Genomic DNA, 60,948 nt, shown 5'->3' with positions numbered 1-60,948 from the left:
CAGAGTAGTGGCAGCATGATGCTGTGGGGAATCCACACGGGACAGGGAAGTGCTCCTATTAAAAGGCTCAATCCAAGTCCAGACTCAAATCTAGTATAGAAACTGTAGTTAAATTTTAAAAAAAAATTTTTTCCTCATCCTGAACACACCACTCCCATGGTAAAACACGGTGGTGGCAGCATCATTGTAAGAAACAACAACAACTTTGTGTTTCGTCTATTAAATAAAATCCCGTCCAAATGCAGAGAAGTTTGTTGTTGCAACATGAAAAAATGGGAAAAAGCTTAAAGTGCTTGGGATACTCTAACAAAGTCGGACACTGGAAGACTCACTCACTGCTGCCTCAGTCCGCGTCCCTGACGGTTCCCGTCAAATAAATCGAGTTAAAGCGATGATGTTTTTGTGATTGTAATTTGAAAGCCACATTTTAAATCAAACCAATTGTCCAAGAACTTTTCATTTGTAATTAATGGCCTACTATTACCCCCCAAAGCACAAAAACAGGGCTCCCACGCATTTGCTAGAGTCCTATTTGTGAAAAAATTTAAAACATAACTTAAAGGAGTTTGTGTAGAGAGCAAACTTTACATAAACCCCATACTAAGAGGAAAAATGCAAAAAAGGTTGGACAGAAGGAAAGAAGAAATTAAATGAGGAATTAAGGGGAGAAGGAAGATAAAAAAGACACAAAGGACAGAAGGAAATAAGTGCACAAAAGAGAGAAGGAAAGAAAGGACACAAAGGAGGGAAGGGATTAAGGAAGAACATGAAGGAAGGAAACAAGAAATTAACTGTGGAAGGGAAGACGGGGAAATAAAGAGGAATAAAGAGAATGAGAACAGAACGATTAAGGAAAAAATTAAAGGGTACAAAAGATAATGAGAAAGATATGAAGGAAACACAGACGGGAAGAAGGAATTACTTAAGGAAGAGAAGGAAGGAATAACCCAAGGGAGGGAGGATGGATTGGAGAAAAAGAAAAGACAGATCAATCAGTGGAAGATAAAAATGAGATGCTCTAAACTCATGCCAAAAACTAGTAAACTGCATGTTTATTTGTTTGCTTTTATCTCGTTTCTTATACAAACTAACTCCCTGTGTGTCTCCAAAGTGCCCGGTCCTCCACACGCCGCTTCGTTCTGGATGCTTCCATGACTCAAGGAATTGAACGGCGTTAGCGCAGCTTCCTGATACAAACAACACACAGGAGGCTTCGTCGAGCGCCGCGTTTGCGAGCAGAGGAGGAGGAGGCAGGAGGTTTGATGTGAACCCGCCGTGAACCCTGGTGATAATGAATTAAAGATCAAGCGCAGAGCTCAGAGAGGGAAAAAAAAAAAAAAAAAAAAAACTCTATAAGATGAACTACTCCGGGAGATGAAAGCGCTTTGAATCCAGTGCCAGACGGTTCAGACAGGTGAGTTCAAGTTTTCCGGCGGCAGAGAAGCAGCGTGATGAGTGCGGCACATATGGAGGAGGACGTTATGCCTCCTATACGGCGAGACATGAAATAAATACACAGCTACGCATGAGCAATTGGAGCAAGAGCAGCGTGGACGAGTGGGGAGGGGTGGAAAATCTGATCTCTGGAAGCAGATTCAGCTTCTCAGAAATCTTCTTTTCCCCCCTTTTTTTTTTTATCATTTGGAGTTAAATAACGGAGAGGTGTTCGCTCTGACCTCAGGAATGCAGGACAGGAACGGCTTGATGTAAATGTTGGAGTCGTGAACTTTGAGGTCGTGGTCACCGAGCCCCCGGGTCACACCGATGGTCGCCAGGACCCGCGCCTGATGAACAAAACACGTGAATGGTTGACTTTAGGCGCCCAGATTTATGCCCGATCATGTGAAATGTGAAAGCTCCGGGCATTTAAATATGAAAAATAAAACATGTGCAAGTCTAATATCTGCTTCCGAAGCCCTGGATCGACTCCTCTGTGATGTGCTGACATCATGCTTTTGAAAAGAGCAGCTTTTATTGGAAGTGAGGCAACGTTTGCACTGGAGAGGTGACCGAGTTCACGTCTGCGGCGTCTAAAACTCGGCGTTAAAACCTCTTCCTGCGTCAGAAGTTCTGAAACGCAGCCTTGGGTTATTGAATTAAGTGCCAGAACTTTCCAAGATGGAAAATTGTACAATCTTTGAATATGAATCAACTATATTTGAGAGAGAAAAAAAAATTATTGTATGATCAAGTTTGGATCATCTGATGTCTGTTTTTATATTTACCCCAATTTATTTAAATTTCAAATCAAACTCGATCATATTTTCTTAACCGCAGCCCTTCTGTGCTTGTTGATTCATTACTGGTTAAAGTGACTTAAGAGTGATAAAATGTGTGGAGATTAGTATAGAATAGTTTTGACAATAACAGACTTTTAGCAGCTATTAACAGCCCAAGTTTTCAAAAATATATTTTTTATTGGCCTGATGTAATATGCTAAAGTTATATGATTTCTTTTCATTAGGTGTTGGCAGAAAATCATCGTGATCAAGAGAAGTAAAGTTGTTAAACCATCCGTCTTTTGTCTAATTAATCTACGTAATGTGATGGAGTTACTGAAATGCATAAAATTGCAAAAATAGACACATTTTTTTCGAATGGATAAAACATTCGAGAGGAAAGGCAACTGGAAAAGCTGAAATATCCGGTTGCAATGCTACTTGGCTCGGTGTTGGCCGGCGTTTCATAAAAGCAGCGTCAGTGAGGGAGTGGTATGCATGCCACACTTTCCAGATCTTTACTTATTAACAAAAGGAGGAACTCTGTAGAGAATTTTGCCTCCACCTAACAATTATTACTACCTCGTGCATGTTGGCCGTAAAAACATAAAGGGTAAAGAACCAGTCCAGACCAGTTACCTTTTTGCCTTCGCCGTAAATAAGAGGAAACTTGAGATCTTCATCCTCAACAGTCTTGTATGCCCTTGAAGATAATAAAAAAGACTTTTAAGTAAAGCATAACCTGCCATCCGTCATTAATGGAAAGTCAACAAATACACAACAATACGGTTCAAAATTGAATTAATTTAAAGGCAAAGATATAAAGGATGACTTATGTTGTCTGAAATCACACTGACAAGTAGAATTCTGATAAACATTTGAGACTAATTGATATACTGGTTATAAATTAATATAAGTTGACAAAGCTAAGTTATGCTACAAATATAATGATGTAGAGACGTAGCTAACTTATTGTAAAAATGAAGTAAGATGATTAACTAAAAATTAACATCAAACCAATGAGGTCAGCTGCACCAAAAGACCAAAATCTACTTTTTAAAATATTAGCAACAGTCCTTTAAACAGATGAAAATTTAATAAACATCAGCTGGTGAGCTGACAGTATTTGACAAAAAGATAGAAACGGCTTTTTTTTGTTTTGTTTTCAAGCTAATAAAAAAGAGCTAACAGCATCAAGAAATAATATTTACAATATAGGATTTCTGCTATGACTAGTCTTTTAAATAGGAGCCAACTAAAAATTAGCAACACAAACATTTAAAACTAGCGACTAACTTTTACAAAAAGGGGAAATATATTGTTCAATTCGGTAAAGACTAAAAACAAAACAAAAATATTTCACTCATGTACAAATGCTAGCAGAACATTGAAGGAAAAAGTAGCATTTGAAGTTTTTCATGCTAGCCCAAAGCTAACCCGCAGCTGTCTGAACACGAGACGCCTTCTTCACACGCCATTTCATGTTCGTCAGTCCTCTTTTTTTTTTTTTTAAATGTGTTCATTTTCTACACATTTTTGAATTGAAAATGAACCAAAATGTCTTGAAAATGTGACTTTAAAATCTGTAAATCCTGTCCAATTTAGCCTAAACAAAACTGATTAGCTCACTTAATGCATCACTTTAGACTTTTATTTAGACTTCTATGTTTAGATGAGGTACTTGAAAAAGGATATAAATTACAGGTCTACTAGGGAAAGGTATGTATGAAAAGTTTTACTATGATTCCAGCTTTTTTGAGCATAAATTAATTCTTGCATACAGTTATAGCCTCAAAAAACAAATATTTTGCAATTATCAGACATGCGTCACAAAAACCTTTACTTTGGTTAGTGCAAATATGCTGCTAATGATATTTCCCATGCTCATTTTATACAAAAAATGAATAGATCGTTATATTAGGGATTGCGTTCTTTGGTCAGATTGTCAACAACTACAACAAAGAGGAATTTACTAAAAATAATACAAATAACACTTAATCCTGTTTCCCTATAAAAAACTAAACATAAAACATTTGTTTGCAGAAAAAGACAATACTGAGAACAAGAGGCTGGGAGAGTATGAAGCGTTCAAAGCACTAATTCAAAGAGCAAATCTGAAAAAAACCCCAGACTTAATACTTTGATGTCGGCTTCAAAAACCTCGTAGCCGCCTTGCCGATGTGCTTCAACCAACGAGATCAGATTTGGCACCAAAAGTCAGAGGAAAACATTAACAACTTCAAACGGCTTCACATCCACCCAGAGTTCGCTCTCTCTGTCAGACTGTGCTTCTGTCTGGCCATTAGTCTCTTCGACGCAAGCGGTGAACTTTTCCTGACCTTCCCGCGCCCAAAGCAGCAGATTCTGTCTGTCTCTCTTTTTTGTGTGTTTAAGCAGGAAAGTGTGAAATGCCAGCATCAGCAGTCCTCCCACCCCTTCTCGTTCAGCCTCTCGTCACACTCTGAATTGTCTTGCTAGTCTTTAAAATAATCCCCGAGCGTAATCCCGCTCATCTTGCTTTAAATGCATCGGTCTCTGCCGCATGGACCGTATGGAACGGCATGAGAAAGAGAAAAAGTCATAACCTGAAAGAACTCCAGCCTGTTCTATGTGGGTGATGCAAATCTTAGCCCAAACATGCAACACTTGCACTGCTCAGAGTTTACTCCTCATTACAGCAAGGAGCAAGCTTGAAAATGGCAGCACTCTGCAGAGCCTTGTGGAAGCTGCTCTGCGACGGAGGAAACTCACCACCCGTTCATGGTGAAATCCCTGTAGAGCATCCTCTTGCCCACCTCCTTCCTCTGAACTCTGCGGGGGAACTCCAGGTGCGTGAACTCGTTCCCCAACAGCTGGGGCTGCATGTAGCCCTGCGGGACGGACAATGAGTCAGTCAGAGAAGCTTCATCCGCACTTTTATGCAACTCAGATTTTCTCTCTTAAACTTTTTCCACATTTTGTCGACCACAAAGTATTTTATGTGACAGACTAACAAAAAAAAGTGCAAAAAAATTCCTGAAAGTTTCTGAAAAGCACGGTGTGCATTTCTTAACCCGCGTCTCCCCCGATGCCCCTAAATAAAACCCAGAAAAGAATAATACAACACATGAACCTTTATTCCCAAGGTGGGAAATGTGGATGTTGCAGAAGACATAAAAAAAATGCTCACAAAAAAATTATAAACAAAATTAATAAAAATCAATATATGCATAATAAGCAGAAAATGTAATTTCTGCTTATGTTACATTTAAAATAATTTAACACTACAAGGTTGGGCAAAAAAAGTAAACAGAGGTCTCACTAAATCCACTGTGAGACATGGTGGTGGCAGGATCATGCTTTGGAATTTTTTACATACAAGAACCTTAAAAGTGTAGTATGGATATATATATACATTTACTCTGATGCCCCAAAATAAAATCCAGGCTAACCATCTGGAAATTTCAGGAGAAAACATAGGAGACATTTTCCTTCCCCTTTACAAATATTGCACTACTTCCCCCATAAAATACATTAAAAGTTTGTGATTGCAATGCGACAATGTGTGGAAACGGTGAAGGGTTGTGGACACACTGAATTTGCCAAGTATAACAAAATATTCCATGTGTTCTGAAACGAAGAATAAAGTAAAAAAAAACAAAACTGTCCAACCAGGAACTGGAGTCGCTGCCGTTCTGACTCTGGCGTGAACTCCGTCGACATGGAAACGATCTCGTTGTCTCTAATGATGATGGCCCTGCAGGACGTGGCGTGGAAGTTTTGCGATGAGAAACGACAGAAGAAAATCACAGAGGCTTTGACTTCACATCTGAGACGTACCTGCTGTCGCCTGCGTTCCCGACGTACAGCTTCCCCAGGAGGTAAACCACGGTGAGCGCCGTACATCCGCCGCTGATGCTGTACACTTGTTTCTCCCTCTCGATCTGGGCGTCCTGAGGAAAAGGAAACCAGCAGACGGTTTGATGACACACAGCGTATGAAGACAAACAGAAAATCTCCAACGTCCACCCAAGCTCATGTAGACAGCAGAGGGAAACACATTTTTATTTTTGCCAGAATAAACCTAATATTTGATTCAAAATGTCCTGGAGTTTGCTGCCACAAAGTTCCCAGAATCATCTTTTGTTTCACAATAGATCCAAGAGATGAGTCTGTTGCTAAAAATAACTACATGTAACCAAATTAGCTAAAGTGACATGCCAGGACAGTATTATGCCTCTGTATAATATTGTCAAATTTATGAGTGGCAATTTTCTTCCAACAGCAACATAAATAATTCAGATATTATACTTTATAAAGGCTCCCGTTTTAAATATAAGAGCTTCTTTTCACTGTAAGAATAGCAGAAACGGGGATTAGCTTACAAGAAGCTTCACGTCGATTTTGTTTTCTGAGCAGCAGCTTGCGAAGCCGACTACTGCCATCTAGTGGACACACAGCAGAAATGCACCCCAACGTCTTAAAAAACAACTCTGAAAACGAAACTCTCTAATCGTTGTTTTAATGAGAAAATAAATATTTGAAACATCTGGAAAGTCCCTTCTCCATGGGAAGAAAAGTGCGTGGCACAGTACCAGTAATGGAAACATGAGACAACTCAGGTTTGGGGTTTGCTTCTTACTCATAATTTTGAATACCATCACGAATAAACATTGGTATCAAAATTTCCAGCAAGGCTAACTTTTCCCAAAACCCGGGAATGTTTATGTGAATTTTCTCGCTTGATAGCACAATGCGTCACAAAACAAAACAGATACTAAAATATCAAAAGCCGCAGGGGCCATTCTCAAGAAGAGAGGAGATAAAAGAGAAAGTCAACATACTGACTTTTCAGATGACTAAGAAAACAGGGAGGGGTCACCGGAGTTCAGGGCTTTGAGATCGATTAAAAAAGATAAAACCGTTAAGATGAAGAATTATCGGTCAAAACTGTAAAGGAACTGGCAAAATCAAACTTTTAATTTTCTTTTCGAAACTGCAAAAGGAGCTTTAATTCAAGTTAGGGAGCGGTATTTATCATATCGCTGACCATCTAAATACATTTTTTAGAAGGTTTTGATTCAGTGTTGTCACAATAAAGTCCAATTACTGATGCTGAAAATCCCTAAAACTCTCCGTATTGTCGGAGATTATAATTTTTTACTATTTTTCTAAACTGATCATTTGTGTTTGTGTGACTATCATTGCTGTTCCATGCAATCACAGCCATACGGTTACCAAAACAAAATAATAAACAGTTTGTATCATCGCTTTTTATCGACAATAATACCGTGATAAAACTTAAAGTCCATATTTCTAATAGAGTTCCCTGAATGCCTCCTAAGCCTCGTCCTCCATCACGCACCATCTCCTTGAAGGCGTTCTCTATCGCTCCGATCACCAGGCTCTCGTGTTGGACCCTCTTCTCCATGTAGAAGCGCGGCGGAGGCGGGGTGCTGCTCGGCGAGCTCGGGGCGCCGGCGGCCCCCCGCAGCGAGGCGGCCCGCGTCAGGGCGCGGTGCGGCCCCGGGGGGTTTCCCTGCAGGTAGGGGCTGCTGTCGGGCTCCTCGCCCAGCACGGTGGGGGGCGGCGAGTGGAAGTTGCGCAGGATCTCGATGACGGCCTGAAGCTGGCAGGCGATGTGGTGCTGCAGCAGGCGGGAGGCGACGACCGCCGCGCCTGAGCCGGCGTGACCGTCGAACAAAGCCCAGTAGTGGAAAACCAGCCCTTCGCTCTCCTGCAGATGAAACATGGACATGTAAAACATTTTTTGTGGTGGAAGCCTAAAAAAATAACTCACCATTCCTATAATGACATACAGTGGAGAAACTGAGAACATGAAAGGCCAGGCACTTATCGTATTGTATCGTTTACATTTCATAGGAATTTTGAATTATTGCTGCCACAAGAATTTCCAATTAACTATGTTTCAAACTCCACTAAACTGTCCCTATTGTGGCTAGCTTTGCCATTTTCCCTGCTGTTTGTTCAATAAGAGCATCAATAAATACCAATACATTTTAAAACAAAGGTATCTTATGGTTATATCTAAATATGACAGCCTATGTTTCAAGCCAGCTATAAACTTTCCCATGATGAAGGAGCTGGCAGAGAAAATGTAACAAGATCATGTGCAAAACTCAGAGAATAACACCAAAACTCTCGCAAAAGGGTGACGAAAAGGGCGGTCCTACTAAACACTGATTTATAAACGATCATGACCGTTTTATGATTTATTATTTAAAAAATGTTGAAAACATTGCCTCATTTCTCCTCCTCAAAATTCAGCCCCGTTTGAAACCACAGCAAAATACAAAGCAGTCTGTGATTGTGAAGTGACAAGCAATGTTTCCAACACACTTTCAGCAGCTAAATGGGACAAAATCATACCAGTAAACGTGGGCATGTATATTTATATGTGTTAATATTTTGATTATAAGATTATACATTCGTGCAAAAGAAAAAGAGAAGCATAAATCATCAGCTGGATCCGTTTCCTCCAACAATGACTCTGAAGCAGTAGGTTCTGCTGTAGATGTTGGAAGGAATGCAATGATGTGCATTGCACCTTTACGCAGAATTCCTCTCGCCAAATGTCCCTATAATGTCATCGTTAGCAGCATTGGAGGAGGTTGTAAACGATGACTAACGCTGGCTGTGCATGGAGACCTGCCATGACTCATGCATTCCAGCATTGAGGGAGCCGGCGAGGTCAAACCTCCATGCAGGAGCCGTCATCATTTCTGCTCAGCGTTATTGGGCCGTCACAGAATGGAGGCCTGTTTAATTTTCTGTCTGTGATTTCAGGGGTGAAGCAGGGCATAGATGTTTGTGTTGTCATGATTCAGGTTTTTGGTGAGGTGAGATGAGACGCAGGCAGGCCCAGGATGATGATGAAAATAATTTATTTTAATGATAAGTCCAAACAGAGACGGCACAGGGAACAGACTGACGACATAGCACACGACGAGGATCCGACAAGGAACACTGACAACAGGAGGGACTAAATACACTGGGAGGGTAATCACAGGAACGACACACAGCTGGGATCAATCAAGACAACAGAGACTCAGGGGAAGACAGGACTAGACAGACAGAAACTACACAGAAAACACAGATCCTAACAGTACCCCCCCCTCAAGGGCAGCTACCAGATGCCCAACAGAAAAACAAAAAAACAACCCATCAGGGAGGGCGGAGGGGCGACGAAAGGAGGGCCAGAGTCCAGAAACCAAACCAAAAACAACCCAACAGGGTGGGCGGGGGGGGGGCGACAAGGCTAGAGTCCAAAACTAAATCCTCACAGGAACAGAAAACAGTCCGGGGGCCGCCCACGGCACAGGAGGCGAAGCTTGGGCCGCGGTGGGCGGCATCTTCGGCGTAGGAAGCGGACCCCCTTGGGCGGGTCCGGCGGTCTCTTCCGCCGGCGCAGGAAACGGAGTCCCGGAGACGGGTCCGGCGGGCGTCGCCGGCGCAGGAAACGGAGACCCGGAGACGGGTCCGGCGGGCGTCGCCGGCGCAGGAAACGGAGTCCCGGAGACGGGTCCGGCGGGCGTCGCCGGCGCAGGAAACGGAGTCCCGGAGACGGGTCCGGCGGGCGTCGCCGGCGCAGGAAACGGAGTCCCGGAGACGGGTCCGGCGGGCGTCGCCGGCGCAGGAAACGGAGTCCCGGAGGCGGGTCCGGCGGGCGTCGCCGGCGCATGAAACGGAGTCCCGGAGGCGGGTCCGGCGCTCTCCTCCGCCGGCGCAGGAAGCGAGGAGGCGGGTCCGGCGGGCGTCGTCGGCGCAGGAGGCGGACCCTCGGAGGCTCCGGTGGGCCGGCTGGAGGGCCGGCTGCAGGCTCCGGAGACTCGGGAGGAGGGCTCGGAGGCACAAGGAGCTCGGGAGAAGGGACCGAATCAGCAAACTCGGGAGGAGGGGGCACTAGAAACTGAGCAGACTCGGGGGGAGCAGACTCAGGAAACTCGGGGGGAGCAGACTCAGCAAACTCGGGAGGAGGGGGCACTAGAAACTGAGCAAACTCGGGGGGAGCAGACTCAGGAAACTCGGGGGGAGCAGACTCAGGAAACTCGGGGGGAGCAGACTCAGGAAACTCGGGGGGAGCAGACTCAGGAAACTCGGGGGGAGCAGACTCAGGAAACTCGGGGGGAGCAGACTCAGGAAACTCGGGGGGAGCAGACTCAGGAAACTCAGGGGGCTCGCACGGAGCAGACTCGGGAAACTCTGGGGGCGGAAGCAAACGCCGCCTCGGTGCGGGGACCGGAGGCAGCGGGGACAGACGCCGCCTCGGTGCGGGGACCGGAGGCAGCTGCAGGAGGGGCCCAGGGGCCGGGACCTCCGGCGGCTCAGGGCTGCGGTGACGGCTTTGCCCAGGGGCCGGGACCTCCGGCGGCTCAGGGCTGCGGTGACGGCTTTGCCCAGGGGCCGGGACCTCCGGCGGCTCAGGGCTGCGGTGACGGCTTTGCCCAGGGGCCGGGACCTCCGGCGGCTCAGGGCTGCGGTGACGGCTTTGCCCAGGGGCCGGGACCTCCGGCGGCTCAGGGCTGCGGTGACGGCTTTGCTCCACTCCAGGCAGGGGGATCGCCAGCCGCGATCCCCACAGAAGAGCTCCGCCACAAAATTCCTCCAGCGGAACTTCTCCGAACCACCGCCAAGCGCTCCACCGTCTAGTCCGCATCGTGCGTCTCTCACCTTCTGTATGGTCGGATCCTACTGTCATGATTCAGGTTTTTGGTGAGGTGAGATGAGACGCAGGCAGGCCCAGGATGATGATGAAAATAATTTATTTTAATGATAAGTCCAAACAGAGACGGCACAGGGAACAGACTGACGACATAGCACACGACGAGGATCCGACAAGGAACACTGACAACAGGAGGGACTAAATACACTGGGAGGGTAATCACAGGAACGACACACAGCTGGGATCAATCAAGACAACAGAGACTCAGGGGAAGACAGGACTAGACAGACAGAAACTACACAGAAAACACAGATCCTAACATGTGTTTTATCTCTGTTTGGATGAATCCTTGACTCCCACCTCTCTGTTATTTCTATTACAAAGCGGGATTCGGGAAAAGCCACTAATTTGTCACAGTTCGGTTGACCGAATATCTGGAGAAAGTCAATGAACTCAGGCGCCTGCATTCCACCTGTGTTAGACTGGTTAAATGATAACTAAACTTTCAAGCGTTATGACTAAAATATGATGATTAATTTATGTGATAAAAACATTTTTTTTTAGAATATCAGACTTTACTGTATTGTTGCACTTTGCTCGATTTTCAAAAACTGCAACTATGTTCGTGTCATCTGACTCGCGCTGCGCACTTTTACTCCCTACAGCAGATGTCTGTGAGTGAGAGATTTACAGTACTCTGTCAACTTCTTCTGTAGGTATTGGAACTGCACTGGAATGAGTTAAGAACTGGATTATCAACAAGTCACATCAAAACAGAGAGTAAACACGCTAACGTTAGCCTAGCATTTTAGCAAGACATCGTTAGCAGGAGGAAGAGTTCATTGAACATCTTGCGTTGAGACAGATAGGTGGCATTTTAGGTGATTTATTGCCGGAAGCAAGTACAACTTTTTATAAAGCACTTTTCACAGACAATGTCACAATGCACTGTGCAACACTAATCAAAGTTATACAAAGTATTTGGTTAAAAGCTGACCCACATAATCAGGAGGATACAACAGAGATATAACAGGACATCATCGGCGTAGATGTGATAAGAAATGTCACAGTAAGATTGAAAATTCTAGCAGGTTGAGGAATATTGAAAAAAAGAATAGGCCAATACCCTGCCTGCCTAGGTGGGCCCCATATGGGGGAAAGGTGGGCAGACATATGGGTCCCATATGGGTTTGTCCGTGGGTTCCATTTAGGGCCCATGTAGGCTGTTTTCTGTTTTCATTCTTTTGACACAGAATAGCATAGCAAATAAATATCTGTGACAATGTTTTAGTTATTTTTAATGTGGTACACAAAGTAATTAAAGTAGAACAAGCTGATTTTAACTGGTTAGTTAGTCAGGGTGTCTGCAGTAATCTGCTGCTCAGCAGACACACTGCTGGTAGCTTGTTGGCTATAAAACAGTGTTACTATAAAAGGGATTTTATATCCCATGTAGGCTGTGGCCCTACATGGGCCATAAATGGGCAAACCCATGTGGGGCCACCGTACAACCCGCAGACAAACCCATATGGGAGAGGAGCAGAGCAATACCGTATCTTAGAGCAATGAAAATATTAAAGTCAACCATGACGAAATCAGTGTAACTTCAAGACACTTTTGAGAATTTAAGTGATAGTTATTTAAGGCACCATCACTTAGTGCCTTAAGTGACACTAAGGCACTTAAGGCCTTAGTGCCTTAAGATTTGGTAATCTTTACGTTACCAAAGAAATATCACAACCACCTTTTAAATACTCGCTAACTCAGTCATTCTGCTTACAGATCTGTTTGAGGTCACATTAAAGGTGCATTTCATGCATCACTAGATTCTTTTTCAATCAATAACGTGGCGTCATGTTAAGTGCCTATAATAATAAACAAGGGAAGCACATTACAGTGGTATCCGTCTGTCTTTTTTGAAAGAGAACTACATGTTTGTTTGCCTCCATGTTCCTACCTCGCCCATCATGTGTTCCACGCGGAGCCCCAGGGCCTCGCCGTTGGGGAGCGAGTTGCGTCTCTTGGCCGTCGGGGTCTTGCTGGGCGTGGAAGGGGGACAGTAGCTCATCGGCCTCCTTCTGGCCACCACCACCTCGCAGCAGGCCTGGTCCTCGTTCAGCGCACTCTTACCAGCATTGATCACCCTGGAAAAAAAAAAAAAGAAAAAGAAAAAGGGGCATAATGTAGAGAGCTCAGGCGATGTTTAACTGCAGGCTTGCCCTCCGCTCTTTCAGAAGGAGTTTGGAACATATTTTAGTATCCAAGTTTGCGTCACAGATCCCATGTGGCTGTTTTATGGATCACTGCAAGGTCACAGCAATTACAACCTCTACATTTATCAGAAGCAGCTGCCTCTGCAATTTTAGGTTTACAATTTAGATCAAACTGTTAGTTTGTGCTGCTGCTTTGACTAGATAGCTCTTCCTCATCGCTACTGCTGAAGCGGCATGCAGCATTTTCACCTGCAGAACTGGAAATATTTTTGTGTCTTGCTTAGATTAATATGTCTAATATTTGGAACTACACGGCTGTGACTGAGCCTGTCGCAATAACCAATTAATTGCATGATCAATTAAAACGAGGTCAATTTCCATCCTGATGATAATAGTTTTTGAAGGGCAATTTTGTTTACAGACTTCCTAATCAATTTCATTTATGGTTTCACTTGTTTCCTTTTGTTTTTGTTTCCTTTTGTTTATTGTGTTTGGTCTTTTTTTTTTAAAGTTATTTAAAATATCTTCCAGTTTCTGTGTTAAATGTTCTTGACAAAATGTTGTGTTTATTCATCTTTGAGAGGGCAAACTTGGATTATTGTGCTATTATTAACATATTACTTGAAAATGGTATTAAAACAACAATGTTACAGTTTATTGCAGTAATTTCTGGGACAATTTATCATTCAGCAAAATTTGTCACTGTGACTGTGGCCAGCCTCCTGATTTTCTGCGTCAGCTTTTAACCAAATACTTTGTATAGCTTTGATGCACTTTGTTTAGCTAGATATGATTTGCTTATCTGATAATGTGTCTTATGGGAGGAAATGAAGCACATTGTGTGCCTGACTGTAACAAAGTAGTTAAATATACCTTAGCCTAATTATTCAGAACATAGATTAGAGTGCGCTCCTGTTGGAGGCACTTCAGGCACTTAGCTTGCTGATATTAGCGAATCTTCATCGGCACAGACAGAGCATCTGCATAGTGTAACATGACACTAAATATTATTATCAGTTAACTTATCACAGTGAGTTATATGCCGTACTTTACACTAAGTACACTTATTCTCTCTAGGATTATAATACACTGGGGGAAACCCTGCAAGAAAAAAGGCAAAAGGCTATGCAACAAGACTTAAAAAATAGATATTTAGTTGAAAGGTACAAAAAACACAGTGTTCTAAGTGTTGCATTGCAAAGCATTCGTATAATACACCCTGCATAAATTTGTTTTAGCTACCCTCTCAATGTCAGTAAACTTGTTGAAAAGCTGCTCAAAATAGCCAGTTTAATTAGGCTCAAGAAAACAGTGGGAAAAAAAGAAAAAAGGAAGGCCGGTGTGTCTGACAGACGTATCTGGAGGCTGTTGTCAAAGTGTGATTGTGTGAAATTGGCAGGTCTATTAATAGACTCAAACTCTGGGCTGTTTTCTGCTCGGCGGCGTCCATGTCTGCTCCTCAACCCCAAAGATCTGTTAGCTTCAGATAGAAGCAGAGATAACAGGAGGCAGAGGGCATGGAAACCAATATCACTTGATCAATTTAATTCTAATGTTTAACAGTTTTTCATTCATAGATTGTCTACTTTTACATAATTAAAGGAGTTGTAACTTGGTGGTGAAGATGGTTGCTGTGTTTCTTGTGTGGCTGTATAAAAAATGTTGCCAACAATTTTAAGTGGGCGTGGCTACTGCTCTGAAGTACGTTCTGTTGATAAAACCGGTGGCCTATCGCTCTTATGGATGCAATATTTAGCGCCATAATAAAATCTCCCTTGGTGTTTTGTCAAACTTTTTAATTATCGTAGTAATTTGTTGTGTCACTAAGAGCATAAAAGCCTTCAGATATGAGAAACTGAACACAATGACTGAGCTTGGCTGTCAAAACAATATTAGACCAGGCCTTCTGACGTCTATCCTATTATCTGCTGCACACACTTTGCACGTCTAAACACTGAGTGCAAAAAGGCTCTTCCGATATAGGCCGATGGTATATTATCTCAGCTGTGTTGCACTGAGGCTGCAGCTGGTGCCACTGTTTGCATTGGAAGTGCTCCCACAACTCATTTTGTCCCGACTCCAATATTTGCAGAAAGAATGACTTCAATCAAATTTTTGCTTTCCTCCCATTTTCTGCACTATTGCAAGGCTTGTCATGCTTTTTTTTTTTTTTTTTTTTTTTTTAAGCATAAGATTCTGGGCCAGAGATCAGACGCTTAGATGTAAAAGTTATTTTAGGCAAACCAGTAGGCTGTAAGATACAAAGACAATAAATACAGACCTTAAGAAATTAGGACATCCAGCCAAAGTATGTATGATTTTTCAAAAGTAGTAGCAGAACTAAACAATAACAGATTAGAAAAGAAATATTTTAATATATGCTTCTGGGAAATAATAATAATAATAAAAACTTAATTAGCGAAACAATCTTAATTTATGCTGTTTAAACTGGTTAAATTCACTTCAATAAAAAATAGGGTTCCACTGCGCCAGGCAGTGAGCAATATAGCATTTCCCTCAAATGTACACTGTGTGATAGCATTATAAAGCAGCTTCTCCTGAGAACAACTTAAGTTCAGATGAGACGCCGACTTTTAACTTTTTGTATTTTATTATCAGCTGGAAGGATATTAAAGTCCAATGTGCCTCCAGAGGCAAAATGGCTCCTGTAATGAGAAGAAAAGGGGCTTTAATTACAGATAAACACTGATCTGAGCTGAACTCATTACCTCCAACAATCCGCTCGAGACCCTCCGTCTCTTTTCTGAGGATTGCGGCGAGATGAGCGTGTGATAAATTAAAAGAACAGACGGAAAGAGGCTTGGTATTTTAGCATCCAGCAATTTAGGTTATTTCTCAAAGTTAGCAAACTTTGTTGCGTCATGCTACAAAAACATTCTTTTAATAGTTGGAAATTACTCCCCAAGCTGTTAAAAGTAAGTGCAGGTCAGGAGTTGACAGCGTTTTGTCTCCCAAGACTCGAGGTGTTCAAGAACAGTGTTTAAGACAAATTTGAAATTAGAGTTCACTACAATAATTTTCTACCTCTTTTTCCTTTTCTTTTTTAAACCACATGGCCATAGTTAATACATAAATTACTTATAATACCAAAATTTATGAAGAAATGCCTTCAAAAATTTGGATTTCTTTATAGCTTCCTGCTGCAGGTAGTTGCAAACCGTTGGAGAAGTTGGACAGGCCAAAACAAAATGAGCATGGCAGTGAACTAGAAGAAAAGTGACAAATGTTAAATAAATGTGAATTCATTTGTGGTGTGCACCCAAAATAGAGTCGAGAAATTCTCACATCTGTGGAGGTTTGCAGCTCCTCCAGAGTTACCATGGGGCAACTGATTAATAGTAGATTTTCTTCCTGGATTGCTCGAAATGTAGCTCCGTTTATCTTCTCATTAAGCCTGACGTGTTTAAGTGTCTCTGCTTACAAGCGTCATCACGTTTGGAAAGTTATATTTTGGCCTCATCTTCTTTATACATTTTCATATTTCTCATGCTTTCGTCTTGCCGCTGCTCCATGTAGGCCGTATTTATACATAGCTATCGTATCGTGATATCGTATCGCATCACTGTTTACATTTTCGGATATTACTGAACAGATTTAGGGATATATCCGAACAAAAGGAATTGAATAATGATGCTCACACACACCACACCTAACAGATGTTTCATTTGTGCAAAAAAAAAATATTGCATCTCACTTTTGTAAATGCACAAATCATGCTGGTAGAAAATGTTTTTTGTTTTGTTTTGTTTAAATCAATGCAGGTCAGACTCAGAGTTTAGGTAGGTACCAGCAGTCTTTTTTATTTTTCAGTACTCTGAATGTTAAGTGCATTACCAGAAAAAAACAGAGAAAATTTCAGCCCATTATGTCTAATGGTTTTTGAGATTTTGGGTGGTATGTGTATCTTGGAACAAACCCACCGTTGAAAAGAAAAAGAGGGTGTTTTTGAAAGCCGATCACTCAAAAATTAAATCAATTTGAAAATGATTTGTAATGACATTCTTTAAATATAAAGAAATAAATTTGCAAAACAAATGCACACTATAAATAGCTTACTTTTAAAGTTAATGTTTTTTTTTTAAATATGTCATTTGGAAAAATAAAGACATGGCATTTTTGGGATACCATATTAAAAAATATATGATGAAACCAAGACCCAAATTTCCCCAGCCTGCTTTGTGGTCTTAACAAGCTAATTTTTTTGTAGGAGTCTGGGACTGTCAAAGACTTATTAGGCTGCAAAAACACTTCCAAAGCCAAAAACAATAAAAAATAGACAAAACAGAGTATTTTTTTGACCACTCCCTAAATTTGTATTTTTAATAGGATATCAATAAAACCTTAACTACCAGAATATTCAATAATTTTACTGAACTCCAATCCATAACAGCACAGATTTCTGGGGAATGTAGGCAAAGGAAAGGTTTTAGACCCCAACCTCTATGCAAGGTTGGTGACATCAACTACCTCACTCACTCTTTAGTTACCATAGCAGCAGCCTGTTGAGTAAGGCAGCAGTAATAACTACTTAAAAATAAAATCAACGTTGTCGAGTGAAAACTGGATTAAACAGAAAGGGTCACGTCACAAGTGTGGCAGTATATCGGACATTTAAAATAACAAATAATCATTATTGATATCAGCTGATATGAAAGGGTTATGTCCCGATTGTACGTTTTTTTTTCCAGCCATATCGTCCAACCCAAGCTGATGTGTGCAGGAGAAAAAAGCATCACCAATCTGCACGTGAAAACCCAGCATGTGCTGGGAGGACTGTGGTCCTTTGGATGCGCTGCACCCAGCCAAAGGCTGCATGGATGTGGGTCACAACAGGTGCAGCCTGACCCCCTGCAGCTTTACGTTCCGCTGGGGCCTGCAACAGCCAGTGCACAGCTTATATATTCAGTAAGGTTCGCACAAAGAACATGGGAGCTGCATTACTTACTCAGCGTATCCGGTGGCCCACGGTAATCTCCTGGTTTCCTTCAGGATGAGGATGGGCCGGGCTATGTGGTCCGCGGAGCACTCGATTTCATCCGCGGACAGTCCCAGGAACTCAGGTCTCATATAGGGGAATTTCAGCGGCAAATCTGAAGACGAATTCCCGCCTCCACCGGAGCTTCCCCCGGTCATAATCCCACCCATGAACCCGGCCACGGCCGTCTTGACCCGGGTGAGCATGTTGTTGTTGCCGCCGCCACCACCGCCGCGCCGCGACGCTGTGTCCGTTGGCCGGTGCGCGGCGCCGCGGCTCCCTTTCCCCGGATTCCCCCCCAGCTCGTCCGCGCTGCTGCTCGACGACAGGGCTCGAAAGGAAGCGGTGGCTGCTGGGGGGATGAGGATGAGGAGGAGATGGAGGAAGCTCCTGTGGTAGTTAAGGTCTCATGGATTCAGAGCAGACAACAGTCAGCCGCGACCGGGCAGGGCGATGATAATAATAACAACAATAACAGTGACGCTGCTGCTGGTACACCTCCATAAAGAGTCATTGATAACGGCGTGAACGCGGAAATACGGTGGGAGATTAAGGGGTCACGTGACGCATCCATGGATGAGCACTGCAAAAAAAAAACGAAAAAAAACAAAACAGCCTGCACCACGTATAAGCTGCAAGCGTTAGTGTTTTACTGCAAAACGCACTATATAACCCACATTTTGACTCAGCACTTAAAATTTGATTTAATTATTCATAACAGATAAAAAAAGCCCTCTTCAGTAGTTGACAATGATAATAAATCCTATTATTTATATTGCCCCCACAGCAGTGGGATTTAAAAGCGTGTTGAATCCTCTCTGTGGTTAGACTTACAGGCTATTTTTTGCAGTGCAGAGTGAGCAGCTTAAGGGACTTGACAGAAGGTCAAAGGTAAATCAGTCCCTAACAGCAAGAGATCTGAGACCAGTGGCATTGTAAATACCTGAATTTCTGAGCATTATGGAAACTGCTGCCACTCATTGAGGGATCAAAAAAATGGTGGCTGTCACTGTTCAAAGTGCTTTACATAATCAAAATAAAAACAGAAAGTGGGAAAGAGATTTAAAAAACATAATTAAAACGTAAACAGTGAGAAAGAGAAATAAAAAAGCTGTAGAACTTTAGTTGAGACGCCGTCAACTGGGACTCCAACCCTTTGGACTTTAGTCAAAACGCCGTTTGACAAGGACTCTAGCCTAACCAATAAACAGATGAGATACAAAAATTTTTTTCTAGTTCTTGGGTGTCCCTCCCCTTTCTATTGCCCCCCTGGGTAACTGCCCATATAGCCCATATCAAGAATTGCTACCAGTGATTATTAAAGCCATCTCACACTTTGGGTGGATCCAAGTGACTCAAAAGCAAACATATATTTGTCAGAGTGATCAGAGCCACAATTTAAAACACCTACTTAGAAAATTTCTGTTCGAAATTTAGACTTAGGATCTTATATACCATAAATACTGAGAAAAGTGAGCATTTTAATTCAATTCCCACGTTAGCTTTGGGGATAGAAGCAAAAGACGACCCATTAAGATCCGCCATATGAACTCCTTCATTAATAGTTAACTTTAATGCAACTGCTTTCAAAAATATTCTTTTTTAAGTCAGTATCTGGAAGCTACAATATATAATAATTATAAAAGATTCAGTGGTTAAAAAAAAACTTTACATTTATGAATACTGTATATTCCATACATCTGTACTTTTTGGAGCGGCACACTTTCTGCAGTACACTCTAATTCCTCTAGAGTGCGCTCTAACATCAAGGTGCAGAGGGAAATTCAATATTAACCTGTCAGGGACAGTCTAGGGGTTTTCACAGCGTGTTTCCAGTAAATGCTTCAAACTCTTCTGTGAAACACTACAATAAAGAGGTCTTCCCTCAACGCTCGAGTCCATCTGCTATGTTGTCTCAACAATTTATCTCAAGTATCTGGCTCTGAGCCAAATACTTTATTTTTGTTTTGTTTTGTCCATTTAATCACGTTTGGAAAAATTGCCAGGCGTGTCTTGCGTCGTGGGCTTTCATCTTCCGCGACTTTGACATCATTGTCTTCACCGCTATTATTAGAGCCACATGTGACTGGATTGCGTCTTTTGCCATTGTATTTTTTTCCCCCACCCTCTGGGTACTGAAATGGCGAGAATGTAGCAATCTAGATAATCAGTTCTAGTGAAGCTTGTGGATGAAGCTTGGTATCCATTTATTATCTTAGACTAAATTTAAAACACAAACAACAGCTCCTGCTCCCACAGGTATTAATCATGACCCATATTTTTTTTCATAAACTGATAACATGACTGTTTAATAATCTTTGATTACCCTGAAAGTGTTGGGTGCAATGTGTCACATTTCCTTCCCAGCATCGGGTTCGTGTGAGGATCATGTCATCTTGTGGTGGTTCCTTTCTCAAGTGGCGGGAACATACAGGTTTTGTGAGAGTTGGGACATGATGTATTGTACCCATCAAGGAAGGAGGACACCAGGAAGTTCTTTAAAGACACAAGCATTTTAAAAAGAGTTATAGCGAGGACATAAAGCGGCGCGACACCCAATAGGGTAATTTACAGATTTATTCAAGGGGAAATGTTGGATATTTTTGGCGATAATCAAAAATGACATGCGATTACTGTTTGAGTTGATGACATCATAATAACAGGTGAAAACAGAGGACCAGATAGGTATGCAAAAGTGAAAACGATGGCCACTTTCATGTACTTTCACATTTCAAGGAGGTATTTGATGAATCAATAATAAGATATCATTAGAAATATGGGTATAATAAAGTTTTTTGTTTTTTAGGGAGATCAGATTTTGTCTCTGTCAAGTAAAGTACATTGAAAGGTTGATCACAAAATGCTGCATTTTAGGTGACAATCTATCTAAAGCGACTTTGATTGAACAGAATAGTCTGGCTTGCAGTTTTACTAATTATTTAGAGGATAATTAACTTACCAACTCTTCAAAGGAAGCCTATGAAGTATTTTGAGCATTTTTTCCCCCCATATCTGAGATAGTAGGAGAGCGTTGAGCGGAAGAGGAAGCGGATTTCTTGACATTCGTAGGGAGTTGCCAGATGTATCAGCTCTGACTAAAAGATGAAAAGGTTACATGTGGTTTGAAAAATGATCTTTTGACGGAAACCAAAACAACAAATTCTGAGATGTCTTTTTAACCTTAAGGCAGTATAACAGGAAATATGTCTCTGTACAGCGACTGCTTTGCCCTGTGGCTTTGGGAAAGGTTTGCAACAATGAGCTCATCATATCACATTTTGTCTCTGACAAGAATTTTATTGTAATAACGAAAGTAAGTTATTGTTCTAAACCTAAATATTAAAATGACTTATAACAGTAAGCTAATGAAAGAGGGTTGAAAATTAAAGCCCTCATAAAGCTTACTATAGTAGTAATATTTAGGACAAATCAAATTATTTGTAAGTTTATTCAAACAGTGTCAAAGAAATTGACTTCATACTAACAAAGTCATCAACACAGCCAAATATTAACATGATTATGTTTTTTTCTTTTAGTTATTAAACACAACTGGGTTACAATTTTTGACCCAGTGTTTGTTTAAAACAGTCAAATTACCTTGTATTTGAAGTAATAAACCATAATTTTTTCTGGTTTAATGTAGCTAACACTAGGTCATGCTAACCATTCTACAAATAAAAGGCGATTTCTCTACTTTTAATTTCACTCTGGGATGAAAAAAGCCTTTTTGAATTTGTAAACAAATTTGTCTTTTGTTGTGCGTTAATGTTATCCACACAATCGGCTGACGTTAACTTTGCTATATTTAATTTGACAATTTTACCAAAAACCAAGTTCCAACTTTTGACAGCAAATTTAATAAAAACTTGCTAGCATCTATCCTGACAACAAAAAAAACAGGTTTTGGATTAAAATAAACAAAAAATAAATAACCCAGCTGTTATTTTACTGCAAATTATTCCCCCCTTTGGTCAAAGTGTGAATGCTAACTATAGCTAGCACTTGTACTTACCAACATCTTAGCAGAAAAAAATGCTATCGTCTCTCGTAGCGATGAAAAACGTTTTGTTAAGTGTTAGCTAAAGTTCCTAGCAAAACCATCTGACATTAGGATCTTTACAGAGCATCATTTTACTCTTTTGGATATTTGGATATTTCTGATCCAATATGTGGGTCAAACTAGCTAATCCAGTTTCTAGAAACATTAACTCAAAGTTTGGGTAAAAGCAACAACATATTTGTGTAGGCTAATGTGAGGTACAACTTGTCATCTTTGTTAAAACTGACAACTTTCTCCAGATAGCCAATAGCACAATTCCTAAGTTACAACACGTTTACAACTTAATGATTAAAGGTTAGAGGATGTAGTGCAGTGGAGCCCCGCCTCCTAGCTGTCACTTCTTCATGTGCTCCACTCTCCAGGCACATATATCATCCCCATCCTGCTGCCTCGCAGACCTCGCAGACCTCGTCCAGCTGTGGATCCCGGCTTGACAGCACATTTAAAAAGGAGCAGCAGCTCAAGTCTAAAAAAATATGATTCACTGGCTTGCCTTGCTGATTTCCTGCTGCTGCTTGAATGGAGCTACAGCAGAAATCCCTCAACTGGAGAGAATCAAGAAATGTCAGACCAGGTGTTCTAAGGTAAAGCTTTACTCTCAATTACTCTCATGCTGTCACCTGTTAACTAGCTACAATTAAGCCTCCATCTGCTGTTAAGTTCACTTAGACAAAAAAAAAAAAAAAAAAGATTTCCAGTAACACTTGTCCTTGTGCAGTTTCTCTTCCCTCTGTGGTCACACAGATTCTGCTTGCTTTGGTTTTCGGGGATGTTTGCTTTGCTTTCAGTAAATCTTTCTGTGGAGCTTGTAAGGCAAGCATTGAGATAAGCACCATGAAGTAGGGATAACCTTTCGGTGCTCTTTGAAGCGACAGTAAGGAAAAGGATAATAATGAAAGAGCATAGCTGGAAGGTAACTTCCCCAAAACTGAGTCACTTGGGATAACAAAGACATTCTCATGAGGCAGCATACTGGAAAACATACCCAGGTGTTTATGGAAATTGAGTTTACATACAAGTAGATAAAAAAAGAAAGAAAGAAGAAACAGCTGACCTGTGACCGTGTTTACTTCTTTTCATTCTCCCTTCACTGGTGCTGCTTCACCTCGCTCTTAAACAACTTTTTTATGAGCCGTGCAAGTTTCATCTTGTGAAATGCATCCTTAGGGTTCGGCTTCTGACATCACTGTTTATGTCTCCTTAAAATATGCAGCAAACAGCTCCCAGAAAATGTTCAAACATTGTAACGTTTTATAACTCCATTCAGGCTTAGTTTGACATCATCCTCACACCATCCAAACTGTGTGACTTGCTTCACGTAAACCGCTGCTGGACATTTGAATGAAGTTTAGACAGGTGCTGGTTGTTTAGTGTCATTGTAGAAAGGACCTGCCTTTGACCCGTTGTTGTTTTGTAATTTTGTAGTTTTCATGTAAAATGAATGAAAAGAATCTGGTTTTTGTTCAGAAACCCAAAACCACCAGTTTTGGGTTTCTGTATGACTGACTTTTTTGGGTACTGACAATGCATGTGCTCATACCTACCAGGGAGATTTTGGGTACACAAGTCCTGGTCATTTTGCAACTTTTTCTGGTTTTGTAACAGTTTTTTCCCCCCTGATAATACATTGATTCACCTTTTACTTGGCATTTTCGTGGTAATTTAGAGCTGACTGCTTTTCCATGACAATTCTTTCCTGCCAGAAGTGACACTCTCTGTGCACTCACTTTGATTTAAAGTACATAACCTGCACTTGGTTTACCATAGGAACATGGGGTTATAGGACTTAAATAAATAAAAATCTACCAATCTGTCGCAGGTCGTAATCTATCACATTTTATGGGACTACACTCACCCAGCGAGAGACCAGAAGTTAAACAAATTAATCTGGATAATTCATAAAACTGCTTAGCCACGGAGAGGGAGAAACTGTTATCTAACGGTTTAGGTACATGCAAAAAAAAAAAAAAAGTAAAAAAGTTTCAGGTCCAAAATAGGAGACCAAAACTGGGAATATCTACGTATTAAATGAAGACGTAAATCATCAATGGGGTGACTTCACCGAGAGTCAGACTTTCCAGAGGTCAAAAGGATTCGTGTCTCTGTTGATTTAGCCAACATGTCACAGTCAAGATGATCACATTTTGCTCCAGTCAATAAACACAGTCTGTCAAAACATCTGGGGTCAAAGGAAACATTTCCAGTCCGGTCACTTCCCTGGGATGACACACTCAGAAGGTGTTTTCTTATTTATTGTAGGTCCTCAGTACTACTCACTGATTTAGATTTAGTAATCCAAAGTCGTCTGTCACAGAAAAGGAACAAAAGCAGAAGGAGGGACCTGGCCACAATTAGAAACGTTAAAAATAAGCATCTTCCTGGTTAGGCTTGACAAAGGCTGTGCACGTGCCCACACCTTAAAGGAATGAGGATGCGGAAAAACCCTTCTTCAGGTCACTGTTTTTGTTTGCTTGGTTACAGTTCAGGTTTGGAAAACAGCAGCACTACTGCTCACAATAATAATGACAACGTATCTCACCTGACCGCCTCCCTTTCTTTTCTTTTTTCTTTTTCCTCCGCAGGGACTCAGCTGCAAGACCCGTCTAGATTGTGAGTGTGAATGACACGTGCACAAGCATCGTAAACGTTTCTGCACAACAGCTCCAGAGATGTCAACTTGTTGAGCAACAAAAGACTGTGGTTCTTTTGTACTCTGATTCATCCAGAGTACAAAATTATCTGAGTCATTTTACTAGGATTGTAACATCACACAAGTTTCACTCATATCTCCTCCAAAGCATCCGACTCAGCGTCCCTGTCTCTGGTTTCAACAGATTGGTTCATGCCTGCGTGTCACGACCCGGCTGAGGGCCTCAACATCACCAGCCTGATCCATAACGTGAACATCTCCACGGTCATGAAGTGTGAGGACAAGCAAAAGTGCAGACTCCACCTGAAGATCCACACGGTTGTGCAGCTTATGGGTAGGTAGTGCCGACGACTTTATGTTGACATTAACCTTGCCTACACAGTGGTGCCAAGCTTTAACGTGGCTTCAAAGTAAACTGCGCACAACGCCTCTCAGAGGCGTTTATGTCCTTTGACCTTTTCGGCATTCTGCAACGTTGACGCAACTTATGTGGTTAGACAAACCGTGTTGTTTAGTGCGTTTTGGGAACAACCGACACTTTTAAGTGGGAAGCAACAGAGAAAAGAAGCAGCAGAGTCATTTCTTTCATCCACAACAAACCCCAAACATACAGCCAGACCTATAAAGCATAGTCGTGTGTGGTGGAGGGATCGGACTAGAATGCACACAGGGAAGCGGGAGTCTCGCAATAACCAAATTAAGGTTTTCTCTCAACGAGAGAGAAAACCAGATGAACACAGGCAACATGGGGGAAAGTCTGATAAGGACTTTCCCCCATGTTGGGGTATGCAGAAGCAATAGCTGGAGGAGAGATGAGGAGATAGAAAACAGCTGCGCTGAGAGACAGGCCGAGCGACGGAACACAGAAATAGACCTAAATGAAGGGAAAACGATGAAATTAACAAATGGTGAAGAAACTATAGCTGCAATGTCGTCGTCCGATCTTTGTCTCCGTCCCCCCAACCCCGAAATGTAGGTCGGTATGCAGGTCAAGCAGAAGGCGAAAGATAAGTAATAAAAAGAAAACAGGAAATGCTAATTTAATGCAATTCCCGGTAAGCCATAAAAGTTAAATATGGTGAAAACTCTTCGCTTTATTTGCTCTATCCCGAGTGTCAGTTCCTGCTGACATTTAACCAAATCCAGGAGGCCATAAATGGCCTGACGTAAAGTCATATTAGGTAACATTTGCCACAAATTTGACCTCCATGTAGGAGACAAATTACGGCTGGGTCTCAGAGAAGCGCTAACAAACAAGCTAGTTTTTATTAAGCCTTTTGGGCTACGTTTAAATTCCCAGTCAGGTCAGCGTGCCTGCCATACTCCATTGACATGTTGCAGGTCTGTAATGGAAAGACTACTGGCAAAAACCACAAAGAAGGTGAGGGGAAGTAGTCTTCTTCGTGGTTTGTATTTTGTTTCTTTTTTTCCAGACAATATACAGCATTCCCTCATCCCCCATAAAACGCTGCATAAGCTCCCAAGTAAAGCGGGCCTTGTCGCTCCAACGCCTGAATAAGACGCCAAAGTCTGATTCATCAGCTAGCATAATTCAACCATGCTAGCGCCATGTTCTTGAATTTCTTTATGGCTTTTTGAGAGACATTGTTGCCTACTTCCTGCTTTCTGACAGGTTCTTTTAAATTATTTCTGGCTGTAATCAGGCCCAGATGCGGCCAGTCAAACTGAAATATGTGATTCCTGATATGAATGACTGATATGAATCGCCTAAAGTGAGACTATTTTCCATCTAGCAAAACTAAACAACCCTCTTCACTCATCAGTATTTTTTTTCTTACTATAATTAGTAAAACTTTTTTTTTCTACCAGCGTTATTAGTAGAAAGCCTAATGCATACAGTTGCAGTCATTGGAGCAAAAAATGAAATTATTAAATAGCTGTTGACATTAATACGTCTAATCAGATCCTAATGACAACCAACTCAACTGCCAGGTCTTGTTTTTCATTTTTATTCAACCTAAGCAAAGAGGAAGGTGTGGTGGAATATCTATCACCAGCTGTGATGATGGACTTTTAAAATAATGCCGACTTTCTATGCAGCACCAGGTTCAGCTGCCAACGTACACCGTTGAGTAAGCATATGCCCTTGGCATCCAGAATAGGCCTTTCTCTTCTTATATAACCTGAGGAGGAAGTTGTAAGAGTTACTGATAGGCTGCAGTCAGTCAAGCCTGGAGATTAGTCACGTTATGAACGTATTTGGATGCAGGGCAGTGAAGGAAGTCTCCCCTGCGAAACCCGTCGTGCTCCAGTAAAAATGGCCTTTGCGGGACAAAACAGACCAAATTGACTTCATCTTTCTGGCAGCACTAATAGTGTAAACAATAAGGTCAGATTATTCTTCCTTTTTTTTTTTTTATTAAAAAGGGCACATGCGGACATATGCATTACATCCTTGTTTGTGTAAGAGACATCCTGCAAAAGTTCTTCCCTGTTTGGACGGAAGAGGGGAAATCCCTCAGGTTGGACTGAGTCTGCGGTCCAGTCATCCAGTCACTTATCAAAAAGCGCTTGCCAAGTCTTAATAGTGTTCAACAGTTCGCTGACTAGTGAGCATTTTCTGTTTCATAACCGAGTTATTTTTCACTGACTTGTTTCCTTCTTGGTTTTAGATCCAGACTCCGTCAGCGGCGTATCCATTTGCACCAGCAGCGCTGGGATGATGACAAAATGCCAAATCGTGCAATTCACCAAAGCATCGAGGAGATCAATGTCTGGACTGCCGGTAATGTTTGCAGACTTTTATGCTGCTCCGCAGTACATTTTTAATAACATACAGCATCCTCCATGCTCCAAAAAAAAAAAAAAAAAAAAAGCCTTACGGTAAATCATTGCTTCATTACAGCAGCATGATATTACAGAAAAGCATTGAAAAACCCAACGTTTAAGTACATTTTTCACATTAGCCAAACTGGAACTCCTTAGTTACTGCCCTACCATGACAAAAGTAAAAAATGTATTGGAATTTTGTGTGCTTTAGCCATATAAATAAGACATTTTTGCTGCAAAAAAGCTGACTCAGATGGGTGTGAATCAAAAGCTCAGCATGTAAAAAAAGCACCTTATCTCCATCGTTAAGTGAAGTGGTGGACAGTTTCTCTTCAGCAAAGTTTTATATGCAAGGCAAGTTTAGAGTGAAATGTATTTTGTGAAGGGTTCGTATCTCGTTGCTCGTTTAATGCCAGAAGACTGACTCAAATTTCTATTTTGCATTGATGTTTCGCATTTGCATGATGACTTTAGCTGTATTCAAAAGATGGTGAAGTCACTGAAGTGTGACTTGCATGTCATAACCGGAGTTTATTTATTTATTTTCCCCCCCATCTTTTGCCTGTAGGTGACAGTTGAGAATGATTACACTGAAGTGTCTCCAAGCCAGCACCTACAAGTAACGGTGAAAACAGTCCCGAGTTACTGTGGCATAACTTGGACTAGCAAGTACCATACCCCTGGTAAGAAAACAAAAACACCTAAATGAGGTTGCAAGTATTTCCTTTATGCCACAAACGGAAACAGGAACTAGCACACTAAGAGTTAGTAAATTGGCAACCATGACGGAACGTAACTAATTTGCAAAAATTAACAGGGATAAATATAAGTTAGCCAAAAACATCACAACCAACTGAGCAATGCCCGCTTTGGTGCCTTTTTTTTTTTTTGCAACCTTTTTGTAATCTTATGTTAGGATGGGTGTTAACTGAGTATGCTGAATACTCCACATTGTTTAGTATTGAGTCATTTGTGATATGGTGTTCTTCAGAAGGGTTTGAGATTGTCCTGATAGAGTAAACCACAAAACACTAGCGTGGAAGAGTTGTTTTACATGTTGCACCATCTCTTCCGCTCTCTTTTAATAGCGTTTTTTTTTCTTTTTTTTTCCTTTTTCCACAGAATGCTCGCATGAAGATTTGAGAAAAAATGTTCCTGAATGCATCAGTGAGTACATATCCTGGTTTTCTCTGAGTCTATAGAAGATTTTTTGATTGCAGGATCCAGCTACCCTCTCATTATCTTATGCTTCATTCAGTTGTTGGTGCAACAGGTCATGAAAGGAAACCTCGACGTCTCTCTCCCGCAGCAGAGAATAAATAAATCAGAATAAATCTCTTAAATTTATTCTGTTCGGCAATAAGGCATTTCTAAGCCATAAGGGACATGAATAGTTCATCTAGAGAGTTCTTGGTCTGCTTTGACCTCTCCACCGTATCAGGGGTTGCCTGATACGGTGGAGATATGGATATGGATCTTTTCCAAAAAGATCCATATCTTTTTGGAAAAGTTGAGGGTTAGAATAGAGACAGGCTGGTGAATCAAGAACTTTTTATCTCATTTTGCCATGACAGACAGGACCAGCGCCCAGATTACTGCGGTCAGTGACCACAAGATACTTGAAGAAATACTCCCAACCCAGGAGGAATGATTCATCTTTTTATGCATCCTTTGTGGACCACATTGTTGGTAATCCACAACATCTCAAAAGAGAAAACTTTCTTTACAAACTTTCCCCTCACGACACGAACTCGACAGTGTGTTAAGTGAAGGGTGTGTCAAGATGAAATTCTAAGAAAAAGAAGTGTTTGATTGTTCCCATATAGTGGAGTCTTGGAGGCAAGTGTTTCTTTCAACAAGTACGGGCCATCTTTCCCCGTCAGGGTCAACAGGTGGTGACAGATTTGAAAGACTGAAATGTAGACTTCAAAGGTAGGGAGGCTACAGGTTGAGCAGGCTTCTCTTAACAAAACAAGTATAAAGGTTCTCCAGAAAGCAAGGACTTTGAAAATCCCAGACACTAAGTAGAGCATGCAAGTTGGACCTCCAGATTTTTCCAGATTTCCCCATGTTGAGGAACAAAATCATCACTTTGTGTGATGACAAAGTGGCAAAGGAGATGGGATCTTAAGCGGAATATGGGGAAGTATGACTAACTGTGGAGTTGAGTAACGACCAGAGACAAGGCCGGGTGCGGAGGAAAACTCCAAAGACAAGAAAATCACATCAAAGAAAGAGCAAGAAAATACCTTGTTGCATTTATTTTCTATGACTGAAGTGGATATTTGCTGCATTTAAAGGCGCCGCTTAAACAAGCCTGTAAACATCTACGAAATGCCAGTTGTGCAACTGAGTTTTCTTAACGTACGTAAAATGCAAAGACAGTGATTGAGTCTATATGTCAGGAAGGAATTACAGCAAGATATGACTTATCCCTGATGGTACAACCAGTACGTCATTTCTTCATTGCTATCTGCTGTGCAATGTTTTCATAATTAGACATGACATGGAGCAATGGTCTGACTAAAGCCTTGATCATTGTATTTGCTTGGAAGTACAAGACTGCACGGCAGATTTTGCAGACCATTTCCACACACTCTGTGGAATAGAGGGATGGAGCTAAGTGGCTTGGTTTGTTCCAGTCTTTGTATGAAAGTTGTTTCTAGTGATATTTTGACCAATGTGGGTTTTTGACGTAGTCAATCGGGCTCATGTCCCAGAAAAGCACAATCTTTGGTGAGCTTGATTAATTGTCGTGTGAATAAACAGGTTTTCTATTGCTTTGTTGGAGGTCTCGTCAATGCCTTTGAATGCAAAAGTTACTATTTGGTGTTTCAGCAAAGGGTTATTTTACTGTATGCTGAGGAATCCGAGAACAGATAGAAAAAAACTAAAAGTTGTGCCTTTATTTCTCACTGTCTTCAACGTAGAGCCTTTAAAACCACAAAAAGAAATCAGAATATTTTTCTATATAAACCGTGGTGCTTTAAGTGTTACGTTTAAGTTATGATACTGACCAGATGTTCATTTCTATCTACTAGTTGGTTCTCAGTCATCCAGGACTAAAAAAGGTTTAAAAATAAAGCAACTTAAGTTACAATTTATATAGCCTATAACTTCTTTTGGGAGCCATTTCAATAAATCAATGTTTATGAGGGAATTTATTAAGAGCAGTTACTTATCAAAGCTTTTTTATTTAGAACCTTACATTTTTGTAAAGGTGTAGCAGAGATCAGATCAGTCAGACTGAACAAAACTCATATCTAAGCAACCTTTGAATTTTAGTTTTAAGCAGGTTGCTGATTGAGAAAAACACGTTTGATGTGCATTACTAGTCATTTTTGGTTCTGCAGCTTGAATGTGGTTTAAAAACTTTTTAAACCACATTTTAAGTAACATTTCACTGTAACTCTTCACACACCCCGGAAATTAGTCTTAAGAAATTTTCCTGCTTATGGTCCTCCCCCCCGCCCCCAAAAAAAATAATGAGATGGGATTTACAGCCTTGGGTTTGAGATGTATCCTATTTATCAAAACAGCAACAAAAACCATGTAGAATGCTTTCTTTGGCATTAGTATAACATTTTATTATTGCTAGAGCAGAGAAGGCAGCTGGTGCAAGGCACCAGTCGAGCAATAACCGTCTCCTCCTCATGCCAGGAAGATTACAGGAGTTCAGCCCTACACTTTATTTTCTCATTGCCAGCTTCGGTTTCTGATTGCCGTTTTGTTTTGTCTCTTTCAGCTGGCAAGCTGTCTTACACTGCAAACCCAGAAAAGAAGGAGCTGGCAGTGAGTGTGTCGGACATGCTTCAAGGTTACGACTACCATCTCCGTCTCTGCCTCAGGGATTTCATCTGCTCTGGCACGGGAGCTTACACTCTGGTTAGAAACTATGACTTGTGTTGCAAAACGTCAAAACTGAGGGCAGCAAACCCTAAAATCGCTGCACGATGCTCAAACTAAAGCATTAATAACTTTAACAGAATCATAATACACTATTAGATAGCTTACCTGAACACGAAATGTGTAGTAGGATAATCTGTTGTACCCGTCTACCTGCTTTTGTTGTGAAGTCATTCCCACCTACTTCACCACGCCTACATTTAAAATAGTAACTTAACATTTTTAAGTTCTACTTTAGACTATCCTGTATTACTTGAATGTCATCTTGTGACTCATTGCTCATGCACTTTCCATGCATTTACTCTGACTCACTTTAATCAGTGAACAAAGGTTAATGCCACAATCACTGCACTATTACAGCCCTCATAAGAAGTGCTTGGTAGAAGCTACTTTATTGTATCTTATTGGGAAGAAAAAACAAAGACAGATTTTCTTCCTTTTCAGATAAAAAAGGAGCAACCCCTCAAGACAGCCGTCCTTCAGTATTCCAGACCTTTGCCTTGCCTTTGTATTGAGGTAACTTCCTTACCAGCAATCCGGCCTTTGGATCGATGAGTAATCGCTTTCATAAAAGAATGCCAACTTGTATTTCTCATTATGTAATTCCTTGTAGGGCTGGTCAGCTTTTATGGATGCCCCGAGAGTCCAGGTCTGCCCATTCAGAAACCGTGAGTCAAAAAACTATGGTGTTACTCATATGTTCTTATGTCACTGTGTATACAAGAACTTATTATATGTTTGACCCATTTTCCCTGCAGGTCTTGATGAACTGTGGTTTGGAATCACCTTTGATCCGCTGGAGGAGGCATTGATATGGGAACCAGCTTGTCCCGTCGCAGCTGTGGCTGGTTTATGTGAGAAACGAGAGGACGGCGTCTGCGTGGATCTGCCTGATTCATTGCAGAATGTCAGCAGAGATAAGGTATAAGATACACGTCGTTGAATTGAATTAAACATGACGGACATATCGGGTAATGGTAAGGGTCAGGAATGTGGACGTAGCCTCGTTTTGTTAGAGGAATACTGGTTCGCTAATGCAAAAATGAGGCATGATGTCAACACGCACACTACACCGTAAACAGTTTCCCTCTTGCCAAGCGTTCTGGATTTCTCAAACCGAGCGGCTTTCAACAAGAACTGTTTACGTGTTGAAGTAAACTGCGTCACTTTGCACTTTACGAGGTATCTAATAAAGTAATGATTTTGTCCCGACATTCACTTTCAACCTGCAAACACTGTAAACACTGCAACATAACTGTGTAGCTACAGGAAAGCCGGAGAACAAATCTTCTTTGGCCTAAAGCCCCAGGCGTGTCATTTGAGTTCCACATTCTGCGTTTGCTATAAAAATAGCCAATGAAGCAGAAAGTCCTGTTGGAAATTTGAGTAAAATAAACCTAATTATCTAAGATGAAACTTAAGGTAAATGACCTTTGCGTTCACCAATGTTTTTCAGATCACATTTGCTAAAGTGGATCCCCACCCTCAACTGTGCATGAAGGTAAGGATTTCTATCTCTTCAGGCGCTTTTTACATGACATAAATAAATGACATCATTGTTGGAATTCCTCTTAAGTCAATATGTACATGGACATCTTTCAGCTTGTTTAGTTAGCAAGCCCTTCTCTTTATTTGGCCCAGACAAATATGGAATAAAATGTTGAAAACTCATCAAGCTAGCAAAGTTTAGCCTAAACAGGCCTTGTTTGAGTCATTTGGGCTTACCAAATGTAACCTAGTCTTTGAGATTCAGGTTTAGTTACTAACCAAGCTAGCTAACCAAATTTATCCCGACTTCATCGACTAACCAACACCTCCAGCCCGCACCGGAATTTCTCCAGACTAAATGCCTTTTTATCTTTAGCTCTGCTGGTGGATGGCGTTGGAAACTTTGAAACGAGAAACTGTACGAAACTGGAACAATTAAGTTATTATGGTTCTTTCCCGAAAACAGTCAAATTGCTTCCATAAGGATATGGAGCTTCTTGAGAATATCAGGAATTTATTAGTGAGAGGAAGCATGCGATACTCATTACAGAGCTGAAATACAAGGCAGCCTTCAGCTAACAAGAGCCTGTTTTACAACTTCGTTAGTATCTCTAAATAAAACCAGAAGGGATTAGCCTGAGTTTTGGAAATGTCTCGGAAAATCTAAGTGAACTGGAGCCAAAGCTATCTGGAAATTCACCATCAATAAACCACATAATTTATTGATCATTATTAAGGGAGATTTTTCTCAGCATTCCAAAGCAATCGACTCCAAATGTTTCATGTAGTTACAAATGTCTGAAATATTTTCAGAATATCATATTAAATGACACACACATGAAGGAAACTATTCAAATTTTTCAGAATTCTGTCTGCAATTAGATGCAACACTTAGCTGAAAACACAACGCAGACACAACGTGTCATTTCCTTTCAAATGTTTTCCATGTGTAGCAGTAATATTTTAAGACTTTTTCCTGTTAAATGTTTTTAACACTTCAAATCTATCAGTTTACGGTAGGCTCTCAGTCCTGGATCCGATGCCCTTTCGCTGACGGCATCAAAGGTGCGTTTCTGTTTTATATCACGATGCTGATGGAAATTAAAATGTCTCTGAGTGAACTTCTGCATTAGGACGCATTTCAGGAACTCACTGTAACCTTTTTCTTTTTTGTCTAGTATGGGACATGATTGTGTCGAGCCAACACGGCTATGAAGAACTGCAGATTCTGTCACGAGTCACGGCGAAGTTCTCCGTGGGGCCGTGGGGGACGTCTGCTGGTGAGTCTGCAGACTCACCAGCAGACCAGACCACCTACACGATACTTGTAGACGTTGTAAGTATCATCAAGTTATATGAATTTAATGACCTATTGTCCTGTTCTTGTTTTTTTGTTTTTGTTTTACTAAACATGCTTGGACTTGTCTTTCCTGCAAGTCAATGCTTTTGTGTTGTTCCAAGAGTCCTACATATGTTGCTAGGAAGCAATAGATTTCCTCTCAAGTGTCTCCGTTATCAACAGATCCATAAAAGTAATTACGCTTCCAAGATCGTGTTATGATGAGTTTCTGTCAACATGTCAGCCACGTAGAATATGCAGGAAGTTGTTCCACGAAGCGTAAAATTATATCTCGTATCTATGCAGAACACTGGCACGGGTAATTATCGTGTCATTACTTCTAGGCTTTTGACCTCACTTCAAGGAGACAACGGAGAGGCGTAAAGGTTAATCATAACAAGAAGGAAACATGTAGTTTAGATGTTGATCTGGGAAGTCTTGTTTTGATCTGTATGAGGAGAGGAGATAGATTTTAGCATTCGCAGATCTTCCAGCAGAGAGATAAAGCAACACAAACAAACCCCAAAGTCCGACATAAAAAGAAAATAAAAAAATTAAAAAAACAGAAATTATCGGAGCCTTTAAAGCCGCTACGATTGTAACGTTTTTGCTATTTTCCTGTCTTTAGGAAAAACAGAAACCTGTTGAGTTACAGCTACGGGGCAAAGAGTGCAACTTTTGTCAACAGGTACGTTCACGCTCTTAAAGATTCTTAAAAACCAACGGCTTTCTTCTGCGCATTCAGTCAGGCGACGGCGCTGAATGCTCCTTTTGTATTTGTACAGGTGAAGAGGGTTGACGTGAAGTATGCCGCCACAGTCGTTCACTGCACCAAGAGCTGCAGTAAGTAAGCCTTTTGTTACTGCCTGTCTCAGACTTTCAAAGAACCTGTCCATCTCTATTCACGGCTGGATTTTCTCTTTTCCTTTGAATATGAGGAAATGCTCCGGTTTGACATGCAAATTGTTCCTAGAATTTATTTTTCAGGCATTAATTTCCATCTGATCTACTGATGTTGATGTTTTTTTGAGAGCAATTACAAAAGCATAAGCCTCCAAATCATTTTTCTTTCGTTGCTTTTTACTAAATAAAAGCAGGACGTACTTTACCCGAAGGTACCAATGGGATATCTTGTTTTGATGTTCTTCTTCGCTTTGTAGTTGTAAAGAGCAGAATGTGCACTGATAGTGTCTTCTTGCAAGAATTTAAAAATATGCAAGAGTTCATTGGTATTATGGCCAGTAGTGCAACTTCAAGAAGTTCCTCAAAGCTTATTCTCTACAAAATTAAAAACACGGATCGTGACATCATGCACGAATTAACTTGTTGATTATATCACTATGTAACATTTGCAACTTTTGTCAACTTGATCTTCTCTTATTCTCTTTGCTTACAAAAAACTGGGTTTTAATTTATTTTTTTGTCTAAATTATTTTTGTTAATAAAGTCATGGGGTTTTTATGTTTTGTTTCCCCCCGCTCCCAAAACTAACTTACTAAAACAACAAACAAAAAAAGGCTTAGGCCATTATTTTAGGAAGCCCAGTGGTTGGGTTGCTTGGAGAATCATTCATCCAGCAGTCTGCCGTGAGTTAAAAAATGCTTAAAGTTGACAGGAAATTTGAAAATATCACTTGATAATTATGTGTTATTGGAAGATTAATGCTTGAACACCAACTATAAAGTCTTAGTAAAGCCTGGTGGCCCGCCAGGCTTATGATACACTGGGGGAAACACTGATATTATATCATGTTCTGCAGCACACAGGCTGTAAACTTGGGATTTTCAAAACCAAAGACAGGAAGTCAGAAAATAAGCAAGGAAAGAAGGAAAATAGCTGGATGGACGAAGACGTAGACAGGTGTGTTGGTGGATAAATTAAGTATGAAAATGATGTACGTCATTGACTTCTTCCAGATTTTAAACAAATTCAACAAAATATCATTGGTACTCTAATAAAATCCTAATTCTGTTTTTGCCTCTTAGCTGACAGAATCTCACTTGTGTAAAAAAGAAAGAAAGAAAGAAGCAGTGTCCTGTTGTGTCAGCTAATCTCCACTGTGGTGAGGCAGCAAAGTTAGAAAATACAAAACTTAGCTGCATTTTCATTCGTCCAGATTAATTTCCTTTGTCATGACAACCAGGATGCAGATACATCCTCACACCACACACACACAGATTTGGGCTTTAAAGGGGGAACACTGCATATCTTTTCCGTTTAAAAACCAGAAAGTAAGCTGCATCATTTAAGTCACAAATAGACGTAAAAGCTGGTCTCTCTAATTTCAGAAAGATAAAAAACAAAAAACACGTGTCATATCAAGCTCGATTTCTCGTTCCAGTGTCCAAATCGTCTTCCCCGGCTCCTCCTTACGACTTGACGCAGATTATTCTACCGGCTGCCGCTTGCCTCTCTGGCATCATCATCATCACTCTGGTGTTCTGGTTACTGCTTCGAGGTAAGCGCGTAGAACAAATGTTGGCGTTTGTGTAATCAGTTCTGCTGACACATTGCAGTAGGAGCGCTGCATTGGTTTGGGCTCGGCTCCAAATTCGCAACCTTGTAAAGCCATTAATCTTCTTTTTTTTTCTTCTTCTGCTCGGTCACAATGAATGTACAAAAACTCGGCGTCAAAGAGTTCAAAGCTGTTGTTGTTTGTGTACGCCGGCGCTCTCCTTGCCAACCTTGTGAAATATTTGCATGCACATAATTGGCTTCCTTTTTAAAAATGGGTGGGTCGACAGACGACTTAAAATCGCCTCTATTTAGGTCAGCACTCATTATGACATGCACACAGGTTCGTTCATCCAGCTCACCTGCTTCCTTATCTGTTCTTCCTCCTCCCGTGTACTTTAGTGTATCGCAGCAGAAAAGGAAAAGCAGGCGTCTGCCTCTCCGAAAAAACAGGTAACACTTTATTTGTTTGTTGTGCAACGAGCGCGGCTTCAAAAGGTCAAGCTTCGCCTAAAACGCATCTCTTCTCTCTCCCTCGCGTTGCTGCAGGCGCCGACGTGTTTGATGTGCAGACTCAGCTCCCGGTCAGTCGGAAGGTCCTCAAAACCGGCGAGGCGGCGAGCAGAAACAACGAGAAGGCCAACTTACTCTTGAACTGACCCTGGAACGGCGCTTGGGTCTGAAGCACTGGTGGCACTGTGCAGTATAAAAGATGTTACAAAAAACGCCAAAGTTCTCCATTGAATCCATTTGTGTTCCTTCTTCCAAACATTTCACGTTTTTAACTGTAAATATGCTCGGTAGCTTGCTTGTTGTAGCTCAATGCTGTTTTATCCTCGTGCACATCTGTCTTTGTGCTCCGCTGTCTGTTTTAGTGAAAATGAACTGAACGCCGATGTCTTAAGTTAAAACCGTCAAGAGGCAATGCATTTTTTTTTGTCCTTATTTAAGAGTTTATTTTCAATAAAATGTTAAAATGCAAAAAAACGGACAAATTAGATTTTTTTTTGTGGAAAAGAAACTGGAGAAAAAACCTGGTCATGTTCAGCACGTTCTCTGGCATCTCATGAAAACGAATTTCATGGAAAGTACGCTTCGTTTGTGCAGGTGTGAATGCGCAGTCGAACTCTGATGAGGACCAAAGAAGCTAACCGTAGTTCGCCTGGAAACCCAAGTCTCAGTTTGGTTGAAGTCAACTCCGGCACAATTTGAACGCACATCCTAATCGCCATCAGACCGAAGACCGCTCCAAAAGCGGGAAACAGACTAGATAGTGTGCAGTACGTTCTGGGGGAATACAACCAAAACAAACACGCCAGCGCTAGCAGAAGAACTCACTCGTGGTCTTTCACAACCACTATAGTCTGACGCCACTCCCTTTGTTGTTTATATTTTGTCAAGGAGGAAGTTTGTGGTCACATCTTCTTCAGATGTTTTCTGTGATCTTCTGCAGACATCAGAGCGCGTTTCTGCATAAAACATGGCAACAAACCTCTGGACAATCACACAACACGTCAGAAAAAGCTTCGTCAAAATAGTTCGACTCAGGTACGGAGAGGTGTTTGCTTTTCGGCGCAGTCATGCCGTTCCTTTTCTCCGGCTTGGATGGTGGTTGGTTGGTACGGCAGCTGCGCTCGGAATAAAAAGGTCATCAAAACACCTATTTGTTTTAGGCAGATGGATTTTGTGTAGCCTTAAAAACAATCTTTGCGGGGTAAACTTTCCAGTTTCCTGGTAAAAGTTTCCATGTTTGCTGAGCTGCGCTCTTGCTACTGTTTGCCGCGCCTCCCTTTTTATCCTTTTCGTCTTTACCCAACTCCCGTGCAACTGAATTTATGGAAAAAAACAACATGAATCAGATGACTCAGAAAGCCATTAGAAACATTGTTAAGTGGCATGAAGCAGATTTATGCAATGCTGCTGAGATCCACCCCAAAAAACAAAACAAAAAAAAAAAAAACTGAGTAATGTAGATTGGCAGGGGAGGAAATGTTTACACCCAAGGACAAAGACTGTCGCCATACTTAAGTAATTCCCAAAGAACATGTTCTAAATTGCACACACTATCATGTTTTAGATTATCCACTTCTCCTTTCATCGCCGCTTTATTCTGCCTGCGCCTGCAGCAGATCTGAAGAAAAGCTTTAATAAAAGACGCCCAAACAGACATGCACACGCGAAGTTGGACCTGTTCAGTGTTTTTTTGTGCCTGCAACAAAAGGAGCATCCTGGCTGTGTTTTCTTACTTTCTTCAACAGCCGTTAAACGGCACATTAAAAATAAACGTGGACTGATTTATTTTTCCAAACACACATCGAGACGAGAAGAGATGGAAAAAAAAAACAAACAAAAAAAAAACGGTGGTGCACAAACAACCATGACCTTCAAGCTGCAAACCCAGTAGAAACTGGGATGAGATGGAAATGAGTGCACTGACTCAGAACCAGGTCTGAGAACAAGCAGAACCAGGACCACCCAGTGTGATATAACACCTGTTATGAACACTAACAAGCTTTCATAAAAGGCTATGATTGTTGTCATGAAGTGTCATTCAGTAACTAATGACACTTTTAATGCACTTTTAATACAAGTTTTAGTACAACTTTGCGGTAAAAGTGTCATTATTTACCTCATGACACCTCATGACAGCAGTCAAACATTAAAGACTCCTTCCTCTTCATAACTGATGTTATGTCATGTTTATGACAGTGTCATGTCAGTCTTATGCACACACCTTCAAAAGAACCTGTTAATGTTTTATCTTATTTCAACTGTATTAAGATATTTGCAATAGAAACTAGACCAAAATACTTGGTAGCATTTTGAATTTTTGCATTGAGTGACTTAATGCTCTAAAATTGGCTTTAGATACGAGTGTGTGTGTGTGTGTGTGTGTGGGGGTGTGTGTGTGTGTGTGTGTGTGTGTGCATGTGTGTGTGTGTGTGTGTGTGTTGGCGCTTGACAAGTGCACACCCTTAAACCAATCAATCCACCAAGTTTATTTACAAAGCTCCTTTTACACTAAAACAATTACCCATTCCAACCCCACATGGATAAACACACAACTATATGGAAAATGCACAAATTGCTCAGAACTGATTCAATTCTGCTGCTCTGCTCTTGAAGACAACATTTTCTGCGGCCCTCAGGACTGGAGGACCTGAAGTTGCTGCAGCTCCAAATGAAACGGGTGTAGCTCAAGTTCACATGTGTGACCAGGCAAATGAGCAAAAGCTTCTGGGCAACAATGTTTTGAGAGGCACATGAGCTGCTGGTGACACTCGCTGTGAGCAAATAAGGAAGTAAGCTCAAGCTTGCGATTTTACTGAACAAGTTTCTTGGAAAAGCAATGTCAACATCCAGAAAAAGGTTAAACCACTTTATCTCGAAAATGTCCGCTCTGTTTACATTATGCAAATAAAGCTACCTTGTGAATGAACAGGAGCCTCGCTATCCAGACAGGCAGACGGCGGTCACACACCCAGTGCAGCTAGTCGTATCTCCATGCAGGCTTTCAGCACACAAGGAACTCTGATACTGAAAATGTTTGAATAGGTCTGTGTTCCTCTGTACGGCCGCAAAAAACCCATTTCCTTGTCTGATTTATTTTCACATTTATGGTGAGATAGCGTTGTGTTGGACACCAAACAAGCCTAATGAGAAATTGCGGCCCACTCGATGCAATAAGGAGAGTGAGACGCCACACAAAGCACACACGCTAGTTTAAAAATAATCATCGGGAAGACTTCCTCCTGAAAATATTCCACTGAGTGTTGAGGGAAAACTGGACAGAGATTTATCTAGAACTGCGCCGTTTGCTTCTCAGATGGATAACTTTGTGAGGAAGTGGCAGAAATTTATCTGATCAGAATCAGGAAAAAACAAAACATCCACAGCAAGTGGCAAGAATGTTCAAGTTGTTTTTCCAGATTTCTCATAATTGAGGAATTTCCTCTCCTTAGACTGCATTGCGTTGCTGATAAAAATTAGCCACCTGCTGCTTTATTCACTAAATCCACAAAGTCGCTAAATACTGAATTTTGGAGACGTCCACGTGATCAAAAGTGCGAAGATGCAGCTAACAAAAATAGATTTTTCTAAGCTAGCAGTAGCTCATGGTCTCCAAATGTTTGTGGCTGACCAACATTGCTCAAAGGACTCAAGTCTGAGTCAAAATGCAATAAACAGAAGTCATCTATGAGTCTACAGAGCTTAAAATCAAATCGTATCACACCATAAAGTCTCTGGTCCAGGTCAAGTTATGTAAATACGTAAAGCTCAAGTTAAAGACACAAATATCTAAAGCAGGACTGCAAGTCCAGAGAATATCTAAAAGGACAAGTCCAAGTCAACCAATGACGATCCAAAATTCAAATGAAGGTAAAGTCACGAGCACAAGTCAAGCCGCGATGGTTTGGAGCAGGCATGCATCTTAGGATGGACTGATTCGCATTTAGCGAAAAGTTGAGAGAGCATTCGTGAAAAGAGGCTGGTTTCTGGATTAAATCTAGATTGTCATTCCAATTGATAGCATTCTTCTACCCACTGCACCTAAATATTTAAATTTGAGTGCTGCTCCTCTTATTTACACACCTTTTTTGACGTGATTAAAGAGGTGAATGTTGGGTGAAGCAACCAGAACACAGTGAGGACTAACCTTCGTGTCTGAGTCAGTGACATTATTAGCGCGGAGAGGCCCGGCCTCAACCCAACTTCAACTGTCTCAAGTTTGGACTTGACAGAGGGAAGAAGCAGCTCCTTAAGTGGTAAACAACTGGTTTTCATGCATAATTAGAACGCACTATCATCAAATAAGATGTTATTCTGTAATTAGTTTCATATCTAAGCTGAGTCGGACTTGTGTGGGGAAAAAAAGCAATTTCCCCTGGCAGCGAGTCTTGTGTACGTATTCTGGAGAAATTCTGACCCAGAAATATTTCGTTTCAGCCTCAGGCGGGAGTTTTTGAGCCTGAACGGCTCGTTTGATATCAGGCCGTAACGTCTCCATCAGATTTTTTCCCCCTGTAGTTTGACTAAGCCACATTAAAATACCAAAGTGGTTTTGCTTATGTGTTTTGGTCCAAGTGATTCAAGCGTGATTAAGGTTGGATTAAGGTCACAAACTGATGGCTGGGAATTTTACTTCAGAATATGATGAATTAAAGGATTACTGCTTCTCCCCAAGGTGTCATTTGGGCAAAAATGGCTTCCCACACTTTGGGATGTCAGTGACTTTTTTTCTAATCATTTCCTGAATGACCTCAGGAGAGAATGCTTTCCAACGACGTCATGTTCTCAGACAGATTATATTGAGGAGACTTCTTGAATCAAAAGGTCAGGCAGTAATCCAGCCCGGGCGTGGTTGGTGACATTCAACTCGGCTTTCTGAAAATGCTTAATCACAGTTGAAGTGGGAATTAACTTTCATGAAATCATTCCTTGAAAACTGAATCTCTCTGACATTTTGATACTAAATTGAAGTGTTGGAAAGGGGTGGGAGGGGGTGGGCGGAACCCCAAACACGTTTGGAAAAAATCAGACTCTGCGAAAGTATTCACAGCCCTTTTACTTTGCCAAATGTTGTAAATTTTGTTTTGTATACCTGCCATTCTTTTCAAAAAGACAGCTCAAGCACAGTCAGTGTGGATGTGTGACAGTCAGCCTTCAAGTTCTGCCTCAGCTAGCTTTAGGTCAGGACTTTGACTGGGACAGATTCTTCCACTTGAGCTCTGGATCCCTGCTGTTTCTCCAGAGTCACTATTCTGGCTTATCAGGCTAATAGTGGCATGCCACACTTTTCAGATTTTTCTTTTATTTCTTTAAAGTTGAAAATATAAATTTTGTCATTGTTAACTGATGCATAAGTGCAGACTTCAGTCAGTTTCTTGATATCCAAAGCAGGATTTTTTCTCCTTTTACTTCCTTGTGAGTAATTTAAGTCTTCATTGTCAAGGAGGAACTTAAGGAAACAAAAAAATAAAAACAGCACGCAGCAAAGCTTTCAACAACATTGAAATTACGTTTCTTGGCAAGATGCCACGCCAAGCCTACATCAGTCAGTTGGCAACTGCAAGGATACTACAACTTAAAAGTGCAACCATTAATTAACTGGTAATTAAGTTCAGTTCGGTGTACCACAATTATTACGAGTTCTGAAAAAGATCCAACTTGGAATAAAAGGTGTCGTGTTGCAATGTTTTATTTTCGCGGCTTGTGTGGAGTACCCTCATGCAGTCATTGTCAATCGGGCGTGACTCAGTTTGAGGAGCCAAGTTAGCTTGATTTTCAGGAAAGGGCGACCCGAAAAGGGAATTTTTATTTTTTTTGAAACAACTGGTTTAACAAACTGAGAAATGTCAAGAGGAATCAGCCGATATATAGGGACGAAAACTGTGGACGTCCGCCTGAAATTGTCACCTTTGTCGGTTCAAACAGCCACGTGAACAGGGAAGGGAATCTCCAGCCGTCGTGGCCTGCAGGAAGGAAACGGAATCCGAGGGGGAAAAAATGTGTGAATCAATCAGACAACAAAAGGAAATCTGTGAAGATTCTGGCGGAAGCCGGAAAGAAAGTGTCACTATTCACCTGAAAGGGCACGAAAAGACTGCGGTATGCAAATGCACTCGCCGACAAAAGAAATAAATCTTTTGAAAATAATTTCCTGCAATTCGTTTAAGCTAAAATTAAACTGTCATGATCACCATGGTCACGTTGCAAAAAATGGGGAAGCAGCGTACGAGCCTGAGAAAATCGACTTTGCGTTAAATTTATGGGGGTGGCAGCATCGTGTTATGGGATGGTGACGGTGTGAATTGATGATATCATGGCAACACCTGGAAAGAGCATGACGGAAATATCACAGCAACATCTCAAAGTCAGGCAGGAAGTCAAGGCTCGGGCAGAAATTAGTCTTCCAAAGTGGAAAATGCCTCTAAGCATGCCAGAAAATTAGTCATAAAGTGACGTCAAAGTTTCAGAGTGACCATGCAGTTTTGCATTTGCAGGAAGAGCTGTGAAGGTGTGAGTCAGCAATGTGACCAACAAGCCTGACTCGGTTACTCCACTTCTGTCAGGAGGAATGGGCCAAAATTCCAGCAAACCAACGAGAGACGCTTGTGGAAAGAAACATTTGTCGCCGTACGGTTTACCAGGCAATTCAGTGAAACGTCACGGGAATTTTTTTTTGCAAATTTCCAAATTTTATAAAAAGCAAAACAATCTCTAATTTTTGTTCTGGTATTTAGCAATTTGAAAAAATCCAAAAAACAAAACAAAACAAACAAACAAAAAAACCTGATAATCCTAAAACAGGAAAAGTTCAGTTTCATTGAAGCCTCATTAAATTTATTTTTAATAAATTTTATGTATGAAATGTTTTCAGCTAAATGTTCTTTTATTATATTTCTTTCCATTGGCATTTAATCCTCCAGATCTTTTATTTTTGCACTGACTTTTCAGAAAGTGTTTAATTTCCTATTTTTGTTTTGCATGCTTTTCACACTTAAGAGTTTTCAGAAAATCAAACCAATTTAAATATCAGTCGAAGACAACACAAGTGAACATAAAATACAGTTTTTAAATCAAGTGTTTCTTACTAAGGGATAAAAATGCCCAAACCTTCATGATTGCGTGTGAAAAAGTGTTTGCGATAACTTGCATCGAGTTTTTTCCAGCTCATCTTTGCAGAACAGTTTTAAGTTTGGAGAGTTTGAACGTGAACGGCCTTTTTAAAGCGATGCCCTTTCCCATGCCACAGTATATTTTTCTTATGCTAGTCAATCTTCACCAATCATTGTGGCCTTCAAGTCTGAACTTGACAAAAATGTGGACTGAGGCGCAATTATTTCAGTTTTTGATCTTCAGTTTGTTTGTTTTGCAAGCGAAGTGATAGGAGGTTTTCAGTGACTGAACAGTTTTGTTCAGGTGACTGGCTGCCTTACGCTTCCATAGGACTGATGCTGTGATCTTTCTTTGTCTCTGTTTTAATGAGCAGCGTGCTTTGGCGTGCCCCGCTTTTCATAATAATTGTGGACTCACAAGCAATATCTGAGGTGTAACTGCCTGAGTTTCAAGTGTGGCCCCAAGCAATCACTGCAGATTGTGTAACCAACCTTCCCAACTAGGGGTGTGTGTGTGTCCATATGGTGTAATTTTAATGCCACGGTGGGAATGTTTTAAGAATTTCCTGGTAAATGCAAATATACCTCAGCTTCCCCCCACCCACCCCAACCTTTTCCTTTGAAAGCATGAAAGCATAAAACAAACTATTAGCAAAGCATGTAAAATCATGGATGTTGAAAAATTTGCTATGCAGGTTGTGGAGATAAAGAGGTAATTACAGATTTGTTGTGACACGCCAACTGCAATTGTGTATCAACATTTAAAAGAAATGTGGTGTTGAGGTGTGTGTGTATTGTGTTTGTAGATGTAACCCAAGCATTTTTGTCCTTCATTATAAAATAATGTATGTGTTGCGGTGACAGCAGACAGCACAACATATTTGTTTCTTTTTTAAAACGTGGCAAGTATGCATAAAACTTTCAGTTTGTGGCTTATGTTTTCTAAGTATGCTGGTAGTAGTGGTTGTTCTCGGGTTGTAGAACAAAGGTGTCAAACCCTGTTACATGACAGCGTTTCCCTCAGTGTTTTATAAGCCTGGTGGGCCACCAGGCTTTACTTGTGTCCCTACGAGGCTAAGATTATTTAATTCTTTAAGTCCTTTTAAAATATTTGCATTTTTTAAGGCTTTATAGTTGGTGTTCAGGTATTAATCTTCCAATCTTTCAATAACACATAATTATCAAGTGATATTTTCAGATTTCCTGTCAACTTTAAACATTTTTTAACTCAAAAACAGAACGGGCTGCTGGATGAATGACTGCCCTGGCATTTAACCACTGGGCTTAGCAAGTTTTCTGGGAAAACCCTGCATGAGGTGCAAAGATTAGAAATGTTCCATTTGAAGCCTTCATTTGATCAATCTAGATGTTAGAGACACAGAAATTTGAGGCAAAAACAATATGGGTAAGGATTCCTAACTTCTTCCTCAGATGGAAAATCCAGTTTTTTAAGTTGTGCAATTAAAACACTTTCCTTCCGAGATATAAACCTCAAAAATAAGACTAGACATCAATGTGTCAACATTTCTTAGTCAAGTCTCATTATAGTATTTAATGGGCTATTAAACACTATAAGTTCTTGTGCGAGTCTTTGAAATAGTTTTTTTTTTTTTTAAAGTAAAACAGGAAGTAGTTCCTCTTTTGGCTGACCACAAAGGCTGGCTGAAAACATTCAGTTCCAAAGTATTGAGGAAGCCCCCACCCATTTAAGTGGTAGCATTTGGGTACTAAGAAATAAAACAGAAATAATGACAGGATGACAGACAAGATACCAAGCACTAATGACTAGCCTTTAGCAGGAACTGATGCTAAAGCTAGCCTTGTTAGCACACTATCGGAGTTATGCTAATGGTTGTTCTGCGGATTATGTTTAATCCTCCGGATGTTTGCACCGACTCTTTTATTAAGTACAAAGAACTGTAGTTTTATTACAAGTTTTCACTTCTTATTGTGGGCGTCAAGCCTGTGCTTGACAAGAATGGGGGCTTATCCGGGATCAGACCAACTGTACTTTTTGATCTTTAGTTTGTTTTAAAATCTTACTAATCCAAATAAATACTTTGGTACACATCACATTCAAAACTGAACTAATTTACACTGACAGTTTGGAATTTGAGAAGATTTAATTAATTTGTATGAACAAATATTGAACGTGGAAACTTAGTTTTCCTAAAAATATTGGTGCAATTTCAACTCGTCCTGTTTTTGTTTCTTAGATGTCAGTCCTAATAATTGGATTCACAATGTGGTCATTATTATCTTTTCATTCTATGATGACTTCTCAACATTTTTATGTTCATAAAACCTATTTGTTATAGTCTAATAACACTGTCAGTGAAAATTCAGACTCGCATGACAGATTTCACCTTTAAGAGAACACTTTGCTTTATGCCTTCTCTGTTGTTGATGTACTTTCTGTATTGATGATTGAATTTAAGGTTGCGATGACTCCTGGTGCGATGCTTTGTTCTCTTATTAAAGAGAAAGGTAGCTCACTTATGTTCAGCTGAACATAAATTGTCACAGATGTTTGTGCTGGGTTGCTATGAAACACAGGAATATTTTTAAACACAGCATGCTTTTTTTTAAGGCTAGAAAGATGATGCATGATGCAGTCCACCTGTCTTTGATTAATCTATTCTGCAAAAGCAGCCTTCCTTTTAAGATTTTAATCTTTTTGACCAGAAGATCAGATTCTCTGCAATGATTTTGCCTTTTTAGGGAAGATTCCTAAATCTGAATCAAGGCTTTAGCGCGACATCCGATCTGGACTTCCACTCTCAATGCGTTTGCCAAACGTTAATTTGACCTTTTGTGTCAGGATTTCATTATTGTGTAAGAAAACAGAATTAGTTTAACTCCCCATGCTGGGTCAGCCACTCCAAGCACTTAAGTTAATCTTCATCAATGCAGACAGAGTGTCTGCACAGTGCAACATGTACCTACAATGTACACACTTATGGATTTGTTGCTAAAACATTTGGGTTGCATTCACCTAAATTCCATAACATTTGCATATTGGTGTGATATATGTTGCTTCTCTAAGTTGCAACACTCTTGCTATGTAATACTTTTGGCAGGTCCAAAGAATATGTTTGGAAAACATGCAGAACCACTAAGATGTCATTCAATTTGTTAGATAAAGAAGTAAAGAGATACTTAAAAAAAAAGACTAATCTGAGGCTTTTAAAATTGCTGTTTATGGTTTTACTTTGAACACGAATTGTTACCATATGTGTCATGCTGTGGCACGTTTTGACTGAACTTTAAATGTAATACAAGGAAATGACTGATGCAGAAAAAACAGTGTAAAATTAAACTTAACCTACAGTTGTTGCCACATCATCCTCAGCCCATCAATTCTTTAGACAAGTTTAGAGTTGTTTTACTTTGAGCTTTAATGTAGTTAATGTTGACACCACTTACTGACTCAAAAGGTTTTATTGCATTGTTGTGTGGATTTCCACAGACACGATGTGGACGCAAAGGGGGAAAAAAATAAGATGGTGGAAAAACCCCACATTAGTTTGATAAATCTAACTGACCTTTTCTTTTCTCTTCATCTTTGATTTTACGTCAGGCTAAATTTACCCATTGTGAATCAGCTACGCAAATAAAATTATCTCTATTTGCGAAGTAATACAATGAGAGATTTATTCCTTTTTACTTCCTTGAGATTCAGAAATTGACATATTTCTGAATTTGAAGATTACGACATATGTTGTTGTTTAGCTAAACGCTTGAGATCACTTTTGAATTTTCTTTAACCTGACCTGACTCCAGTGAGTTGTTTATTTACGCCCAAGCTTTTATTCACAAACTGATGTCTGGAAATGTAGATTCAACATTTCCACACGAGGTTCCTTGTGATGTCATCTGTTTTCTTTTTCAAGCACATCAGTCAACACCCACACAGGATGATGCTTCCTGCCTCGTACTTTACAGATGCTAGATTCCTGCAAGGATCTGAAAATTATGTCCGAGGTGATCCACAAATGTTTGAAGTTACAGTAAATTTCCTCAATGTAAATGAAGTAAATAGAAAACTATCTCTTTTATTATCCTGGCATTTTGCATACAAATAATGTTGATAAATCTGAACTGAGACATTAAAATTTGATTTATCTCAAGTCGTAAACATTTTTTTCTTTTTTGTTTTATCTGAATAGCTGATAGTTTCAACTGTATTTACTGTATATGTTGTCTCAATTGTTGAGAATAAAAGGTCCACCAAAGGTTTACCAATTTTTTTGCAGCTGGATTTCAGTTTTGCCTTCCACTCCGTCAAGCTACATCTCACCTCACGCTTTCAGCAGGCCCAACTATTATTCATTTATTTCACAGTAACACTCTTACAAGCATACTTATAAGTTATAACTATCTTTAGCTGCTCCTTTTCCCTCTGGGTTTGTTTTTCCAACTCCACTATTTATTTATTTTGAACATGATAGAAGCATAAAGTATATTTCTATATCTTGTGAAAATGACCTCCTTATATTTCCTTTTAAATGGTATTAAATTTTGACTTTGCTTCAACTCCTCCATTTAACTTGTTCCATAATTTTACAACATAAATTGAAGTACAAAGGCAACAATGCTGTTAAATAATCCCATGTTTTCAAACTCAGGACAAACAGTGAACTGCAAAAATATCTGTGAGCATCATCTCTGGAGTAGGCTGGGTAGACAACATAAAACATATTTTACAGTGTGTTTATGGAAAAAAAAATCACATAAACATGGAAACGCCCAGAAACTGGATAAAACGTTCTTTTGATCTCGTGCTTTTTATGGCGGGAAAGAGGCCCTACATTCACTCTGCACCCGAGATTAAAGATGACATTGAATGGAGTCCATTTGAATACCTTTTGAATTTAGAGTAAAGGATGTTACTGATTAGGCAACTTGATCAGATAGTAGCTACAGAGATGTAAACACGGTTTGGTCGCTGTGAGGATGCGTGCCTGCTGGCACTGGAAGGAATGTCTTCGCTTTCTTAAACTAAAAGCTGCCAGCAAAATAATAATAATAAAAAAAGAGTTCAAGCTAACAAAATGCAGAACTGTAGCTGCAGCAGCAGAAAAATATTTTATATTTCTGCAACAGGTATTATACGCCACCACTTCTAGAAATGTTGAACACTGCCACCTTCTGGCTATATGAGTAAATGTTTTTAAAATGGTTTATTTTCTATGTTTATATCATCACCTTTGAGAAATAATGAATAATGACCTGAGTCTTTTTGGCAGAAATAATATTTGAAATAAATAAATAGCCACCTATTACTTCCCAAAAGCTGATTTAGGCCAGAAAAAAAAAAAAAAAAACTTTTGCCAAAAAATGACTTAGGTCTTTATTTTAGGAATGTGGCACTATGATATCAGCTTTTATTAAAAATAACAATATTTTTCTTTTTGAAGCAGTTGCCAATAATTTAAACATGTTGAAATTATGTGTTTGCAATATTTAAAAAGCAAAATTAACAACAGATAAAGTGAAACTGGAGAGTAGTAGGAGAAAGTAGCAGAGTGAGAAAGAATGCATTTTCAGCTTACAGCCAAGGTTTAGAGCAGCATAGCTAGAGCTCTTTAATCTTTCTTAAAAAGGAATGTTTTAGTAGACAAAAAACGGAAATTATCCGTATACTAACAGACTTGTTTTCCAGTTGGAAAGCTGCGCCGAGCCAACACAAGCCGTCACATAAAAACAGAAAGGAAATTTACAGGGTGCAATAGCCGAAGATGAACAACTGCTGTTTAGTCGAAACTGTTATGTCATCATGATTTATGTAGCAACATGCACTTAGCTTCCTCCATGAGCGTTGCCCTATAACAACTATTTATAAAAGCAGCTGGGTTTCCCCCGCTGAAGCTTATCTGGGAAGGACAGACGAAGAAAAACATGTTTATTGACCTCGGCTGTAAATGATAAAAATCAGTAAGATGTCCAGGACGACTGCTGTAAAATCATCAAGCAAAAGGAAATGCCTGCAGTGGTTTGACACTGGATGACTTGCAGATTTTGGACAGACGGGGATTTGTAAAAGCTACTTATATCCAAGTCAAGTGTATTTGTATGGTAGGATTTTAGCAGCAAGAACTTTCACAGAGCTTTATAGGATAAAAACATCACACAGTAGCCAGTTGTACTGAACACTGAACCATCAACAAACATCAGATTTGATCAAATACCCTTGTCGAAATCATCAAAAGTAATTTTTTAACAAATACGGATAGTTCAAAATCACTTTGCAAAAAACGGTCAGGTACGTATAAGATACTGATCACTTCTGGTGGCACTGGATTTGTATTTATTTAAAGAGTATTGAGTAACATTTTTACTGTCTTTATTAGCTGTTTGTGTTGATCGATCAGAATACAGTGAATTGATTCTTTAAAGAAAAGTAAGAAGACATTTTCTGTCACCTGTAGGAACTTTATCCTGGGTCGTAACGTTGTTGCCGAGTTCGTAAGGTGGAGTCTGGCTGGTGTTCTCTTGGACATCAGATATTTGAACCAAAAGATTCGGTTATGAATACATGGGTGTGTTTTTAAGGGTAATTTGATGGTGATGGAGAGAATTTACTCTAGAGTTTTATTGGAAATCATTGTACAATGATTACAATTGTACAAAGATTTTCTGGAAATCTTTGTACAATTGGATTTAGGCAGTTGTGATGCAATAATTGTGCTTAAAAAAATAAGAAATTGAAAATTGTAGTTTCGCAGAGTGACCACAAGATGGCGACAAGACCCAAGGCATGTGAAGCGCTCAGCGGCTGATTTTGTTTGGATAGTAACTTGAGATGCCACAATAATACCGTAAAAAAAGGAGCCAGCATGAATGTGCAAGAGGACAACTAGGACCATTCTCATCTTCATGCTAACCTAATCTGCAGGTGCAGTTTTCACCTGTTGGGATTTTGTGAACTCTTCATTCTAATGGCTATTTTTAATGCTAAAAACTGAGCTTGACATGTGAAGTCAAAACTGACATCAGTGGTTGCTGATTGGATGTTTTTCTCTATTAGTCGCCGATGGGCAGCTGAATGCTGCAGGAAACAAAGTGCGATCACTTGACTACTACCTTACATTGTTTTTGTAATTAGTGTCAAATTTTACATATGCATTTTTTATATTTTAAAGATATGTTTCCATGTTACCCTGAGTCTTCTTTTAGTTCAGCAGATAAAGATGATATGTTTTTATTGCTTTTGATTTGATTTATTATCTACCACTGGAGTATATTTTATTGCTGATGACATATCCTGTAAAAGATATTAGTGGCTTATGGGTATTTTAAAATGTTCAATAGAAATGGACTGTATGGTTTCATAATTGGTTCTTCTACATGGATCAATGCAGTTTGTACAGCCGAGGTTATGCCTAAGCCAGGATGGATCGATACTTTCACGATGCTTATGTTGAATTTTAACCCAACCATTTGAATGATGCTACTGAAATAAAGTTATTAGATCAAGGAATGTTTTTCCAATGTGTTTAATTTTTGGTGAGCCTATACAAACTCTAGTATCTTTTTTCCCACCTGACGGTAGCTGGACTTGGTATGGTCTTCTGCTGTTGTAGCCCATCTACATCAAGGCTCAATCAATTCTCCATACCTCGGTTTTAGCTCTGGCTGCCCAGTAGATTGAGAATTTCTGAAATTCCATATTAGCAAAAATTGTAGCTGCATTTTCCATTGACCAATATAATTACACAATGTGAGATTTTGAAAGTAAGCTTGATTAATGGAACCACTCCAATTTAGAAAAAAAAAACTTTTTTTTGATAGTTTTGCTGCTAGGATGAGTTGATTTTCTGGCTGTATCAACATTGGTTTATTTCAAAAACAATAACTGAAACACTTTTTCATATCACGCAAGTCACGTGACCAACAACCGGATGTTGGTCGGCACTGGCGCAAACCTCGAAGAAGAAGACGGGAAAGTAGTTGGAGGCTGTTTTTTAATGACACATCGCGTGACCAAAATTACTCGTGTGTGATTTTAATCGTGTTTCTTATTTAATGGCAACACGGCAATTACCAAGTTGTGCTTTTTCAACATTAGCGGAATACTGACAGAGTTTTGCGTACATTTGTAAGGGAAACGCAGCTTGTGCCTTATTCAAACTCACTTTAGTTCCCTTTCCTCCCTGGCCCAAAAGTCCGACCTTCAACAAGTCATGACATTTATTGAGATGCCGCAGATTCTCAACACTTATACCTAATAAAGTGGCTGGCAACATCCTCTCATGTTTTGGATTTCTTTTTTTCAATTATTTGACAATGATGTCATGCTGTCTAAGCTTGACTGGGTATTTCTGGGAGAGAAAATGCTGTGGTTCAGAGCCAGCAGCTGTCTGTGGTAAAACTTTCTTTTAGAGTTAGATCCTTCGGCCGAAGCATTACCTTTCCGTTACGCCTTGTTATGTCTGTCTATCTCCGGCTGTTCATCCCTGCCATCATTTAAGCCCGAGCGATGAAAGAATGACAAACACGGGAGACCAGAGACAACAGACGGGGATGAGCTAATCCTTGTTGTGTAAAATTCCAGACATTCCGATGAGATGTTGTTCCCAGAGGAGGGCTAATCGGTGAGCGCTGGCGCTGCACTTGCGCCAGGGCTTTGCTCTGAACAAACAAATACGGGGCCTCCCCAGTTGTTGTACGGAAATTTTAGATGTTAAAAGCAACAAGAACGCTAAAGTGATTCTCCCACCCTTAAGCGTACATGGAAAGATACATGAACGGACACGTGCGTGGAAACAAGGTGGGGAGCACTGGGAAAATAGAGCAAAGGCGAAAGGTTCAAAAGCGCAAACAAGGACTTTAGATAGAGCCATATCAAGACTAATGCTGTCTAAACATCTTCGTAGCAAGACTTTATAGAGTCTAAGCCTTGATGCCACAACGCTACGAAGTGTTGAGTAAAGTTTTAAGTGCGTGTTTAGGAGTTTGAGTAAAAGAAAAAAGGATGGGAGAGAGATAAGAAGAGGAGGAAAAGGTGAAGGGTTGCCAAGAGGCTGAGTGATGACAGCTGATGGGGTGAAGGAACTCCTGTTGTTGAAAACATAATAGACGGGGCTTTGTCAGGCTGGGATGACAAGCCGGGAGAGAGAAGACAACAACTTGTCGGGAGGGTTGTGGAGGTGGGATGGTGGGCGGGGGGAAAGGAGAGCCTTCGAAGGAAAAACAAAGTCAAGTGCATGACGGTGGGTCCTGCTGATCAGAACAGGAACAGCTCTGCCGCTCACAGAAGCCTCTTTGTGCCTTTTGTGAGTCACTGTAGAAAAGGCCACAGCTGTAAACAGTCGAGATCAGTCCATTAGGCCCCGAGGTACCGGAGCTCCAGTGTTGACTGTGTATCCGGAAAAGGAATGGCAAGCTTGAGTCATCAATAAACAGAGCAGTCAGACGAGTGTGTGACAGTGTGTGTGTGTGTTGGGTAGGATAATGGGAGGCAGAGAAAGGAGGAGCGCAGGGTTTAGGGGGATAATGGTGCAGAGTAGCACGGTGCTATGATCTCATGCCTCTTGCAGCTGGCACACGTCGCCATTTCCATGGACTCCTATTGCTCTGTCACCACGACACTCCATTAGCAAGTCTTCCCCTCATTGTTGGACATTTGTTCTTATGCCCCTTAAACGTCCTTTAAGAGATCATTCTGGATTCATAAGTGAGATTCCTTTAAAATGTACTAAATAACCTGCTTGGCATCTTCATTTAGTATTAGTTTGCCCCAGGTGCTAAAGCTAATGGCTAGTCCAAGATGGGCCAAAGTCTTAAAATAACTCCATCGTCCAAACATAATAAAGGTTTATTCTAACATTTTATAAACCTTTAAACTGTGTCCAAGTTTGCATTGGGGAGTTATTTGCTATTATTTACAGAGGAAAAGAAGGAATAGGTGGGTCGCAACCTGTCATCTTCAGGTCTGTAGCATGTTCAAAACGTGTCACGCATTTCAAATAAGAGCAACCAGCTCAAAAATATAAAACAAACAACACCATAGCAGTTCAAGTAAAAGCCGTCTGATTTTAATGCTACTTCGGTTACAGCAAAGTTCCTCTGCTTCAACCCGGATTTGGAAAAGTTAGCAGCCATTCTGAAACCTCCAAACCAACATCTAAAGCGAGAGAGCACCGTAATGCTAGACGGTGTTAGCATGACACCGTTTTGTTAATGCTAACCTCGTTAACTGTATTTGTTGTTAATGGATGTCAAACAAAGTCGAACGTTTTACTTCTTTAAAGTAGTAAACAGCTGTTTTGCAGTGAGTTCTTTCTCACTCAGCGTCATCCTGCTTCTGCCTCTAATATGTAAGTAATTGATGAAAAGTGCATGAAATATTTTAACAAATGTACTTTTTGGTGAATTAACCACAAAACTCTGATTGGTGCCTCCCCACTATTAATGCAAATGACTCAATATAGGCAAAGTGGATAACTATCCATCCCCCCTCTGTATATGCAACATTTTCACATCTAATTAAATCCAAGCTGTACATATACCTTCTGGTTCTTAATTAGAAATACTCCTCCCCCTCCCCCACCGCCAGTCAGCAGGGGGTGCAGGGGGCGATCTAATTATCAGGGATTCAACAATAAATGCAGGTTTATGGTGCAGAGCTGCATTTAGAGGTTCTGAGTAGTCAGAAAATAAATCCCAGGCCTGTGGTCTCAGCGGAGTCATTGGCTTTTGTCAGCTTTGCTGACCTTTAACCTGTCACGACCCAGGCACACGCCAAACTGCAACCTCCCACTTCCCTAACTGGCTTTTGTTTCCATGCTAACTCCTTATTTACTTCACTTCTTCAGAGACACGATGCAAGTCATTGTCAACGAGCGTTTGTTGGGGCCAACAAAGGCGTTTTGTTTTTTTTTTCCTGCACAAAATCCTCTTCAAAAACACAATCTGTCAAAAGGCAACCTGTGACCCTGGAAACTTCACTATGTGAGGTTGGACTATGAGCCGACAGGTCAGCTGTGGAGCGTCCCCGCCCCGTGTCCAAGTGAGACACTGGCAGGGTCATCCAGACTTACCGGTGGGCAGCAATAAAGGCAACAAAACAAAGACAAAGACTGCAGTGGGACACAATGAGCTCACTCAGCAACCACATTGTTGCACAAATTGGAGCCAAACGTGTCGAGTGGGCAACATGAAGACTTTCTGCAGGGTTCTGAAAAGAACCGAGTTAGATTAGATCATTTTCCAAGTCGGAATAAGCATAGAAATGAAGAACATTGAATTCACATATTTTATTTCCTTCTTAAGTACAAAACCCTAAATTCTACAAATATAAAAGGCTTCTTTTTAAATATATTTAGATGTGGTCTTCTATGTTGGATTTGAAATGCAAAACTCTTGTTCTGATTGTTTTGGGCGTTAATTTACTGACAGAAACGCATCTACTTTTCAATACAAGGATTAAAAGAAAAGAACCATTTCAGAACCTTCTAAGATTAGGATGTTCAAACTTCATCTTCTTTGTGTCGAACCGTGAACCCGGACCTTGAGCAGTTCTTTGGATGTTTTGAATTTGTAAGATGAAATGAAGACAAACCTTTTCCTGAGATACGTTAATGATTCTTCTTTCATTTCTGTCAAACAGGGAATAACAAGGTTTTTATTATTATTTTAAGTAGAGATACATAATATTATTGGCATGCTATCGGTATCTGCTGTAAAATTCAGTACCGGACGTTATTTTAAGCATTTGCATTTGGTAGCAGGCTAAATTGACAAAGGTTATGCTGTATTTTAATTCCACAGTAGAGAAAGCCATATAGATTCTGTAAGCAGGTACAAAAAAAATATTGGTAATGTCCTATTGTTTCGTCATTGTGACATTTAACAAAGAAAAACGTTGTGTGCGTGTGTCAGACCGCTAATGCTTTGATCTGCTTGAGAAGTCTCTCTCAGAGTAAAAAGCTCTGCTACGATTGGTCCGGGGCGGGGGGAATAAAAAGTTAGGATGGCATGTAAATGAAATACAGAAGCTGCGTTTCTGCAGGGGATGCGTGTGTGTGAGTGTGTGTTTACTGCCCTCCTGCTGTGTGCTAAGCAGAGTGGGTTGGGGGCGGGGGGAAGAGGCCCCGTGGGTGGATGCGTGCCAGGGCCTTCCCTGCGAGTTCTTTAAGCTCGTCACTTGACGGGCTTTGCTTGATAATCACTGATGTGCCTCGTGTATGCGCCTGGCAGAGGAGCTGGCACGGCTTCAGAGGGATCGCCGAGCCCCCACCGGTGGCACTGTGGCATTTGTTGAAACGGCCCCGTTGCTCCACACCGCAATCGCTCTGAAAGCACGACAGCAGGATCTCATAAAAGAAGAATGAGTGTTTGACAACAGAAAGGGGACGCTAAGTCTGAGTAATTAAAAAAGAAAGAAAGAACGAAAAAACGACTGGATACAGGCGCAAATTAATTGTTTCAAAATTCCGGGCGAAGAAATGACAGAAAAGCAGAAATGAAGCAAAAATCACACACTGAAAAACGATTGATAAAAAAATGACAGAATTTTTCAGACAAGCCCACGACTTACACTATATACAGTGTATTGCAAAAGTATTTACACCCTCTGAGATTTTTCTTTCACGTTGTGACCATGTGGGATTTCATGTGGACAACTGTAAAATAGATACATGGTTTTGAATGTAATTTTGGTTGTGAAACTGAAAATCTCCCCCAAACCGATACTTTGCTCAACTTCTTTACAAAATAGACAATTTTTGAAGTGTCTGAAAATACATTTTCAAGTCATTTTCAGTTTTTCCAAGTCATTTTGTCACATAAAATCCAATAAAACATACTGGAGTTTGGGGTTTGTAATATGAAAAAAAAAGAAGTTAATATGCTGTGAGAAGTTTTACACAACACTATAGGTGTGTCCTCCTAGTTTTATGAATGAATTTGAAGCAAAACAAAACATTTCACTGCAGATGTTCACATATTTCACTCAGAAAGTTTTAGGTTTAAGTTCACCTAAGCCCTAGGTGAGTTAAGAAAAACCAAACCCAAACACCCAGAGTCCTGACATGTTAAGGAATTAGACATTTCACAGTTCAAAGGTACAACAGATAACATGGACTATTGAGCCTCTTTTACCGTTGAGTTCTTTATTCACTGCGCTGGCATTTCATTTCATGTTACTAATGATGTTTAGAGTGTCTGTGGACGCAGAACGCTACATCGGCAAGGCATCCTTTTACTCTGCAAACACCAGTCGCTGTAGCAGCGGTGGAAGGGCGGGCGAACTCATTGGCCTTTTTGTACTACGTGATAGGGTTGCAGGAAAAAAAAAAAAAAAAGGGCTGGAACAGCAGCATTGCTTAGCTGGAGGGCTGCACACGTTATACCTCCGCAGCAATGTCTCCCGTCACCTCGGTGCATCCATATGGATGGCCTGTATTCCAGCTTGTGTCCTTTCGAACGTAGAGCCCCGGTGGGAATTCAGTTCAGCTGTAATAATAATGGTAACATCCTCCCACCTCATGAGCCGCACAATCCACGCCACGCCGCTATTACTACCGTCACCTCAGGGGCCAGATGTCTCCCTGCTGGTCCTTGAACTGCTCCGTCTCGTTGAAGAACTTTAATAAAGCTGCTAATTCACTGCGCCGTGCGCACGTGTGATGTGCATGCCGTTCTTTACGTGCATTTTGTTTTGTAGCTGTGTTCCCCCCAGAAGTGGTCAGTTTTTTGTCTTAAACATGCAATGTTTTTTTTTTTTTTTTTTTTAAACGGTGTAAGACGCCCCTCTCCCTCTGTGTGGACATTAGAGTGGCCTTCAGGCTGAATGCCCTGTGATTATACAACAGCACCCAGGGGACATGGAGCAAACCCATTAATTTCAGAGCTCTGATGGATTGGAGGTTATTGCTTTTTTTTTTTTTTTTTTTTTTTACACTGCTTTATGAAGAGAAACAGAACAAATACCTTCAGCTAACTGAATTCATGATATTTGGTCTCTTTGAAGTTTTCTTTTGACATACAGGAGATAAAATGTTGACATGAAGCATGTTTATGTTGTTTTTATAAGTAGAAAATATATTTTATTGAATTACTGACAAGGACAGCCTCATCAAAGTTTGTCTCTGTACGTGTAGTGAAACTTTAAAAGACAATTTAATATAAGTTTTAAGAGCTTTGCATAAAAACCTTTGTGCAGCATGTTCAAGTATGAGTTGACTGCATTCATACTGATGGAAACAGAAAGAGGAAACTAACAAGAGCAAAGTAGAAAGGTAAACACAGGAGGAATGGAGGCTGGAAATGCACCTGCCTGCTATAAATTTTCCAGATGATTTCTTCAAATCACACGTGGAATTAATCAGACAATTACTGAGGCTTTGTACTCTGCAGTGGGTAGAGTCTGCTGAATGTCCACTCAGAGTGATTCTGACATTTGCTTTGCCACACGCAGCTCCTCTGGTTAATGTCGACATCATTTGAAACGCTGAAGAAAGACAATCTTCCCCGCAGTCTGTGGTTCAGGGGCCGACCGTAGCAACAAAGTGATTTTAAGAGTTTATGAGATGAAAACCTGCTTTTAACGTCTTCAATCATAATTATAAGCCAAGATAAGCCCAGTTATCTTTTATACAAACTCTCTTTTGGTCTGGTAAAACACTGCCTAAATAACTCATGTTATCATGACTTTTCTTAGCCAGTATGTTCCCAACAGACTTGTCGACACCAAAGATTACACTTTTTACATTAATCATCATCACAGGTTGAAAAAAAAGGGAAAAAATGGTTGCTGATCTTTGGAAATTCAGCACATTTGAATCAAGTCACATTGACAACCTCATGTCAATAATGGTGAGTAGCTGCTCTGTAATGGAACACACATGAACGAAAACACACACACACACACACACACACAGCAGGACAGCTTATTTTCAAGCCAATCCACAATTCGTCCAGGTGTCAATCACAAGTCACGACAGGCTGTCTCCTTCCACGACTGGAACAATACATCAAGACACAAAGACAGACACTTGTTACCACTCCAGGCCTCGTCTCTTTCTGTTCCACCATCTTTTCTCCTCCTCATCCCTCGCTCTCGACTGTGTACTCATCAGCGATTTCTTTTTCTACAATTCTCACAAATCCACACCAAGAAATTCACCTCAGCCAGCAGGCTGCGCGACACACATGTGACTGCTGCGTTTTGGGTTTTTTTATTTATTTATTCTTTGTACATGCGTGTCAGTGCGCTTGTGATGACCTCGCTGAGGCACATGCTCCCCGTACGTGGTCGCAAAGCGTGCAAATGCAATTAGAGGGAGGCGGGAAGGTGGCGGCAGAGAGCACGCGCTTGATTGTGTTAGAGAAACATATGCGCACGTGAAGACTTCTGCTCCCCTGCAGAAAGAAAGGAGCCAATCGAGGTGCCTCGGAAAAAGGCGGGAGACATCGTAGCGCGGCTAAGAGAGGAAGGTGGGGCGTGGGCAAGGGGTGGAGGAGGGGGCTGGTCAGGAGTCAGAGCAGATGGCAGACTGTGCTGCTAACACCCCCACCTCCTTGCCCTCTTTCTTTCTCTCCCCCTCCGTCCCTCTGAAGGCGTCTCAGCAGGTTATGGAGCGGGGGCAATTAGCGACAGCCACAAGCACGTGTGTGCGTGTGTGTGTGTGCCACAGAGGACCGCTCCATCAAGATGGTCCCCCACTTACTCCACCTTCCTCATTCATGACTCCATTAGTGATGCTGGAGACAGGTGGTAAAAAAATAAAGTAAAAAAAAACAAAAAAAAAAACGCTTGACACATGTCAATCAATAATTCCATTTTCTAAAACCACATCAGCATTTAAAGGGCCTTGCAAACGCGCACATTTTCTCGCGTTTCAAACCGCAGACTTGATCGTGATTTTAAATGAAACACCAACATATCACTCCAAGTTTTGGGGAGGCCCAAAGATTTTAGAGTACTTTTGTAATGAATGCATGTTTTCAAATATAAAACTGAAGCAGGTTGTTTTAATGTTCTTATGTTTTTACAAATGTGTGCAACACTCAAAATACAGGCATGTCGAACTCATTTTCATTTTGAGCCACATCAATAAAAGCTACTTTGATTTGATTGATAAAGTTGTATTTAAGCACACAACTGATCCTCTAGAGTAGGGGTGTCCACTCAATTGAATAAATATATTTTCTCTCTCTTTCAAAAGTGTAGCTAGTTTTAGAAAAGTTTCTAAAAGCCGATTTGGGTGAAGCGAAGGTGGCTTTCACTAAAAGTCTCTGGATAAACCGGTTCATTGAAACTTGGTCATAAAAAAACAAATGCTTTGTGTTGTATTTTACGTTGTTCTGTGTAAGAAAATCATGTTGGTAGCTACTTTTGCCCTGATTACAAATTAAAAGTCTCCATCTGCATGTATGGGCCAAATTTGTATCATTTTTAAATTCCAGGTGGGGGCTGCATAAAATCAGTCCGAGGGACACAAATGGCCCCCGTGCCGCACTTTGGACACCCCTGCTGTATTGTGCTCAAATATTTGAAAATTGTAATTCTGCTTGGGACCAACTTGAAGCCATCATTATAAAA

General features: G+C 40.7%; 2 protein-coding genes across 2 annotated transcripts; one reads left to right on the top strand and one right to left on the bottom strand.

Annotated features, from left to right (window-relative positions):
* Positions 1-318: 318 nt before the first annotated feature.
* On the bottom strand, positions 319-19,539 carry LOC106916609 (protein phosphatase 1H-like). Its single transcript, XM_088003379.1, has 8 exons — positions 18,061-19,539; positions 12,839-13,025; positions 7,564-7,935; positions 6,039-6,151; positions 5,871-5,955; positions 4,971-5,089; positions 2,859-2,922; positions 319-1,784 (listed from the first exon to the last, which is right to left on the bottom strand). The coding sequence occupies exons 1-8, from the start codon at positions 18,294-18,296 to the stop codon at positions 1,638-1,640; spliced, it is 1,323 nt and encodes a 440-aa protein (XP_087859505.1). The 5' UTR covers positions 18,297-19,539; the 3' UTR covers positions 319-1,637.
* A 2,976-nt stretch (positions 19,540-22,515) lies between these two features.
* Positions 22,516-37,764, top strand: il17rel (interleukin 17 receptor E-like). The gene is made up of 18 exons (XM_014984992.2): positions 22,516-22,734; positions 24,733-24,760; positions 24,985-25,134; positions 27,434-27,546; positions 28,159-28,273; positions 28,713-28,757; positions 31,336-31,475; positions 31,941-32,012; positions 32,110-32,164; positions 32,255-32,418; positions 32,953-32,997; positions 33,995-34,049; positions 34,163-34,320; positions 34,952-35,011; positions 35,109-35,166; positions 36,665-36,781; positions 37,180-37,230; positions 37,327-37,764. The coding sequence occupies exons 1-18, from the start codon at positions 22,627-22,629 to the stop codon at positions 37,434-37,436; spliced, it is 1,644 nt and encodes a 547-aa protein (XP_014840478.2). The 5' UTR covers positions 22,516-22,626; the 3' UTR covers positions 37,437-37,764.
* The last annotated feature ends 23,184 nt before the right edge of the window (positions 37,765-60,948 follow it).

Source organism: Poecilia mexicana, unplaced genomic scaffold (assembly GCF_051168715.1).
Source record: "Poecilia mexicana isolate PSO_F unplaced genomic scaffold, ASM5116871v1 scaffold_23, whole genome shotgun sequence".
NCBI lineage: Eukaryota > Metazoa > Chordata > Actinopteri > Cyprinodontiformes > Poeciliidae > Poecilia > Poecilia mexicana.
This window is presented reverse-complemented; position numbering and strand designations above follow the sequence as displayed.

Excerpts from the sequence above, each read along its gene's own strand:
- LOC106916609 (XM_088003379.1), bottom strand. The coding sequence starts at position 18,296 with ATGCTCACCCGGGTCAAGACGGCCGTGGCCGGGTTCATGGGTGGGATT. Across the intron at positions 7,936-12,838 it reads TGGAACACATGATGGGCGAG|GAGAGCGAAGGGCTGGTTTT; the intron begins GTAGGAACATGG and ends TTTCATCTGCAG. Across the intron at positions 5,090-5,870 it reads GGCAGCGACTCCAGTTCCTG|GGCTACATGCAGCCCCAGCT; the intron begins GTTGGACAGTTT and ends TCCGTCCCGCAG.
- il17rel (XM_014984992.2), top strand. The coding sequence starts at position 22,627 with ATGATTCACTGGCTTGCCTTGCTGATTTCCTGCTGCTGCTTGAATGGA. Across the intron at positions 24,761-24,984 it reads CTGCAAGACCCGTCTAGATT|ATTGGTTCATGCCTGCGTGT; the intron begins GTGAGTGTGAAT and ends TGGTTTCAACAG. Across the intron at positions 35,012-35,108 it reads AGTGCAACTTTTGTCAACAG|GTGAAGAGGGTTGACGTGAA; the intron begins GTACGTTCACGC and ends GTATTTGTACAG.